Source organism: Natator depressus, chromosome 14, assembly GCF_965152275.1.
Source record: "Natator depressus isolate rNatDep1 chromosome 14, rNatDep2.hap1, whole genome shotgun sequence".
Classification (NCBI taxonomy): Eukaryota; Metazoa; Chordata; order Testudines; family Cheloniidae; genus Natator; species Natator depressus.
In genome coordinates, this window is record NC_134247.1 from 45,007,892 (window position 1) to 45,078,278 (window position 70,387).

Genomic DNA, 70,387 nt, shown 5'->3' on the forward strand with positions numbered 1-70,387 from the left:
CCAAAATGACCAGTGAAGGGACAAGATAGTTTGAAATCTGGACAGGGGGAAGCAAAGGGTTCTCTCTGTCTGTGTGATGCTTTTGCCGGTAACAGATCAGAAATGCAGCCGTACAACTCCTGTAAAGTTAGTAAAAGTAACCTAGCTGGAGTATGCGTTAGATTTTCTTTTGTTTAATGGCTGGTAAAATAAGCTGTGCTGGAGGGAATGTATACTCCTGTTTTTGCAAAAAGAAAAGGAGTACTTGTGGCACCTTAGAGACTAACCAATTTATTTGAGCATGAGCTTTCGTGAGCTACAGCTCACTTCATCGGATGCATACTGTGGAAACTGCAGAAGACATTATATGCACAGAGACCATGAAACAATACCTCCTCCCACCCCACTCTCCTGCTGGTAATAGCTTATCTAAAGTGATCATCAAGTTGGGCCATTTCCAGCACAAATCCAGGTTTTCTCACCCTCCGCCCCACTACACACAAACTCACTCTCCTGCTGGTAACAGGCCATCCAAAGTGACCACTCTCTTCACAATGTGTATGATAATCAAGGTGGGCCATTTCCTGCACAAATTCAGGTTCTCTCGCCCCCTCACCCCCCTCCAAAAACCACAAACACAAACTCACTCTCCTGCTGGTAATAGCCTATCCCAAGTGACCACTCTCCTTACATCGTGCATGAAAATCAAGGTGGGCCATTTCCAGCACAAATACAGGTTTTCTCACCCCCCCCCTTTCCTTTTTCCAAAAAAAAAAAACCAAAAACAAAAACAAACAAACAAAAAAACACACACAAACTCACTCTTCTGCTGGTAATAGCTTATCCAAAGTGACCACTCTCCCTACAATGTGCATGATAATCAAGGTGGGCCATTTTGCCTAGAGGGATTCTCTGTGTTTTGAATCTGATTACGCTGTAAGGTATTTATCATCCTGATTTTACAGAGGTGATTCTTTTAACTTTTCTTTAATTAAAATTCTTCTTTTAAGAACCTGATTGATTTTTCACTGTTCTTAAGATCCAAGGGTTTGGGTCTGTGTTCACCTGTACCAATTGGTGAGGATTCTTATCAAGCCTTCCCCAGGAAAGGGGGTGTCGGGCTTGGGGGGATATTTTGGGGAAAGAAGTCTCCAAGTGGTCTCTTTCCCTTTTCTTTGTTTAAAACGCTTGGTGGTGGAAGCATACTGTTCAAGGACAAAGCAAAGTTTGTACCTTGGGGAAGTTTTTAACCTAAACTGGTAAGAATAAGCTTAGGGGGGGTCTTTCATGCTGGTCCCCACATCTGTACCGTAGAGTTCAGAGTGGGGAAGGAACCTTGACACCTGTTTTGGCCCAGAACCATATTTTAAACACCAAAAAACACCTTGAGGACAATATCTTACCAATGAGAACTGCCGACTAGCACACTGTTATCAACCCATTCCATCCCAGAACCATTTTTTAAATGCCAAATAGAACCTGGAACATACGGTTCCAAAGTGACCGAGAGGATTAAATGTAGACATCTAGCATATTACCTTGAGGACAATATTTTAGGAATGAGAGCCGATTAGTAGCACACGCTTATTAACTCATTCCAGCCCAGAACCACTGTTTAACACTGTCAAAAGTTGTGGAGAAGAAATATTTAGGCCTATCTAAAAATTACCAGTGAAAAATAACAGACTCTAAGGTCTCACCTCCAGATATGAGAGTGACTCTTCTCAAAAATACACAACAAATAAAAAATAAAATGAAAAACAGACAAGCAGAATCAGTCACAACGACTTATGTGGTGAGTATGACTTTCACTGTGCCCTGGAAGGGTTTGTGTGTCAGTACACCCAGGTCCCTGAAAATCTCTGTAAATTGGATCTTCCAGAAGTTACTGGTATTTTTAAAGAGGTGACAATATTGAAGCCAACTACACTTGTTCGTATGCCACGTTTCAGCTCGGAGACTTTTACTCTCCCCCTTCATGTGCCTTTTTTGGAGGAAAATCCAGCAGTTTCTGTGGCTGCGCTGATTCATGACAAGTTCACAACACATGCACACAAGATTACGGGTGCCAACCTTCCAGGATTAATTAAAGATTAGGTTATGAAACCTCCAGGAATATTTCCGACCAAAATTGGCAACTATATAAAAGATGTATTTTTAATTTCTAGCAAAATATGTGTCCCAGATCAGCAGCAGTTCCACTGTAATAGTTCTGTGCTAGATGTATAAATTTCAGCCCTGAGCCAATTCGGAACTGACTTTTCTGAGTCCTTACTGGTGTTAAAAATGGTTTGGGTCCAGAAGTGGTTAATAAGAGTGTGTTATAAGTCTGTTCTCATTGCTAAAATATTGTTCTTAAGGGTTTCTAACAGTATCTGCTCTTTTTTGCAATAAATTTTTTATTTAAAATGCCGTTCCTGGCCATTCCAGCTTTTACACCATCTCGTGATTTCTTACCTTGTAATCCTCGGCAGCCTCCTCTATGGGAACCACAGTGTGTTCTTTGTGATCTCGGGACAGATGGCAAACCATACAAATGGGTGTTTGATCCTCTTGGCAGAAGACCTCTAAAGCCCTCTTGTGTATTTCACACACTCTCTCAACTTCTGGTTCTTTTGTTGACTCCAGTGTAAGTGTTCTGGAAGCTTCTACAATATTCCTTAGCTGTTTGTTTGGTTTGAAGTTTCTCTGGGAGAAGGTTCTTCTGCACTCAGGACAGCGGAAATTTGTATGCAATCCCTCCCAGGACTGAGCGATGCAGGCCTGGCAGAAATTGTGCCCACAATCTAGAGACACTGGATCTTTAAAATAATCTAGACACGCTGAACAAGTCACTTCACCTCGAAGCATTTTTGCTGGATTCGCAGCAGCCATGGCTGCTTCTGTAGAGAAGAGAGGAATTTAGTTTCCTTTTACTGTTCTCAGAAATTGGCTGATTCTGAACTTTGCACACCAAACAGGCGTTTTCTATGTATACATTGTCTCATGTTACTCTTGTGAGTCCGGAAACACCTTGTGGTCTCAGTTGGCAAAGGGAAGCTCTAACACGAAAGACTGTGGCATGGCAGCACCGGACGCTGTTGGTCCCTGCAATGGTGCAGCACGGCCACCCTGCAGAACAACATTTCTTCCCACCATCGCTGGGTCACTGCGTTGTGGGACTCCAGAGGTACCTACAGCCTAGCTCATGGCACAGCTCTCTGCAGCAGGTGGTTCTGGGAAAACGTACTGTGGTCTGCCAGTGCTATCTGAGGATTTAGAGAGGGAACATCCTAGAGTCATACGCCCTCCTGAAAAATACCAATAACTGTGGCAGTGACCATCTTTTTTTCTGCTTAATGTTTGCCCTCTGTGATTGATACAATAATTTCTAAATAGCGTCTTCCTAGCCATGTTCTCACAGGTCATCAGGGTACATACACATGATCTGTGACAGAGGAAGAGCGAAAACAGGTGGCTGGAATAATGGCGGCCAGAGTCACTGCCTGATTCTCATCAACTGCAGCATGAAAACATTTTGATATCTTGAGCCAAGGGCTTTGCATGGGGCACAGCTGGGCTTCTTCGCCTCCAGCTAACTTCTGCAAAGTCCTGATCGGCAAAGCTATTCCAAGGGACAAAAAGGGCTGGTGGATCTGTGTTGCTTCCAGTGACATATGAAATCAAGTAGTTTTCATTGCGAGGGGGTTTTAACCCATTTCTCAGAAAATAACCTGCAGATTCAGACCAAATTTTCAGATTCCAGAGCAGTGGACTTATCTTTGGGGGACAAACACTGTCAGTATGAGCCACTGTCATTTGCCAAGGTAGTGGAAGTTCCTGCTGCTCTTTGGGTTATAACCCGTGAGTTAGACTCTAATAAAATCCAGCTGGGAGACATTTGGACTATTATCAGAAGAGATTTAGGGCAAGAAAGCAATGAATAGGCCCGGACTAAAGAAATCATTTTTGACAGTAAAAATCTTCTCAATTATTGTCCTGTCTATTATCTCCTTTTTAAGGGAAAGTTCATCAAGAATCTTTTGTCAAGGTCACTCTAGTGCTAGTTGGGGGGAACCTCAGATTTCCTTGACTCCTGTCAGTGTGGTTGTACACAGCGTTTAGTACAGCCTAAACCCCCGCCCCGCCTCGTCCCCAAAGCCACGCCCCTGCTCTGCCCCTGCCCGGCCTCGTCCCCAAAGCCCCGCCCTTTCTCCGCCCCAGCCCCGCCTCTTCCCCAAAGCCCCGCCCCTGCTCTGCCCCCACCCCGCCTCTTCCCCAAAGGCCCGCCCCTGCTCTGCCCCCCCCCCCTCTTCCCACCCCTGCTCCTCCCCAGCCCTTCCCCCGCTCCCCTGCGGACTCCAGCAGCAGTCGGGTCTGCACTCTCCGGCGGCGGGAAGGAGAGCGACCCGGCCCCAGCCAGCTGTGCGCCACCGGCGAGTGCTGGGGGGTGGTTCCCCTCTGCCCCCCAGTCCTGAGTCCAGAGCAGAGCGGGCTGGGGCCAGGTCACTCCAGTTCCCGCTGCCCCGTGAGTGCAGGGTCCGGCCTGCCCTGCAATCACCGGGCGGCAGGAAGTGGAGTGACATATGGAGTGACAAATGGAGTGACAAATATCCCTCTCGGGTCCATTTACTGCGGGACTTTAATAAGGTGAACAGGAGAACACAAGCAGTTTGCCCACACGGGGACAATTCATTATTCTAGAAAATATATTAACACATTAAAACTAAGACAATGGTAAACATGACTTCGGTGCTTTTGAAAATCCCACCTGCAGTTACTTGGCAGCACGAGTTCCACTGAAAATCAACGAGTCTGACGTCGCCTCGGTTCCTTTGAAAATTCCAGCCTTCGCACCCCGTACACACGCTGACAGTTGTATTTAAATATATATCAGCCGGTTGTGGCCAAATAACGATCAGCTAACAGGATTTGAAACACCCCCATTTCCCCCCACCCCGACTCTTCAGCCAGGCATCCCCCCCTGCTTTCCCCCCCGGCCCCCCAGTTGAGGGGTCTCTCCCTGGCCCTCGGCTGGGTCCCTCTCCCACAGGGGGGCTCCCTTCTTCCTTGGTGGGACACCACCCCCCCCCAACTCCACACCGAGTTGGCCTCATAGGAGCATAGAGCCCCAGCCTAGAGCGCCTCACACAGACCTCCACAGCCATAGAGCTATGGGGAGAGCGTCACCCCCCTTCAGCCCTGTCTGTGCGGCGGGGAGGACTGGCGGAGTCCTCCAGGTCATAGAGATCAGGAGGGTGGGGGCTAGAGGAGCCTGTTTCACGGGGCTGGACAGGGCACCTCGGGGACCCAGTGTGAGCCGCACACTAAGCGCATGGTCCCAGGAGAGAGGAAAGGGAAATGAAAAGCAACGGACCAGAGAAGAGCGGGCGGATTCTCTCCCCGGCGAAAGAGGCTGGCGGGAAAGTGATGATCGGGTCCCCGTTGCCAGCATCGAAAAACGCCACCCGCCCCTCTTCATAGTCCAGATAAACCCGGATCCTGCGGGGTCCCCGGCTCGGGGAGAAGGGGGTGAGATCATCAGGGGACGTGAGAGCCCAGTAGCGATCCTCACTGCACAGCACAGCCCAGATCCCCCGCTCAGGGTTAAAATCGATATCTCCCTTCCTGCTCACAGACTCTCTGACCACCCCCACAATACAGACTTCGCCTTCCTTTAGCTCTATCTCCCAGTAATGTCGGCCCGAGGTGAATCCCTCACAGCCCAGCACACAGAGCTCAGTGTCAAATCTCCCAGGGTTGTTGGGCAGATCCTGCCATGTGTCTCCCCTTCTCACACTTTTCCGATCCGCAGACACGATGAGTTGGGGATGGGCCGTGTCTGGATCCAGAGTCACGTTCACTGCAGAGAGAGAACCAGAGCGTGAGAGGCAGAGCTCAGCCCTGGGGCAGGGTCTGATCGTGTCAGTGACAGAACCTGCCCCAGGTGGGGCGTGAATCAGAGAATCTCCCCCCTCCAGGATTTACCCAGCTCTGCAAGGGGAGCAGCGCTGAGATCTCAGCCATGTGCAGGGGGGATTCACACCCCTGACAGAACCAGTTCAGTGACAGAGTGAAAGGATCAGCTCAGCTCAGCCAGGCTCCCAGACCCAGTGTCTGATTCTCAGTTATTCCATCCATATGCTTGGGGGAAAGACAAGGGGGGTTAGAGGGAGGTGGTTTTAAGCCACCTTTGTCCTTCCTTTAGTCTCCCTGGCCCCTAGTTACAGGGGCCTCAGCGTTGCAAAGCAGAGTGCAGCCATAGTGTGATGCATCCTGTCTATGCCCCCACCAGAGCCAACCCTTGGGTAGGGTGAATCGGGCTGACCACTCTGGGCCCCACGCTTTGGGGGGCGCTGCAAGCAGGTGCAGTCAGTCGCAGAAGAAACAAATCTGTCACTTCAGCCCCGGACCCCACACCCCCCCTAGGGACGGCCCTGGCCCCCAGCATGGCCCCCCAGCCCAGCCCCCCAACCCACTCCTACAATAACGGCTGGGAGCAGACTTGCTGTAGAGCCCTTATGACAACTTCACAGGGACGGGGGTAGCTCCCTTGCACAGAAGCTATTTTCTGGGGACTGTTTCCATGCATATTAAGGCCCCTTTGCGCTGACAGAGCAGCATCAAAGGGCCTGACAATCTTTCCCCATCTGCACCCACCTCTCCCCACAGATGTGATTAGAGATCCTGGCATCATAGGAGGCTCCCAGCAGATTACAGGGAATCCAAAGTCCTCCTGTATAAAATTGCTTTTTTAGAGACATCACTGGCCCCCCATGACTCTGTGTAGCTGCGGTGTGGTTGAGGACACCGCACACTTACTGAATGGCTGCTTGTCTTGTGCTGGTCTATCAGGGGACTTTCCAAACTCCACACTGATGGCCCCAAGGCTATACAATGGCTAATACAGTAATGCCAACTTCAAGAGATCAAATCTCATGAGATTGGCCCAAAAATCGTGACCTTTTTAAAAAGGACTATATTGTGATTTTTAGGTCAGTCTCTTGAGTTTGAACTCCCCTGGGCCCTCCCCAGGGCGTGCACATGTGACAATCAGTGTTGCCCACTCTCCCACATGTACGGGATAAGGTGATTTTGGCTCCTGCTGAAGGAGCTCTCACCCCCACATCTGCCCATCTCCTGCCCAGCAATTAATCCTGTCCCTCAGGCCCCCGTCAGTTCTGTCCCCACCCAACCCCCCTCAATTCAGTCCCCCAGCCCCCATCATCACTGCCCCATCATCACCGCCCCATCAGTTCAGCACCCCTACCCCACTGCCCTCAGTTCACCCTCCCAGCACTCACCCTATCTGCTCAGAACCCACCATCGATACAGACCCCCCAGCCCCCTGCTCACTTCAGGCCCCCTACAGCTCCCAGGCCATAATAAAGCCCACCCAGCCTCACCTCTGCTCCTTCTAGGGTTCTTCATCCTCCCTACGCCTGGGGGCTACAGTGAGGTCTCCTCACCCACTTCCCAGGCTGGCAGGGAAGGAGCCGCACCGGGGTGGCTGACAGCGGGATCCCCAGCCACACCCAGGGCAGCTGACAGGATTTCGAAGTAAAATTAAGCCTCGTGTTTAGAACTCTCAAATGTCGGGATATTTTTTCAGCCAGAGCTCTATCGCGAGATCATGAGTGAGTCTCAATTCTAAATTATCATAGAGAAAAGAATCGACTTTTCTGTTTTTAGGAAAGATCTGGGCAGCCACCAGTAATAACGGTGTTCAGCTCCTGTCAAATGCAAACTTGAAACAAAACCTGAACTACGGTGCTGCCAATGAGCCACCATGATTCATATGAAAGTTTTCACTCCCCCTTTGGTTCCAGAAATTTACCTTTGTCCAACCGCTGTCTAGACGACAGAGAGTCTAGAGGAAGAAAAGGGTGAAAAAGATTGAATGTCATATTCACACTGTCCATTCTCTAACACAAAAGCCAAATGAAAAGAAAACAAACTTTATGAAGTTATAGTTAAAGAGGTTAAATGCAATTCAGACCAATACAAACCATTACACACTCACTGAAAAATAACCACAAACATGAAAACAAAGCACATGACCTAAGGTTACATGACATACCCAGAGATGTTTTACACAGCAATTAAATACCTGTGGCTGGCCCATGACAGCTGACTTGGGCTCGGGCAATGGGGCTGTTTAATTGCAGAGTGGATGCTCGGGCCTTGGCAGAAGTCTGGGCTGTGGCACCCTGTGACAGGAGAGGGTCACAGAGTCCAGGCTCCAGCCCGAGCCCGAACCTTGTGAGCCTGAGTCATTGGACACGGGCGAGCCACAGGTGTTTAATTGCTGTGTAGACAAACCCTCTGAAACCAACACATAATTCACAGACAGACCAATACACAGAAACCTTTTCCCTGATTAGCATTCAATCAACTTTAAATCTGCCCCTGTATCATTAGGACTTAATAAAATTGGCTCTTCCTTCCTGACAGACCTTGTGGTCTTATTTTCTCCAGCTCAGGAGGATAAAAGGTGGAGAATCTTTAAATCAGGGGTGGGCAACGTACAGCCCATGGCCCAGATCTGGCATGTTGCTAATTTTCATCGGCCTGCAGCACCAACACCCCCCTCCTACCGCAGGGTTGGAGCCGCGAGTGCAGACTGGCCCGACATGGGGTGGAAGCCCCAAGCCTCTGTGCAGAGCCACGGGACTCGGCGTGCAGAGGGTGCTGCAGCACCCCCAGGTTTTGCGTGGGGGTTCCATGCCCAGGGTACCGGATGGCTGCCAGACCCCCACCTGGGGCTCTGCTCCCACCCCCAACTGTGGTCCCAGTCTCAGCCCCCTTACCCCTGTCCGCATTCCGCCTCCCCCGCGAGGTCACAGCCCAGTCTTGGCACCAGCTCTGGGCTGAGGGGGCACAGACATGGGTAAGGGTGTACGCCACGTAAAAAGTTTGGGACCACTGGCTTTCAGCACCCCCACTCTTCCAGCGCTACTGCTTCCGCACCCACCGTGGGGCTAGCGCCGCGAGCAGCGGCTTGGCCTGCTGCAGGGGGGACGTCCCCAGCCTCTCTGTCCCCCCGTGGTGGAGTGGCCTTCGATTGATTTTTTTCTGTGGGTCAATGGCCCGTGATAGAAAAAAGGTTCCCCAGCCCTGCTCTAAAGCAAGAGAGGGACTGTGAGGACACAGGAGGACTTGCAGACAAAAATTCCAAACAAACATACTTCAGAAACAGTTAATTCAGCAGGAAGCTCAAGCAAAGGTTAACGTTCATAGCTGCTAAGAAAGGAAAACCCGCAGGGAGTCCGAATGTAGGACCCTAACCCAGTGTGTATGTGCCATATTGAGAGCTGAGTAGGGAATTCATAGGTTCCAAATGATTAGTTGACTATCTCCATCCACAGTTATTTTCCCTCAGACATTTCCCCAGCTCTGTCAATTATCCGTGTAATGTATGTGAGAAAATTCCCCAGGTGACTGTTTATTACCTTTGAATTTCTTCATTATGGTCTCCAGAGACGCAGTTCTTTGAGAAGATTCCCAGCTTCTCCATTTCAGGTCCGAAGAAAAGGCCACTGGGTTCTGAAACTTCTCCCCCTCACATCTGAAGAACAACCCAGTGTTACTCCTTGTGGAGTCCGTTCATATTTGTGTTTTACTAAAATGTATTTTATTCTAGTGAATGCTTGTAGCTCAGCCGACCGTGGAGGATTAAATTCTCTATGGCCTCAGGAATACGTCCACTACCAGCTTGACACTACAAGCTTCCCCTTCATTTTGGTGAGACCGATATTGGAAAACTGCATCCAGGTCTGGTGTCCCCATTTTAAAATGGACGTTGAAAAAGTGGAGACGGTGCAGAGAAGACCCACAAAAATGATTTGAGGGCCGGTAAAAATGTCTTGCCCTGAGTGCCCTGGCACTTGAGTGTGGGATATAAACACCGTCATGGGGAGAACAGACTTGGTCCTAAAGGGCTCCTCAGTTTAGCCAACAAAGGCATAACAAGGACCAATTGCTGGAAGCTGAAGCCAGAGAAATTCAAATGGGAAATAAAGCAGACATTTTTAAGAGTGTGGGTGGATTAACCTTGGAAGAAACTGCCAAGGGAAGTGGAGGATTCTCCATCTCTTGATGCTCTCTCCCTTTTTACCTGCCTTAAAGGCAAGTGATGGTGGCAGGGGGCGGAGAGGAGCGAGCAGGGGGCAGGGCTTTGGGGGAAGAGGCAGAGCAGGGGTGGGGCCATGGTTTGGGCACTGGTGGCCCCCCCCCACTTTTAGGGAGCTTCAGGTGTTACTGTCTGTTGATGTCTTCAAATCTAGACTGAATGGCTTTGTGGACAGTGCTTTAGTCAACACACGTTAGGATTTAGTCAAATACAAGTTACTGGGCTGAACACAGGAATAACTGGGTGAAATTTAATCACCTGTGATACAGAGGCACCAAATCCGTGGGTGCTCCGGGGCTGGAGCACCCACGAATAAATAAATAGTGGGTGCTCAGCACCCACCGGCAGCCCCACAGATCAGCTCTTCCCCCTGCCTCCCAGCGCCTCCCATCCACTGGGGATCAGCTGTTCAGCAGCGGCCAGGAGGCGCTGGGGGTACAGGGGGTGCAGCAAGTTCAGGAAGAGGCGGGACAGGGTCTTGGGGGAAGGGGTGGAGTGGGGGCAGGGTCTGGGGCCAAGCAGGGGTCGAACACCCCCAGGGGAATGAGAAAATCGAAGCCTGTGCTGTGATATACAGGAGGTCAAATGTGATAATCTTATGGTCTTTTCTGGCCTTCAACTTTATGCATCTATGAAACTCAGTAATACCATGTGGCAATGAGTTCCACAGGTTAATAATGAATTGTGTTTTAAAAAAAAAAAAAAGTATTTCCTTTTCTCAGCTTTACACTAGTTGCCTTTCTGTTGCACTGAGCATCCCCTTGGTCTTGTATTGTGAGTGTGGGAAGCAGGATCCCCTGACATATCCTGTACACTATTTAAGGGGATAATTAGTAACAATCCTTGTGGTGATGTAGACACCTATTGTACCAGCACCTGGAGTGAGACCCACTTATCCATTTCAAAGATAAATTATGTTCTTATTTAGCTCTTTGGATACATACAATGGTCAGACCACTAGCACAGGGGTTCTCCGCTTACAAAGGCTGGTGTGCGTCCACTCCACACGTGAGGGAGTGGCAAACTACTTAATGACCTTGCACTGCCCAAGGGAGCAGAGGTGGGGTGTTTTTCCGCAGTACAGCTGCCTAGCCAGTTATTCCCATTTCATAGTTGTACATTTGATCTTTCCTTCCAAAGTGCAGCGGTTTGTTTTTATTGAATATCCCCTGAAATTGATGTTAATCCTTCCTCCCTCCGCCCTTTGTCTCTTTAGACTGTAAGCTCCTTGGGGCAGGGACTATCTCTTACTACGTGTCTGTGCAGCACCCAGCATGTTGGGCCCTGATTTTGCCTCGAGCCTCTAGAGACTGCCCTATTGCTACTGATAAGAGCACATTACAAAGTCTTTAGAGCAGGGAATGTCTTTTCCATCGTATCTGTTGCCACGCCAAGCCCACTGATTGAACTCACTGCATAATAAGAAACAAGTAATAAACAGCTCACTGAATAGTCATCAGCTGGCTCTGACTTTCCATCCCTACCAACCTAGGTGGAGTTTGGAGTCTATGACCTCGAAATGAAAAATGCATTCTCCGTCCCCAATCCCCCAAGTTCTCCATTCCACCAGCTACACTATAAATAACAACCTTGCCTGTAGGTAAATCACTTCTCAGGCTGGTCTCTTCTGGAGTCTAGTAAAAATGACAAGACCCCCAAGATTAGATTTAACGGAGAGAGATTGGGAACCACCCCCACACTCTGCACTGCTGGACCACGGGGAGCAACGTCTCATGTTGAAAATCAAGTCTCTGCACTGGGAAGTGAAAGGGACAGTGAGAAGGAGCCACCTACTTGCTCAAGGTGCCTTTGATGTCCTAGAGGAGAAAGATAAAAGGAAATTCAGTCCCATATCTCAAACTAAGTATCCCTCCTGCTCTGGAGGGGACTCACTTTGGCTTCACAGTGTGAGGTTCAAAGTGAAATTATTTGTTATTTATTAATGCAAACAAAAACATTAAAGGTGTTGCCTTTGCTCTTTTGGAGAAGTGCTCTGACTGCAGGATCCAGGCCCAAGGAAGTTTGTTCGTGGAGGCACACTAGCTCTTCAGGTAATGACATTTGGACAACCAGCAGGCACATGAAATCTCCCTAACGCTCAAAGGCTGGGGGAAGATCCCCTCCTGCAGACTCCAGTGGGTCCAGAGGGAGGGATGCCCCCAGGCTGTGCTGCCCCCCTGCTGTAAACTTTCTCCCCACTCACCCACAAATGTTCTGAAGGCCCGTCCTGTGGACTTCTTGAGGGCTGGGTGAGAACAATGAGTGTGGGGTACAGAGTAACACAGGGCCATTCACTATCCTACACCTCAGGCTCAATGCAGGAAACCTGAAGAGTGAAGAGAGCTGCCCCCAGCATTTGACCCTAGATAGCAGCTGCAGACGTCCAGGATGGAACGCTGTTGTTTTTTTCTTTTCTTGCTATTTAGAGGCTTTTTTTTTTTTTTTTTTTTTTTTTTTTTTTTTTTTACACACCACAGTTAAAGTCATTAGAAGGCTTTTGGAATTCTAACGACTACTTACACTTTCAGGGTACCATAAGTAATGAATAGCTTCCCTCACTAACTGCAGTTCTGGCAGAAAAAAAAAAAAAACATCACCACAGCCTCAGACCTCATGTATCAATTTTAAGGCCAATATTTTCCCTTTTGTGGCATATGGAGGAAGAGTGGCCAAATCAGGCATAAAATGGAAACTCTGCTTCAATCTTAGCTATTTCCATAACTAATGACAGGTTCCATCTTTAATCTTTTGGAGTTAGCATTTGGAACACAGGAATTGCTGGACTGGATCAGACTGTAGGTCCATCTAATCAGTATTCAATCTCCAAACGTGGAGAGTGCCAGATGCTTCAGAGGAAGGTGTAAGATAATCTGCCTCCCACATTCTCATCCTTCTCTCTAATAGTTAGTGATTGGATGAAGCAATAAGCATGAGGTTTAATATCACTCTGCATATTCTTATTATCCATATAAATATCAGATCCCTTTTTGAGTTTTGCTAAATGCTTGGTCTCACTGACATCTGGTGGCAATGAGTTCCACAGTCTAGTTACGTGCTGTGTGAAAAAGTGTTCATTGGATCAATTTTGAATTGGTCACCTTCTAATTTTATTGAATGTCTCTTTGTTCTTGCATTAAGAGACAGGGAGAACAGAGTTTGGAGTCAGCCATTTTTGGAGGAGTCTTCTCCCACTCGAATTCAAAAGAAGAATTTCTTTTCATTTAAGGCTCAATTCAATGCTCTTTGTACTCAAGAAGTATATTTCCATTGACTTTAATGGGCATTTTATCAAGCCCTTAAGGGAAAAAAAAAAATGTATATATGGTCTATATGTTCTGACCATTCACTCCTAAACTCCAAAAGTGAAGGGTTAGGAGACTTTCTTGCCCTGTGAAAGGTTCTGGGGTGTTTCTAACACTGTCTCACCTGCAGGAATTCACTTGCTGTCTGCTGGCACTTCTGCTCCATCTCACTGATCAGGTAATTGAAAGAAGATATTTCCTCAGATAATTTGGCAACATACTCAGCCCTCCTCTTTTCAATTTCCTTATTCAGCTCTTCCAACTGGGCCAGCAGGAGTTGCTCTTGTTCCTCCAGAAACTGGCACAGTTGCTGAAATTCAGACAAAATCTTCTGCTTCTCCGTTTCTAGCTGTTTCTGAAATGACGAGATACAAACAGGAAAAGCACAGGTCAAGGACAAGAATATGGAGTGAGTCATGAGACATTTTATAAAGCCATGGGACATTTTATGCACGTTGCAGCACGTCATTGCAACCCCACAGAAATTAACTTCTGACATTTTATGGAGAATATACTTTATGCTCAGTAGACAGAAGATTTTCCAATACATTTTCAAGAGTCCTAACTGGTGTTTAGGAGTATGAATTTTTCTTGCATGATTCAGATAATCTGTGATCAGTGGCTTCCAGAAAACCAGATCCGTCTAACAACAGGAAGCACAGCAGGTGTGGGATTTAGAACTGGACTGGCAAGGATTATTTTTGGAGAGCAAACAGTAGTGCTTCTTAGTTTGGGTTCTAGCCTTGAACTGGGGAACACATGCTGTCCACAAAATACATTTGGACATAAAGGGCATTTAAAAACAAAAAAAAAGTACTAACATTTGAGCTCCATCATGTGCTCTCAAAAGTTCTGAAAACAGTTTTGGATACATAAAATTTGGCACACCATAAATCTTGGATTGTAAGCCACACAGGGACCTTGAGCACAAATTGGGCTGCTGGGAAGACCCCTTTTTGCACATGCAAATCTGAGTTTGCAGATTGCTTAGGAATGAGTGCACGTGAACTGGTCAGACGTCCACCAATTCATGCTGTTTCTGGAGCACTCTCTGGCCCCTGGTACCCTAGGAGCAAGGAAATCAGACCAGATTTGGAACCCAGATCTTCTTCATGGCAATATCTAGCAGCGATATTAATAAGGGTCTGTTCCAAAGCTCACTGAACTGGCCTGTAGTCTTTCCAAGGACTTCCTTGTGCTTTGTTTTAGGCCCTAAGTGAGCCTCCTCCTGTGGGGCAGCAGATTCCTAGAGCAGCTGTACTGACTGTCCAGCTATGGTTATCTCTGTCGAAAGTACAGCTGGCCAAAACATTCCGGGGTGGGGAAATTTGCAAAAATAATTGACATTTCAAAGCGGTTTCCATTTGTCCGTTTTCAAAATGGAACTGCTTTTGATTTGTTTGAAAAATATCTTGAAATAACTTTTGAAAAGTTTCACATTTTTGTTTCTCCCTTTTCCTGAAGTGGAACAAAATAATGTTCATGCCCCCCCCTCCCCATTTTTCTTTTTAGTACTTCCTCCCTGTACCTCTTCAAAAGAGCTCCCATTTTTGAAAAAGTGGCAAAAAGAAAAAGGAAAAAACAAAGGTAAAAAACCCCTGTAAATTATTTTAGTGCACTCAGTAGAACAAAAGAGATTAAAAAACTGTCTTTTGTTTTCTAAAACAAAATGAAAATTTTAGTTTGAATTGACACAAAAAATGTTTGTTTCATTTTGAAATTTCTGGTCAAAAAATTGAAAAAAATGTCTTGCAAGTTGTTTTCTACTAAACCCCATTTATCCGCAGGGAGCTTTTTTTTTTGGCTGAAAATTTTCAACCAGCTTTAGTTGAAAGACTAAAAGGAGAAACTACTGTTAATTAAACAAATTACATGGGAATTATCAGTGAAAATATTTGGATTATTAGAGCTCTTTCTTTAATGCTGCATTTTCCTGCTGACTCTCAATTAAAGCAGAAGAGTTTTTCTTTACAATGAGAATAAAGAAGGAATCACCTTTCACGGATGAGACCTTGTTACTAACTAGTCCTTTTACGATACTCAAACTAAGCAGTGTGTTGATAATGTCCCTGTGCACATTTGCTTCTGAGTAATAACGGCACCTACCAGCAGTTCCTGGCTTTTATTTTCCACACTCAATTTAAATGACAAAATCTCGTCTCTCTCTTTCTTCAGAATCTCCAAACGGCTCCGAATTTGGTCCTAACAAAAGAAAAACTGGTTTAGTTTTGGTTGTTTTTGGAGGATTTCCCCCCCCATTTATTTATATTTGCAAGAATATCAAATACATAATTAAATGGGTTAGTGCTCTAACCACTATACAGTCAGTCATTCTCAGGCTTGTGGTCTCTCTCTCTTTGGTCCAAATGATGAAGGGGTTAATTATTACTAAAACACTCTGATTGAAAGTAGCCCAGAGGATGAAAATGAGTTGTTTGCCTCCTACTGCATGGCTTTGGTTAAAAAGTCTGAGTCTCTCTTGCTCCCTTTTGCTTTGCAGCTGATTTGCTGCCTCTCTCGGTGTAAGCTCAAAAGCTTGTCTCACCAACAGAAGTTGGTCCAAAGATATTATCTCACCCACCTTGTCCATCTGCCCCTGCAAGTCCATTTCCTTACTCTAACCTCACTCTTCCGTCACTGAACACTGAAAGTGCTCACTCATAGACCAGCTAAGATGTTACCACAGAAATGGGGTCAGGGAGCAGGCAGTGAAGGGGACAGTGTGGGTATTCCAGGAGGGCTAATACTCGCTTTCTTCCTGATTCAGAATCCATGTACCTGTGGGAACACCTGTTTTCAACCCGCTTTCACCTCTGCAGTTTGGAACCTTGACATTCCCCCCAGCACATAGCTCTCAATCGGTGTCGAGAATGCACAGAGCTGCTTAGAGGGTGTGAAAATCCCATGTGTACAGTTGCATGGCACATAAGTCTGTTCAGAATAGGCCACTAACCTCCTAGGTCCCTATCATTGTTGCCAATCATTGAGTTGGTAGTGTGTGTTGCTTAAATGCAATACATTATTCTACTTTAATCATCCTGCTCTAACATCTGTTGCGTCTTGACAATTGTCCAGTCAGTGGTGTGTCTCACCCGCAACTCTAATCTGATTTGCACAAAGCTTTGCAGAAGATTTAACAAAACCTAAAGGTCACAGGTGCACAAATACAATAAAATAGATTCTTTAGTCTTTTTTTCCTCCAGTCTGTGTAGTTTATATATAAATAAATTGGGACCACTTTCACTGCAAGAAGCACTGGATATTTTAAGAAATCCTGTAAAGGACAAAAATATCGACTTTTCCAGCTTCTAAGCCAAAAAATAATGGACAGCTGCTTGCATACAGTTATGAAAGAAAAGAGGACAAAAAAAGATGACCAGAGGTGTGATCAAGACAAATGGATCCAGAGGAAGACATCTTTTCCCAACGGGGGATCCTCTGGCAAGGAAGAGATTTCCGAAGGCCCGACCGATACAGATGAGGTTTTGTGTCACAGATATGGATATAAAATTCATTATTTGGGACAAGATGAAATACCTGACCCATGTGTGCCCTATAGGAATATGAGACAATATCCTTGGAGATCTCATGGTCGTACATTGCTATCTGTACTGTCAAGAGTTGTGGAGCAGAAACATTTAAATCTCCCTAAAAATTGCCAGCGAAAAACAGCCGCCTCTAAGGTCTCAGCTGCACGTATGAGAGTGACTCTTCCCAAAAATACACAACAAATAAAAATAATTGTGTATGAAAAACAGAAAAGTCAAATCAGCCACAATGACTTATGTGGTATGACCTTCACTGTGCCCTGGAAGGCTTTGTGTATCAGTACTGCCAGGTCCCTGAAATCCCTGTAAGTTTGGATCTTCCAGAAGCTATTGGTATTTTTTAAGAGGTGATCATATTGAAGCCAGCTACACTTCATATGCCACATTTCAGCTCGGAGACTTTTACTCTCCCTTCATGTGCCTTTTTGCAGGAAAATCCAGCAGTTTCTGTGGCTGCGCTGATTCATGACAAGTGCACAACACGTGCACACAAGAGGTTCTCATTTCTAGCAAAATATGCATCCCAGGTCAACAGCAGTTCCATTTTAGTAGTACTGTGCTAGATGTATAAATTTCAGCCCCTGGGCCAATGCAGAACTGACTTTTCTGAGTCCTTATTGGTGTTAAAAATGGTTTGGGGCCAGAACAGGTTAATAACAGCATGTTATAAGTCTGTTCTCATTGCTAAAGTATTGTTCATAAGGGTGTCTAACCGTATCCCCTTTTTTTTTTTGCCATAATTTTTTTTATTAAAATGCCGTTCCTGGCCATTCCAGCTTTTACACCATCCTGTGATTTCTTACCTTGTAATCCTCAGCACCCTCCTCTTTGGAAACCGCAGCGTGTTCTCTGTGATCTCGGGACACGTGGCAACCCGAACAAATGGGTATTTGATCCTTTTGGCAGATGACTTTTAAATCCTCGTTGTGTTTTTCACACACTGTCCCAACTTCTGGTTCTTTTGCTGGCTCCAGTGTAAACGTTCTGGAAGCTTCTACAATATTCCTTAGCTGTCCGTTTGGTTTGAAGTTTCTCTTGGAGAAGGTTTCTCTGCACTCAGGACAGGGGAAGTTTGCACTCAATGCCTCCCAGCGCTGAGTGATGCAGGCCTGGCAGAAATGGTGGCCACAGTCCAGACACACTGGATCTTTAAAATAATCTAGACACACTGAACAAGTCAGTTGAGCTTGGAGCTGTTGTGCTGGATTCGCAGCAGCCATGGCTGCTTCTGCAGAGAAGAGACTAATTTAGTTTCGTTTTAGTGTTCTCAGAAATGGGCTGATTCTGAACTTTGCACACCAAACAGGTGTTTTCTATGTGTACATTGTTTCATGTTACTCTTGTGAGTCCGGAAACACCTTGTGGTTTCAGTTGGCAAAGGGAGGCTCTACCACGAAAGACTATGCAGTGACAGCACCTGACGCTGTTGGTCCCTGCAATGGTGCAGCACAGCCACCCTGCAGAACAGTTGTTGGAAAAACAGCACCTGCCACATCCACACCCAGCTCTCCACAGCATTTCTTCCAGCCATCGCTGGGTCACTGCATTGTGGGACTCCAGAGGTACCTACAGCCTAGCTCATGGCACAGCTCTCTGCAGCAGGTGGTTCTGGGAAAATTGTTAGCTGCCAGGGGTATTCCAGCCTTTAGAAGGGGAGGATCCTGGAGTCATGCCCCTCCCCGTCAACCCAATAACTGTGGCAGTGACCATCTTTTTTTCTGCTTAATATTTGCCCTCCGTGATGGATACAATAATTTCTAAATACCGTCTTCCGAGCCATGTTCTCACAGGTCAGCAGGGTATATACAGATGGTCTGTGACAGAGGAAGAGGGAAAACAGGTGGCTGGAATAATGGGGGCCGGAGTCACTGCCTGATTCTCACCAACTGCAGCATGAAAACATTTCGATATCTTGTTGTAGCGAAGCAAGACTCACCGCCACGGCGCCTCCTGCTGGTCATCTTGGGAATTAGCTCTTCAGCCTCAGAGCACCCTCTGCTGGCCGGTGGCTCACCTGCCTTAGGCCCCCCGTGTCCCTCCCGGACCCCAGTGCCCCTTTACCTCAGGGTCCTGCCCCAGCAGTACCCCCACACTCTGGGTCTCCCCTCCCCAGGGAGCCCCCAACCCTCTATACTCACCTTGCCTCAGTGGCTACTTCAAGTCATCATCTAGCCCCCTTTCACTGGGGCAGACTGCAGTCTGTAATGGCCACTCATCACTAGCAAGGCGGTTGGACCAGCTGCCTTTATCCATCCCTGGGCTGCACCTCTGCAGCCCCAGTACTTCTTAAGGCCTTAGCCTGAGGAGTTGCCAGGCTGGAGCTCCCCAGCTCCTCTTGCCCTTTTCCCCAGCCCAGCTCTGCTTCAGGTACCTTACTCCCAGGCAGCTAGGCCCTTCCCACTCCAGGGCTATAGTGAGACTCCTCTGTCTTTTGGCCCCACAGCCATAAGTGCCAACTTTTCCTGAGGCTGGCGGGTGCTCACACTCACCCCCACACCCAGCCCCAAAACACCCACAAAGTCAGCACCTGTGCCCACAGCCCTTTTATCCAGGCCAGCTGTGGACCTGATTGAGCTGGCCACACCTGTGGTCAGCTACTCACTCAGCTGCCCTCACTGCTTCAACAAACCCCTGGTCTCCAGGAGTGGGGCAGCCACGCCACTACACTTGTGCCGAGGGCTTTGCATGAGGCACAGCTGGGCTTCTTAGCCTCCAGCTAACTTCTGCAAAGTCCTGATCGGCAAAGCTATTCCAAGGGACAAAAAGGGCTGGTGGATCTGTGTATGCAATCAAGTAGTTTTCACTGTGAGGGGTTTTTAACCCATTTCTCAGAAAATAACATGCAGATTCAGACCCAATTATGAGACTCCAGAGTGGTGGGTTTTATTTTGGGGGGACAAACACTCTCATCTCTGTTTGTGTATGAGCCAAGGTAATAGAGGTATCTACCAAATCCAGCGGGGAGACATGGAGCCTCTAACCTGAAGAGATTTAGGGCAAGGAAGTGACCATTAGGGCCTTACTAAAGAAATTATTTTGACAGTAAAAATCTTCTCTGTTGTTGCTTTGTCTATATTCTCCTTTTAAAGGGAAACTATGAAGAATTTTTTGTCAAGGTGTAGCGGGCTTAAAACAGCCCAGGAGAGGGCTGGGGCTGTGGGCTAGAAGCTGGGCTGATTGGGGAAGTAGCCACAGCTGGGCCACGCCCCAATCAGGGCCCAGCTGGCCCTTATAAAGGCTGGGAGCCAGCAGCTCAGCTAGAGTCTCTCTAGTAGGAAAGAGAGGTTAGGTGAGTGAGTGAGTGAGTGAGTGAGTGAGTGAGTGAGTGAGTGAGTGAGTGAGTGAGTGAGGGAGGGAGGGAGGGAGGGAGGGAGGGAGGAAGGAAGGAAAGGTCTCAGGAGCTGGAAAGCCCTAGGCCAGCAACTCCCTAGGCTGCAGAGCCTGGTCCCAGGCCCATATAGGTATTGGGGTTGCAGAGGGGCAGCCTGAGGGTGGGTAAAGGCAGCCAGTCCAAACCCCTTCTTCCTTTGGTGATTGGCTTTTACACTGTAGTCTGCCCCAGGGTATGGGGGCTAGATGGTGACTGGCAGTAGCCACAACTGAGGCAATGTGGGGATAATGGGTGAGGGTTCCCTGGGGTAGGGAGACCCAGGGAGTGGGGGTACTGCCAGGGGGGCAGCACCCAAGGCAAGGGCACCAGGTCTTGGGAGGGACTGGGGGCTAGTGGTAAGGCGGATCACTGGCCTGCAGAGGGTGCTTGGGGCTGGAAATTGAGCTAATTCCCAAGGACAACCAGCAGGAGGCGCTGCTGGTTGAGTCTGAACACTTACACAAGGCAACTCGGGTCATTTCCTTGAGTGCTCTCAATCTGATTGTTAGCCAGCATTTTGTACACAGACTACACTGGCAAAGGGCCTTGTTCTGATTATGGGTGAAGCTCAAATCAGTAATGCTAACTCTTTTAACATCTGTCACATGCCTTTGATACGCTGACTGTGATGAATTGTAACTCATAGCACCACTGGTGAGTGGCTTTGTCCTTTTCTTTCAAGGAGGATCCTATAGGTAGTGCTTTGCAATTTTTTTTGTCTGCTCTGAAGACCTTTTCATGCAGGCTGCCACAAGGCTCTATCCTTTAGGTTAAGGAGAGAGGTCTGTGAGCTGCTCTTCCAAATTTTAAAACAAGTCCTTCAACTTGGTACTTTGTGTTGGGAGGTTTCATTTTGAGGATAGAGTTAATATGGCAAGTAACCATCATATTGCTTGGCAAGAGCTTATGAGCATTAGGATTTCATCTAACTTTATCACTGCAAATCTGAAGGCTAAAGTTCAGCCCATCCCTACTCTTGAGCAGGGTGAATCTATAATTTAAAGGAAATTATAAAACCATGTTAGGAAGTCCTGTGTACTGATCAGCCATTAGAATTCATGTTGTGACATACATTGCAACCCCACGCAGTATCTTTTGGGACCATTGTATTAAATTTATGCATGGTTTGAATTTGTGATTGTGCCTTACTCCATGGAGGAGGGTACCCCATCTCCTCTAATCACTCCCCCCCATTTTATTGAGTTCCTAAAGTGAGCTGCTAAAACTGTAAACAACCTGAGAGGTACCACCCTGTTCTGCTCCATGCTTCTTGGCTGGGGCCACCTGGCCTCCCCTTTCACACACCACACCCTGTGCAGCCAAGGGAAAGGCGTGTCAAAGCTTTAACTGTATGAGGAAGGTGGAGTGGATTAACCCATTTAAGCTTTTAAAAAGTGCTTTGGGTGGGGGTGATTACATCAATGGCCACTCCTGGCAACCCATTGCATTATTTAAACAAACAAAAAGCTTAGTTTAAACCAGTTCAGTTGCTAAGAGCAAATAATTCCCAGTTTAGAGCTATAAAAGACAGGAAATAAAGAGTAAAACCGACAGCTCTGTGGATGAGGGGAAAGCAGTAGACGTGTTATTCATTGACTTTAGCAAAGCTTTTGACACGGTCTCCCACAGTGTTCTTGTCAGCAAGTTAAAGAAGTATCGTCTGGATGAATGGACTATAAGGTGAATAGAAAGCTGGCTAGATGGTTGGGCTCAACGGGTAGTGATCAATGGCTCCATGTCTAGTTGGCAGCTGGTATCAAGCGGAGTGCCCCAAGGTCGGTCCTGGGGCTGGTTTTGTTCAATATCTTCATTAAGGATCTGGAGGATGGCGTGGATTGCACCCTCAGCAAGTTTGCAGATGACACTAAACTGGGAGGAGAGGTGGATACGCTGGAGGGTAGGGATAGGATACAGAGGGACCTAGACAAATTAGAGGATTGGGCCAAAAGAAATCTGATGAGGTTCAACAAGGACAAGTGCAGAGTCCTGCACTTAGGACGGAAGAATCCCAGGCACCGCTACAGACTAGGGACCGAATGGCTAGGCAGCAGTTCTGCAGAAAAGGACCGAGGGGTTACAGTGGATGAGAAGCTGGATATGTGTCAACAGTGTGCCCTTGTCGCCAAGAAGGCCAATGGCATTTTGGGCTGTATAAGTAGGGGCATTGCTAGCAGATCGAGGGATGTGATTGTTCCCCTCTATTCGACATTGGTGAGGCCTCATCTGGAGTACTGTGTCCAGTTTTGGGCCCCACACTACAAGAAGGATGTGGAAAAATTGGAAAGCGTCCAGCGGAGGGCAACAAAAATGATTAGGGGAGTGGAACACATGACTTATGAGAAGAGGCTGAGGGAACTGGGATTGTTTAGTCTGCAGAAGAATGAGGGGGGATTTGATAGCTGCTTTCAACTGCCTGACAGGGGGTTCCAAAGAGGATGGATCTAGACTGTTCTCCGTGGTGGCAGATGACAGAACAAGGAGTAATGGTCTCAAGTTGCAGTGGGGGAGGTTTAGGTTGGATGGTAGGAAAAACTTTTTCACTAGGAGGGTGGTGAAGCACTGGAATGCGTTACCTAGGGAGGTGGTGGAATCTCCTTCCTTTGAGGTTTTTAAGGTCAGGCTTGACAAAGCCCTGGCTGGGATGATTTAGTTGGGGATTGGTCCTGCTTTGAGCAGGGGGTTGGACTAGATGACTTCCTGAGATCCCTTCCAACCCTGATATTCTAGGATTCTATAACACATCGCCCTCTCGCCCTGACACAATCCCTACCTCAGATACTGCCACTGTTATCTCTAATGATCAAATACTGACTGAAAATCCCCTCTGATAGTTACACTGCTTTCTCTTTTTCAAAAATCGATCTCGAGTCCTTTCTAATGTTGCCTGCTTTCCTCTCTACCTCTTGAATATGTATTAACTTCCCTGCTTTGGGGGCTTTTTTCCCCCAGCAGCAATAAACTGCCACCACTTCTGGTTTTGGAGGGAAACTGTAAGCCTGAGTCATTACTGCACATTATGGACAGATGGTGTGGAAGGGGTTAAACCTCCTACGATCAACTATCCCCTCAGATTAAATCCCTTGTCTCTCCTATTATCAATTATTGACAAAATAGCCCATCAGATTTGGTCTAATTTTCAAAAACTGATACAAATTCTGAGGGCATTTTCTTTCTCTTTCAAATAATTGAATATTGATGTAAAATTGGCCACAGATCTTTGCCCCATTTCCATCCTAATTCTCAAATAGTAATAGAAAATCCCATCAAATGTGGCCCTTTGCTTAATTATTGACTGCTGATATAAATTCCCCTCAGATTTTGCAATACTGCCCTGCGTCACAGGGATGTTATGAAGCACCATAAACTGCGTTTTATACATGGGGATACAGGCACAGAGAGATGGAATGACTTGACCGACATCACGCAGCAGGTCAGTTTCAGGATCAGGAACAGGTCGCACCATTCCTGCAAGCCATTTAAGTGCCCTTCTCACAGAACCATAGTTGCTGTATTAGAAATTCATGTCCTGTCTGTCATATTGGGGTGCAGGCAGGAGCAGAGAGAGGTCAGCAGTACAACGGAGGGACAGCAGGGTTGGACAACAGCCAGCAGGAACTTTGTGCTATGCAGTGCGTACAGCGTGATGGTGGGAAACTAAGGACGTTCTCCCCAGACTTGCCCTGCAAGCCAAGAGAGCGCTGAGTAAACGTCACCAGATCTTCTCATGCAAAAAGACAAAGGGAGAGGAGGGCAAGCACCAGCATAATGAAGTCAAGCTCTATATCTGGTCTGAACCCTCACGAGAGTGAAAGATGCTGCTGTATATAAGTGGCAGTGACATGTATTAGGGGAAAGAGGTAGGTTGATTTGGTTCAATGAAATAAGGACCATAACCAACACTGTAGAAAGGGTTCTTCAAGGAAAAATGTGTCTTGCTTCAATAAATTGCCCCTCTCACTTCTCTCTGTGTGTGTGCATTCCTGTGTGAGTATAAACAAGATCTGCAACGCTTTGCTGCAGACTGGATCTAACCGCTGCAGCAAGGGCCTCTGGTTTCTGCTGTAGTCCACAGCTGTGGGTGAGTTGAAAGTTCAGCAGCAGAATCTGCATATTAAAAATGCTTTTTCACTGAAAAACATCATTGTAAATAATAATGTTTGGTGAAGCTTCCTTTGGGTTATTTTATTTTGATGCTAAATGTTCTTCTTTCAAAGCACTGCAGGGTTTTTTAATTGATTGGTGACTGCTGCATTGTGGATGTTGATTGTCATATGGATATTGAAGGAAAGCTGCAGGTTTTGTTGTCTGGGCAGAGGATATTTGGGACTTCTGACACTTGGGAAGCAGAATTGTGCAATAAATCATCTTAGTTGGGTCTTTATTCTGAAATGGTTGGCAGTGAATGGTTAAATAGTGAATTTAAACTTAGTACTGAAGATCAGGCCCCAAATTAGCACAGGCTATTATTTATACTGAATAATTCAACTAGCTCTAAGGTTTGCACCATTATTTCACTGATCTGCAAAGGAGCTTGTCAGAGAAAATCTGGATCTTTTTATTGATAGCAACAACAATTCTACTGCCAGCAAATGTAATAATATGTACATACACCCTCAAAATATGCATTTATCCACATTTTAGAAGGACCACACTGGGTGAGAATTCAGATAAAATAAATTGCGTACAGCAAAATCAGGGAGACTGCTACAAGACAAAGAAAAGAACAAATATGGCCATTTTTATACACCGTTTGCACCTCATGAAAGCAACTCTGATGTGACAGAGGATGGATATTTTGGTTTTAATTCAGTGCATCTCAAGGTTTTCAATACGATCTATTCATATTCCTGGTATTGCTAGAATAATTCTCACCCTTACAGTTAGATTATTTACTTGGTGGTACAAGAGGGGGTGGAAGAGATGATCTAGCAGGATGGAACTTCAGCATTGCTCCTGTATTTTGCATCAATTCTATATTTCTCATCTTTTTGCCTTTATATTTTAAATTGGGCAGCAGGCACAAGGGATTGGAACGGGATTTCAGGTCTCTGTTCATTTTAAGTTTCAGAGTAGCAGCCCTGTTAGCCTGTATTCGCAAAAAGAACAGGAGGACTTGTGGCACCTTAGAGACTAACCAATTTATTTGAGCATAAGCTTTCGTGAGCTACAGCTCACTTCATTGGAATTTCTTTTAGCAGAATTCATGTGGAAACCAACCTTTTGGTTCTGTTTCAAAAAACACCTCACATGGCAAACCAGAACTTTCTAGAAAGTTTCAACACTCAAATTGCCCCCTCGGGCCCATCCAGTGGGAGACTTTAATAAGGTGAACGAGACAACACAAGCAGTTTAGCTACACGGGGAAAATATATTAACACATTTAACGAACACAATCATTATGATGGGGATTCTTTTGAAAATCCCACACTAGTTATTTAGGAGCACAAGTTCCATTGAAACTCAATGAGTCTTAAGTCACTTCTGTTCTTTTGAAAATTCCAGCCTTCGCACCTCGTACACACGCTAACATTTGTATTTAAATATGTATTAGCTGGTTGTGGCTAAATAATGACCAGCTAACATGGTTTTAAACACCCCTGCTCTTCCCCTCTCCACCCTCTTCAATCAGGCCTCCCTTTGGTCTCCCCTCCCCCTAGCCTCTACAGCCAGGCCTCCCCTCTGCTCTCCCAATTCAGCCCAAATATAGCAATGAGTGTAGATTGTCCCTCAGTAAATATAATCCCTCAGGGAAGCATTTCAGTTACTTTCCTGACTTCACTTCTCAATGGCACTCCAGCATCTCTCCTGGTATTGCTGATGGCCGGTGAGGAGTTCTAAATAGATGTCCCTTGACCACCTGGTAGCGCCTGATACCATGAGTTGCTGTATCAGCCAAGCATAGAGCTGATTAATTCCACATCCCGGCAACACTTGCTCATTACTGGGATCCCATCTAAAGCTCTGGGGAGGACAGAAATACCATTTCATGAAGGATTTCGAGGTTTTGACATTTGTCTTCATTCCACTTAGGAACAAAACTTGTACATTTCAAAATTCTCAGTGAAAGAGTTTTTTAAAAAATTGTTTGGCATTAATTGGAAGTGTTTCATTTCCACACAATACTTCTATTTAGGAGAAAAACGAGGGTAAAATCTTTCAATGTCAAAACATCCCATTTTGACACTATTAGAATGAAAGGTTTCAGCGTTTTATTCTGAACTGACTTAATTTCGATATTGCCTTTTAATTTTATATTCTATAATACACAATGAAGAAAATCAAAATGAAAAATCTTTTGCAAAATATGAAACATTGAAACTTTTCATTCAGAAAAATGTCAAAAGGGAATGATTTGACATTGTTGGAAATTCTTCTCCCTGGTTGTTCCCCATAATGAAATGTCTGTCCTTCGACACTATTTTGTTCAGTGTTTCAGCTTCTGCAGAAGTGCTTTCTCTGATGGAACATGGTTCTGTTGAAGTTTTTCAGTCGGCTGTAGTGTAACCCTTCTGCCAGGTGGTGTCGGTAGCGACAAGGATGGAGTCAATATCTAGGGCTTTCTCTTCACATTAAAAAACAACACCAGCCTGAACCCCAACCCAGTAATCTGGGAAAACTAAACACCACCCCTGTCAGTACTTCCCCACTCGCAAGGACTGAGTCTGTGTTTAACAAAAGAAAACTTTCATTAAAAAGAGGGAGCTCACCATTAATTTGGGAAGACACCACAACAATGATTCAAAAGTTTACAAACCATAAGTCAACACCCACCTCACAGTCTGTTCGGCAGTGTCCTTTGCTCAGTTTCCCACTTTGCAGTGTGACAGTCTGACAGACAAATGTCCCTTTAACGCACCCTCCCCTTTCCTTCTGCTGCAAACTACTCGCAATTGAAATGAGCTCTGTTTCACATGTGTGGGTCCCTGCCACTCCCTGGGGGTGTGCTAGGGTGACGAGATGTCCCAATTTTATAGGGACAGTCCCAATTTTGGGGTATTTTTTTTATATAGGCTTCTATTACCCCCCAACCCCTATCCTGATTTTTCACACTTGCTGTCTGGTCACCCTAGGGTGTGCACATGTGTGGGTCCCAGCTGCTCCCTGCTCCCCTCATTGAAGCAGGTGTGTAGGGTTACTGCCCTGGGAACTGTAGGGCACCAGTGGATGTGGGGCCAGCTGCAGACAGGGGCGTGGGGCAGGGCTAGCTGGAGGCAGGGGGTGCAGGGCTGGCTGTGGGCAGGGCAGGGGGTGTGGAGCTGGCTGGAGGCAGGAGGGTGCAGGGCTGTCTGGAGGCAAGGGGGTGCGGGGCTGGCTGGAGGCAGGGGCTGGCTGCGGGGAGGGTGGGGGGGCTCACGGGGGGAGCAGCAGGAGGCAGCCCAGGCCCAGCAGAGCAGCCGGGGACCCACCCGGCAGCAGCGGCAGCCCCAGGGCTGGTGCCCAGGGCCAGGCGGCAGCCCAGGTGGCTCCCGCAGCGCAGCGCCCCCGGCGGCCGGAGGAGGAATTGCAGCACTTCCCGGCCGGAGCCCAGCAAAGCCTCAGCGCCCCCTGCAGGGCAGCGGCGAAACAGCCGGTTCTAAAACCGGTTCCAAATTTAACAACCGGCTCCAGCTCCCCACTGCCTGGGTCCCCTCCCCCCAGCTCCCTCCCCCAGGGCTCCCCCGGCTCCCCTCCGCTCAGTTGAGGGGTCTCTCCCTGGCCCGTGGCTGGGTCCCTCCCACAGGGGGGCTCCCTCCTTCCTTGGTGGGACACCGCCCCCCCCCCCCCACTCCACACCGAGTTGGCCTCCTAGGAGCATAGATACCCAGCCTAGAGCGCCTCACACAGACCTCCACAGCCATAGAGCTACGGGGAGAGCGTCATCCCCCCCCAGACCCCCTTCAGCCCTGTCTGTGCGGGGGGAGACTGGCTGAGTCCTCCAGGTCCTAGAGATCAGGAGGGAGGGGCTAGAGGAGCCTGTTTCGGGGGGACAGAGAGGGAAGCTCAGGGACACAGGGCGAGCTGGCAGCGTCGGCCCAGGGAAGGGATCAGAAAAGAAAGAGAGTATCCCTCGAATCCCACACAGAAGAACGGGCGGATTCTCTCCCCGGCGAAAGCGGCCGGCGGGAAAGTGACGATCGGGTCCCCGCGACCAGCATCGAAAAACGCCACCCGCCCCTCTTCATAGTCCAGATAAACCCGGATCATGCGGGGTGCCCGGCTCGGGGACAAGGGGATGAGCTGCACAGGGGAGATGAGAGCCCGGCACTGATCTCTTCTGCTCTCCACAGCCCAGATCCCCTCCTCCGGGTTAAAGCTGATCCATCCCTTCCTGCCCACAGACTCTCTGGCCACCCCCACAGCCCAGACTCCCTTCACCTCCCCCTCCACCTCCACCTCCACCTCCCAGTAGTGTCGGCCCGAGGTGAATCCCTCACAGCCCAGCACGCAGGACCTAGTGTCAAATCTCCCAGGGTTGTTGGGCAGATCCTGCCATGTGTCTCCCCATCTCACACATCTCCGATCCGCAGACACAGTGAGTTTGGGATGGGCCGTGTCTGGATCCAGAGTCACGTTCGCTGCAGAGAGAGAATCAGAGCGTGAGGGGCAGAGCTCAGCCCTGGGGCAGGGCCTGATGGTGTCAGTCACAGAACCTGCCCCAGGTGGGGGGTGAATCAGGGAATCTCCCCCCTCCAGGATTTACCCAGCTCTGAACTGGGAGCAGCGCTGAGATCTCAGCCATGTGCAGGGGGGATTCACACCCCTGACAGAGCCAGTTCTGTGACAGAGTGAAGGGATCAGCTCAGCTGAGCCAGGCCCCCAAACCCAGAGTCTGAGGCCTGGTCTACACTACGAGTTTATTTAGCAGCATTAAATCCGAATTAACCCTGCACCCGTCCACACAACGAAGCCATTTTTTCGACATAAAGGGCTCTTAAAACCGATTTCTGTACTCCTCCCCAACGAGGGGATTAGCACTGAAATCGACATCACCGTTTCGAATTAGCGTTAGTGTGGATGCAATTCGAAGGTATTGGCCTCCGGGAGCTACCCCACAGTGCACCATTGTGACCGCTCTGGACAGCACTCTGAACTCAGATGCACTGGCCAGGTGTACAGGAAAAGCCCCGGGAACTTTCGAATCTCATTTCCTGTTTGGCCAGGCAAGCTCATCAGCACAGGTGATCATGCAGTCCCAGAATCGAAAAAGAGCTCCAGCATGGACCGAATGGGAGGTACTGGATCTGATCGTTGTATGGGGAGCCCCAGCCACGCCCAGGGCCGCTGACGGGATTTCTAAGTAAAATTAAGCCTCATTTTTAGATCTCTCAAATGTCGGGGTGGGAGGGTGGGGGGTGTTTCAGCCACAGCTGACATTTGAGAGCTCTATCGCGAGATCATGAGTGAGGCTTCATTTTACTCAGAAATTGCATTTCTCACGCTCAATTCGTAAGAGTTGGCATGTCTCCTAATATGTGATGTCTACCCAACCCCTTTTGACATTTTTAACATTTTTTCTTTTGACTTATAAAGTAGAGAGATAAAACAGAAATGTATATTTGTGTATGTTGAAGTTTCCTATTCTTCATTGTACCACTTGTGCATTTGCTAATAATAATCATATGGCCAGGGGATGTGATGTATGTGCATAAAGAGTTCTGAAAATGAGGGGAGATGTTCCTCTCTGATTTTCCAAAAGGCTCATTTTTAAACTCTTAGATCTCTATGGAGATACACTGCTGGCCCCCTCGCCCGCACTCCAGCCCAGCTGGTTAACCCAACCACTCGTTAAAAATTCTAAATTATAGTAGAGAAAAGAATCTACTTTTCTGTTTTTAGGAAAGATCTGGGCAACCACCAGTAATATGGTGTTCGGCTCCTGTCAAATGCAAAATTGAAACAAAACTTGAAATATGGCGCTGCCAATGAACCACCATAATTCATATGAAAGTTTTCACTCCCGCTTTTATACGAGAAATTTACCTTTGTCCAACCGCTGGCTAGACGACAGCGAATCTAGAGGAAGAAAAGGATGAAAAAGACGAAGTGTCAGGTTGTCGTGTTTATGAATATATTCACATTGTTAATGTTCTAACACAAAAGCCAAATGAAAAGAAAACAAACTTTATGAAGTTCTAGTTAAGGAGGTTAAGTGCAATTCAGACCACTACAAACCATTACACACATCACTAAAAAATAACCACAGACATTAAAAACTAAGCACATTACCTAAGATTACATGACATACTCAGAGATGTTTGACACAGCAATTAAACACCTGTGGCTGGCCCATGACAGCCTGTAACAAAGCGGCCTCTGGCAAGACACTGCTGAGAGTATCAATTCAGGACAAATTGCTCAGAGAAGGGCAGTCACAGCCCAAGGCTAGGACGGCACACCAAACCAACCAAACAGAGAGGACTTCGGTCTCACCCCACTGGCTAACCAGAAGTCATACAAGCAATTCCCTCAGACACTCCCGTTTCCCAGTCTCACCACCAGCGCCACTCCTTATGGGGATGAATGGTTATGAAAACCAATACCGCAGAAAAAGGAAAAAAAGGTTCTCCCAATCCCAAAGGACCAAGCCCCAGACCCAGGTCAATATACAAGTCAGATCTTACCCACAAATCGTGCTGTTGCCAATGTAAAATGTAAAGGTTTATTTGTAAAAAGAAAGAACTATAGATGAGAGTTAAAATTGGTGAAATGAAATGATTTACATACAGTAATGGCAAAGTTCTTGGTTCAGGCTTGTAGCAGTGATGGAATAAACTGCTGGCTTAAGTTAAGTCTCTGGAGCACATCCACAGCTGGGATGGCTCAGTCAGTCCTTTGTGCAGCTGCCTTTTATAGTCTCTTGCCATGCGGCCTGTGCTTCCTTTGCTTCAAACACACGCTACCCAGCACATGGCTTGGAAGCCTTAGGGTTCTCTCCATAGGCATGTCCCTGAATGCTTTGCTGAGTCATAAGGTGTATCTGCCTTCTCTCAATGGGTCACTTGTAGAGCTGATGGTCCTTAATGAGCCATCAAGCAGGCTAGGCAGTCCTGATGCCAAACTGTCTGAGGTGTCACCCAGAAGCATAGCACAAGTTTGAAATACAGACAGTATAGGGCCAATACTTATAACTTTAAGTACAAAAATGATACATGCATACAGATAGCATAATCATAACCAGCAAATCATAACCTTTTCATAGACACCTTACTTGAGCTCCTTTGTAAAAGATTTGGTGCCACTATAGGACCTTGGTTGCAACGATGATCTATAAGGTCACAGTTCATGTCAATAACGTCACACAGCCAACTTGGGCTCGCAGAGCTCGGGGAATGGGGCTGTTTAATTGTGGTGTAGATGCTCGGGCTTCGGCAGAAGCCTGGGCTCTGGGACCCTGTGACGGGAGAGGGTGGCAGAGCCCAGGCTCCAGCCCCAGCCCAAACCTCGTGAGCCTGAGTCAGCAGCCACAGGCCAGCCACAGGTGTTTAATTGCTGTGTAGACAAGCCCTCTGAAACACACACATAATTCACAGACAGACCAATACACAGAAACTTTCTCACTGATTAGCATTCAATCAACATTAAATCTGCCCCTGTACCATTAGTACGTAGTAAACCTGGCTCATCCTTCCTGACAGACCTGGTGGTCTCATTATCTCCAGCTCAGGGGGGATAAAAGGTGGAGAATATCTAAAGCGGGGGTGTGGAACCTACGGCCTGCGGTCCAGATTCAGCCTGTTGCTAAATTTCATCCGTCCCGCAGCACCACTTCCCTCCCTCGCCGCAGGGATGGAGGCGCAAGTGCCGACTCGCCCTGCCGCGGGAGGGGGGGAAGCCCCGAGCCTCTGTGAAGAGCTGCAGGAACTAGGAGTGCAGAGGGTGCTGCAACACCCCCCAGGTTTTGTGCGTGGTCTCGAGCCTCCATGCACCCTCTCTGTCCCCCTGCGGGTGAGTGGCCCAGGATTGATTTTTTTCTGTGGGTCAATGGCCTGTGATAGAAAAAAGTTTCCTCACCCCTGCTCTAAAGCAAGAGAGGGACTATGATGACACAGGAGGACTTCCAGACAAAAGATCCAAACAAACATACTTCAAAAACAGATAATTCAGCAGGAAGCTCAAGCTAAGGTTCATGTTCATAGCTGCTAGGAAAGGAAAATCCCCAGGGAGTTCAAATTTAGGACCCTAATCCAGTGTGTATGTGCCGTATTGAGAGCTGAGGAGGGAATTCATAGGTTCCAAATGATAAGTTGACTGTCTCCAGCCACAATTACTTTCCCTAAGAGATCTCCTCAGCTCTGTCAATTATCAGTGTAATATATGTGAGAAAATTCCCCAGGTGACTGTTTATTACCTTTGAATTTCTTCATTCTGGTCTCCAGAGATGCATTTCTTTGAGAAGATTCCCAGCTTCTCCATTTCAGTTCCAAAGAAAAGGTCACTGGGTTCTGAAACTTCTCCCTCTCACATCTGAAGAACAACCCAGTGTTACTCCTTGTGGAGTCCGTTCATATTTGTGTTTTACTAAAATGTATTTTATTCTAGTGAATGCCTGTAGCTCAGCAGACCCTGGAGGATTAAATTCTCTCTGGCCCCAGGAATAGGTCCACTACCAGCTTTGACACGACAAGCTTCCCCTTCATTTTGGTGAGACCGATATTGGAAAGCTGCACCCAGGTCTGGTGTCCCCATTTTAAAATGGACGTTGAAAAGTGGAGACGGTGCAGAGAAGACCCACAAAAATGATTTGAGGGCTGGTAAAAAGCCTTGCCCTGAGAGCACCCTGGCACTTGAGTATGTGGTTTAAATACCGTCACGGGGAGAAAACACTTGGTACTAAAGGGCTCCTCAGTTTAGCAAACAAAGGCACAACAAGGACCAATTGCTGGAAGCTGAAGCCAGAGAAATTCAAATGGCAAATAAGACAGACTTTTTAAGAGTGTGGGTGAATTAACCATTGGAAAAAACTGCCAAGGGAAGTGGAGGATTCTCCATCTCTTGATGCTCTCTCACTTTTAACCTGCCTTAAAGGCAAGTGATGGGGGGAGGGTGCGGAGAGGAGCGAGCAGGGGGTGGGATCTCAGGGGAAGAGGCAGAGCAGGGGTGGGGCCATGGTTTGGGCACTGGTGGACCCCCACTTCGAGGGAGCTTCAAGCGTTACTGTCTCTTGATGTCTTTAAATCTAGACTGAATGGCTTTCTGGACAGTGCTTTAGTCGATGCATGTTAGGATTTGGTCAAATACAAATTATTGGGCTGAATACAGGAATAACTGGGTGAAATTTAAGTACCTGTGATACATAGGCACCGATTCTGTGCGTGCTCCAGGGCTGGAGCACCCACGGAAAAAAATCGTGGGTGCTCAGCCCCACCAGCAGCCCCACAGATCAGCTTCCCCCCCAGCTTCCCGCCAATGCCTCCTGCCTGTTAGCGGGCCCTGCCGATCAGCTCTTCCCCCTGCCTCCCAGGACCTCCCGCCCACCGGGGATCAGCTGTTTAGTAACAGAAAGGAGGCCCTGGGGGGAGAGGGGTTGAGCAAGGGCGGGAAGAGGCTGGGCATGGCAGGAAGAGGCAGGGCAAGGCCTTGGGGGGAAGGGGTGGAGTGGGGGCAGGGTCCGGGGCCGAGCAGGGGTTGAACACCACCAGGGGAATGAGAAAGTCGAAGCCTGTGCTGTGATATACAGCGGGTCAAATGTGATGATCTTACGGTCCTTTCTGGCCTTCAACTTTATGCATTTATGAAACTCAGTAATACCATGTGACAATGAGTTCCATGGGTTAATTATGAATTGTGTAAAATAAAGTATTTCCCTTTCTCAGCTTTACACTAGTTGCCTTTCAGTTGCACTGAACGTAACCTTGTTCTTGTATTGTGAGTGTGGGAAGCAGGATCCCCTGACATATCCTGTACACCATTAGTGAGAATCCTTGTGGGGATGTAGATACCCATCGTACCAGGACCTGGAGTAAGACCCACTAACCCATTTCAAAGATCATTTATGTTCTTATTTAGTTCTTTGGATACATAAAATGGTCAGTCCACTAGCACAGGGGTTCTCAGCTTACAAAGGCTAGTGTGTGTCCACTCCACCCTGAGCAAGTGGCAAACGACTTAATGACCTTGCACTGTCCAAGGGAGCCTTGAGCAGTGTGAGTCGGTGCAGTTCTGGGGGGCAGGGCTGGAGCTGGGGGGAACTGGCTGGCCCCTGTCTATTGCTGCTTCATCAATGGCTGGGAAGTGAGTCGTGTAACACAGCTGGGCGTGTCCCTGCCCGTGGGCGTCTGTGTAAGCGCAGGGCGTGTCAGGCTTGTAGGTTGACATCAACATCAAGGTGCGAGAGGCAGCCCAGGTCGGGGATTTGGAGGGCTCAGCAGTCCCACAGTCCAGGTTGCACCCCGGCAACCCCGTCACACTAATGTAAATCTCCCTTGTTGCAAATTAAACCAATTACTTCTTGTTCTACCCGCACTGGACTTGAAGCATGACTGATCACCGCTCTCTGTAGAGCAGCCTCAAACATATTTAAAGACTTTTATCAGGCCCTCCCTGAATCTTCTCTTCTCCAAACTAAACACACCCATTTATTTCAACCTTTCCTCATAGCTCGTCCATTCTAAACCTCTGATCATGTTTCTTGCTCTCCTCTGAAATCTCTTCAATTTTTCCACATCTTTCTGAAAGTGTGATGCCCAAAACAGGACACGGTATTCCAGCTGAGGCCTCACAGTGGCAAGAAGGGTGGAACAACGTCCACCTGGATCACTCCCGTTAATATGCCATATGACACTCTCATTAATACATCTGTGATGGGATGTTCACCCCACTTCAGCCCCAAAAAGGGTGAAGGAAGTTGAGAAAGAGGAGATTAGTGAGACAGGCCACACATGAGCGGTTTAGGCCAGAGAAGCAACCCCTGATGTGAAGATGAAGCTCAGCTGAGCAGGTGTGGGCTGGGCTAGTAGAAAGCCAGGAAACTGGCAACAGAAATTGGCTGCAGTGAGAAAGTCTCCAGCCACCCTGTGTGCATTAGTGAGGGAAAGAGGGAACCCAGGGGAAGAATAGCATGCTAAGAGCCTGGCCCTGAAGGAAGGGAGTACTTAGAATCATAGGGCTAGAAGGGACTTCAAGGGTCATCTCGTCTAACCCCTATAAGATAGAAGGGTGGAGAAGAAAGCCTATGGGAGGTGAGTAGGAAGCAGCCCAGGGAGAGAGCAGACCTTGCCTGCCTGTGGCCTACCATGGTCCCTGGGCTGGAACCCGAAGCAGTGGACGGGCTCAAGTTCCCCTACCAGCCACTGATGGAGGGGCATTGCCTGGACAATGGAACCAGGGAGACTCTATACCACAGAAGGAGAAATCATTTAGTGATCTGGCTGGAGGGCTGAGTCCTGAAGAGGAAGCTGCAGCTCCTGGAGCGAGAGATGAGGCTTCAGAGTGAGAGAGAGCACAACCAGGGGCGAGACTGCAAGGGGAGGTGTTGGACCTGGAAGCAGAACAGAACAGCCAGGAGGAGTCAACACCTGCGGTGAATACAGCAACCTGGGACAACATCCCAGAATGACGTTTGCCTTTTTCACAACAGCATCACACTTCTGACTCATTCAATGTGTGATCCACGTGAACCCCCAGATCTTTTTCTGCAGTACTGCTGCCAGCCCAGTTATTCCCCATTTTGTAGTTGTACATTTGATTTTTCCTTCTGAAGTGCAGTACTTTGTCCTTATTGAATGTCCCCTTAAATGTATTATAATCCTTCCTCCCTCCGCCCTTGTTCTCGTGTGTCTATTTAGAATGTAAACTCGTTGGGGCAGGGACTGTCTTTGTCTGTCTGTGCAGCACCCAGCATGCTGGGCCCTGATTTTTCCCTTGAGCCTCTCGGCCCTGCCATAGTGCTACTGATAAGAGCACATTATAAATTCCTTAGGGCAGGGAATGTCTCTTCTAGCATATCTGTTGCCACGCCAAGCACACTGATAGAGCTCACGGCATAATAAGAAACAATGAATAAACAGCTCATTGAATAGCCATCAGATGGCCCTGACTTTCCATCCCTACCAACCTAGGTGGAGATGGAGTCTATGACCTAGAAATGAAAAGCTCATTCTCCATCCCCAATCTCCTGAGGTCTCCATTCCACCAGCCACACTACAAATAACCCTATCTGTAGGTAAATCACTCTTTTCTCAGGCTGCTCTATTCTGGAGTCTAGTCAATGACAAGAGCCCCAAGATTAGATTTAACAGAGGGAGATTGGGAACCACCCCCACACTCTGCACTGCTGGACCATGGGGAGCAACGTCTCATGTCCAAAATCACTTCTCTGCACTGGGAAGTGAAAGGGAGAGTGAGAAGGAGCCACCTACCTGCTCAAGGTGCCTTTGATGTCCTAGAGGAGAAAGATAAAAGGAAATTCAGTCCCATTTATCATATACTGGGGGTCCCTTCTGCTCTGGAGGGGACTCACTTTGTCTTCACAGTTTTGAGTTTCCAAGTGAAATTATTTGTTCTTTATTAACAAAAACAAAAATATCAAACATGTTGCCTTTGCTCTTTTGGATAAGTGCTCTGACCGCAGGATCTGGGCCCAGGAAGTTTGTCTATGGAGGCACACTACCTCTTCATAGAGTGACATTTGGATAACCAGCTGGCACATGGAATCAGAGGGCTCAGTCTTACAATGTGTTGAACAACGATCTTCCTAACACACAGGTTTGGGGAAGATCCACTCCTGGAGACTCCAGTGGGTCCAGAGGGAGGGATGCCCCCAGGCTGTGCTGCTTCAATGCTGTAAACTTTCTCCCCACTGCCCCACAAACATTCGCAAGGCCAATCCTATGTACTTCTTGACCTCCACAGGAAGTTGGGGCTGAGTGAGAACAATGGGGGTTGGGTACAGAGTAACAGCGGGCCAATCACTGCCCTACACGCCAGGTTCAATGCAGGAGATCTGGGAAGTGAAGAACGCTGCCCACAGCAGATATTGGTCACAACAGAGAATTTGACTCTAGATATCAGCTAGAGAAGTCCAGTAGACTAAGATTTATTTCTCCCTTCCTTTTTTGCTAGTTAGAGGTAGTTTTTGAACATTAAAATAATTAGAAGGCTTTTGGAATTCTAACGACTACTTACACTTTCCGGGTACCATAAGTAACAAACGCGTTGCCTATCTAAACTTCAGTTCTGGCAGAAAAAGTCACACCAGCCTCAGACCTCATGTATCAATTTTGAGGCCAATCTTTTTCCTTTTTTGTGGTATGTATTAAGAGTTGCAAAATCAGTCTTAACATGGAACAGGTTGAATCTTAGCTTTTTCCATAATTAAAGCCTGGCTCCATCTTAGATCTTCTGAAGTTAGCATTTGGAACACAGGAAATGATCAACAGGATCACACCTGAGGTCCATATAGTTAGTATCCTGTCTCCAAAAGTGGACAATATCAGATGCTTCAGAGAAAGGTGTAAGAAAAGCTGCTCCTCACATTCTCACGCTGCTCTCTAATAGCTAGAGACTGGCTGAAGCAATGAAGAATGAAGTTTAATATCAATTAATTTTTTTTGTTATTTATTATAACTCTGGATATTCTTGTTGTCCATATAAATGTCTAATCGGTTTGAGTTTTGCTAAATTCTTGGTACCAGTGACATCCTGTGACAATCAGTTCCGTGGTCTAATTACACGATGTGTGAAAATATTTCTTTGGATCAGTTTTGAATTTGCCACCTTCTAATTTTTATGAGACAGGGAGAAGAGAGTTTGGAGTTTGACATTTTTGGAGGAGTCTTCTCAAACTACAATTCAAAAGAAGAGCTTTTTTTTTTTTTTATCTTTTAGGGCTCCTGCCATTGACCATTGGAGTCAAGAAGAATATTTCCATTGACTTTAATTGGCATTTGATCAAGCCCTTAAAAATTGTATATTTCACTCTTATACTCCAAAAGTGAAGGGTTAGGAGACTCTTTCCCTGTGAAAGGTTCTGGGGTGTTTAACAGTGTCTCACCTGCAGGAATTCACTCGCTGGCAGCTGGCACTTCTGCTCCATCTCACTGATCAGGTGACTGAAAGAAGATAGTTCCTCAGATAGTTTGGCAACATACTCAGCTCTCCTCTTTTCAATTTCCTTATTCAGCTCTTCCAGCTGGGCCAGGAGGAGTTGCTCTTGTTCCTTCAGTAACTGGTGCAGTTGCTGAACTTCAGACACAATCTTCTGCTTCTCAGTTTGTAGCTGTTTCTGAAATGAAGAGATACAAAGAAGGAAAGCACAGGTCAAAGCCAGGAACACGGGAAAATCATGGGATATTTTATAAAGACTTATGTATGAACATGGAAGCATATCATTGCATATGCATATCAGAGGCCACCTGCCAGGTCAGACCCCACACTCTATCAACCCCATCAAATTTAATGTCTGACATTTTACCGAGTGCATACTCTATGCTCAGTAGACAGAAGATTTTCCAATGGCTTTTCAAGAGTCCTAACTGGTGTTTAGAATTGTGGTGCATGGCGAGAAAGGGTTAAACATCCTGCAAAATAAATAACCCACAGAAGACATGTGTGTAGATAATGTTTGTGCTTTTGTGTATTTATAGATGTATGAGTAGGGTGGACAATGTAGTCAACAGTCCCTGTCTGTGCTGTATTCTGATAATTCAGAGGTCAAAAGAACATCCTATCCTGTAAATGAATTGTAAACACAAGATCTCAGTATTCATCTCTCTTTGACATGTACTGTGAATGGTGGAGGAACAAGCAAATGGCCTTATGTTAATTGGGATAGCTAAGTACTGGTGACAGACCTCCTTCAAAGTCATCCAAATTACTTTTGTTCCCTGAGGAATTCCAACTTGACAGAAGACCTGAAATTGTATAAAGGCTCCTTGGGTCCTGATTCTGTCATCTCAGATCTCCTGAGACTTCATCAGGGGAAGTTTGAGTCGCAAGACTGAGGTCCCAGTTACGCTGGTATGCCCTGGTATGAGATTTGGACATTGGACTATGACCTATGAACTGAATTCCAAAGCAACTCTTTGCATCTACAAAGCTCACCATCTCTGCTGTGAATCTGAACCTCAATGGACTGAACTCATGTCTGTATGTATACTGATCTTTTTACCATACTTCCTCTCTCTTTTGTTTAATATATTTTAAGAATTAGCTGTAGCATGTATTTGGGTAGGATCTGAAACATTCGTTAAGCTGGGAGGTGATGTGTCTGATCCTTTGGGATTGGTCGAACCTTTTATTTCATATGATGAAATAAGATTTACAGATATTTTCATCATATTTGACATGGGTACCTGGATGGAGGCCTGAGGCTAGATGACTTTAAGGGAATTGTGTTGTTTGGTCTTCTGAGTAACCAGTAAGGTAATAAAGAATCTGTTTTTTGCTGGCTTGGTAAATCTAAGTATTGGAATGTCCACCAGCTTTATGGGGATTGTCTGCCCCATTCTTTGCAGTTCATTCTAATTGAGTGACCGCAGCTGGCTCCCCACTAGGACCCCGGGCAAAAGAATATAAATTTATTCATTTTTGTGTTCTCATTGATTGGCTGAAAGGAGTGAGTCAAAAGGGAAAGAAGAGGATACAAAAAATTGAAATTTTGAAAATTTTTCAATGTTTTAAACCAAAATTAAAATTTCAGTTTGAAATGACACAAAAATGTTTGCTTCATTTTGAAATTTCCTGTCAAAAAAAATGAAAAAATTTGTTGCAAATGATTTTTTCCCATGAAAAAAGTTGATTTCTACTAAACCCCATTTATCTACAGGAAGGTTTTTTGGCTGAAAATTTTTGACCAGACCGAGTTGAAAGACTAAAGGAGAAACTACTGTTAAGCAAACAAATGACAAATTACACTCACATTATCAGTGAAAATATTTGGATTATTAAAGCTCTTTCCTTAATGCTCCATTTTCCATAAACCAGAAGTTTCTCTTTACAATGACAATAAACAACAGTCTTTCACAAAAGGGAACTTGTTGCTCCCTATTTCTCTTATGACACTCAGACTAAGCAGTGTGTTGATAATGTCCCTGTGCACATTTGCTTCTCAGTACCTACCAGCAGTTTCTGGCTTTTCCCTTCCCCGTTCAATTTAAATGACAGAATCTTTTCTCTCTCTTTCTTCAAAATCTCCAAACGGCTCTGAATTTGGTCCTAAAAAAAGAAAAAGTGGTTTAGTTTTGGTGCTTTTGGAGGGTTTTCCAACATTTTTTTTAATATTTTGAAGAATATTAAATACATAATAAAATGGGTGAGTGCTCTAACCACCTGGCTAGACAGTCATTCTCATGCGTCTGGTCTCTCTCTCTCTGGTCCAAATAACTTTTTATCCCCAGTGGAATAGCTTTGACAGAGGAGATGGAGGGAGCCCCACATCACAATATCCTATAGGTGAGTGCCCTAACCATGGACTGAGAGGTGGCTGTTCCCTGTTCCAATCCCTTCTCAAGAGGAGGGACTTGAACCAGTGTTTCCTACATATCGGGTGAGTACCCTAACCCCGTGGCTAAAAGTTAGAAGGGCGAGCCTGATCCGGTAGGTGTGCTCAGAGGCCACCTGCCAGGTCAGACCCCACACTCTAGCTAGGCAGCCGAACGCCTGTCTTCCTCCAGTCTGTGAATCACTCTGGGGGCTTAAGTCAGAAATAGGCATCTGGATACTTAGAAAGAGACAGCAGTATGCATGTCCAGCGCATAGGCATGGTGATGGTGTAAAAGCTGGAACGAGCCAGTAAGGCCCAGAATGGCATTTTAATCAATACAATTGTTGCAAAAACCGGCAGGTACTGTTACAGACAGTAAAGAGAACAGACTCATAACAAATTGTGATTACCCTGTTGTCATAAATATAAAGGGAAGGGTAACCACCTTTCTGTATACAGTGCTATAAAATCCCTCCTGGCCAGAGGCAAAACCCTTTCACCTGTAAAGGGTTAAGGAGCTAAGGTAACCTCGCTGGCACCTGACCCAAAATGACCAACGAAGGGACAAGATACTTTCATATCTGGACGGTGGGAAACAAAGGGTTCTGTCTGTCTGTGTGATGCGTTTGCCGGGAACAGATCAAAAATGCAGCCGTACAACTCCTGTAAAGTTAGGAAGTAATCTAGCTAGAGTATCCATTAGATTTTCTTTTGTTTAATGGCTGGTAAAATAAGCTGTGCTGGAGGGAATGTATATTCCTGTTTTTGTGTCTTTTTGTACCTTAAGGTTTTGCCTAGAGTTATTCTCTATGTTTTGAATCTGATTACCCTGTAAGGTATTTATCATTCTGATTTTACAGAGGTAATTCTTTTACCTTTTCTTTAATTAAAATTCTTCTTTTAAGAACCTGATTGATTTTTCACTGTTCTTAAGATCCAAGGGTTTGGGTCTGTGTTCACCTGTACCAATTGGTGAGGATTCTTATCAAACCTTCCCCAGGAAAGGGGGTGTCGGGCTTGGGGGGATATTTTGGGGAAAGACGTCTCCAAGTGGTCTCTTTCCCTGTTCTTTATTTAAAACGCTTGGTGGTGGCAGCATACTGTTGAAGGACAAGGCAAAGTTTGTACCTTGGGGAAGTTTTTAACCTAAACTGGTAAGAATAAGCTTAGGGGGGGTCTTTCATGCTGGTCCCCACATCTGTACCGTAGAGTTCAGAGTGGGGAAGGAACCTTGACACCTGTTTTGGCCCAGAACCATATTTTAAACACCAAAAAACACCTTGAGGACAATATCTTACCAATGAGAACTGCTGACTAGCACACTGTCATCAACCCATTCCATCCCAGAACCATTTTTTAAATGCCAAATAGGACCTGGAACACATGGTTCCAAAGTGACCCAGAGGATTAAATGTATACGTCTAGCATATTACCTTGAGGACAATATTTTAGGAATGAGAACCGATTAGTAGCACACGCTTATTAACTCATTCCAGCCCAGAACCACTGTTTAACACTGTCAAAAGTTGTGGAGCAGAAATATTTAGGCCTATCTAAAAATTACCAGTGAAAAACAGACTAAGGTCTCACCTCCAGATATGAGAGTGACTCTTCTCAAAAATACACAACAAATAAAAAACAACATGAAAAAACAGACAAGCAGAATCAGTCACAGCGACTTATGTGGCGAGTATGACTTTCACTGTGCCCTGGAAGGGTTTGTGTGTCAGTACACCCAGGTCCCTGAAAATCTCTGTAAATTGGATCTTCCAGAAGTTACTGGTATTTTTAAAGAGGTGACAATATTGAAGCCAACTACACTTGTTCATATGCCACGTTTCAGCTCGGAGACTTTTACTCTCCCCCTTCGTGTGCCTTTTTTGGAGGAAAATCCAGCAGTTCCTGTGGCTGCACTGGTTCATGACAAGCGCACAACACACGCACACAAGATTAGGGTTGCCAGCCTTCCAGGATTAATTAAAGATTAGGTTATGAATACTTCCGACCAAAATTGGCAACTATATAAAAGATGTAGTTTTAATTTCCAGCAAAATGTGTCCCAGATCAGCAGCAGTTCCACTGTAATAGTTCTGTGCTAGATGTATAAATTTCAGCCCCGAGCCAATTCTGAACTGAGGTTTCTGAGTCCTTATTGGTGTTAAAAATGGTTTGGGGCCAGAAGTGGTTAATAACAGTGTGTTATAAGTCTGTTCTCATTGCTAAATTATTGTTCTTAAGGGTTTCTAACAGTATCTGCTCTTTTTCGCAATAAATTTTTTATTTAAAATGCAGTTCCTGGCTATTCCAGCTTTTACACCGTCCCGTGATTTCTTACCTTGTAATCCTCGGCAGCCTCCTGTATGGGAACCACAGTGTATTCTTTGTGATCTCGGGACAGATGGCAAACCATACAAATGGGTGTTTGATCCTCTTGGCAGAAGACATCTAAAGCCCTCTTGTGTATTTCACACACTCTCTCAACTTCTGGTTCTTTTGTTGACTTCACTGTAAGCATTCTGGAAGCTTCTACAATATTCCTCAGCTGTCTGTTTGGTTTGAAGTTTCTTTGGGAGAAGGTTCTTCTGCACTCAGGACAGCGGAAATTTGTATGCAATCCCTCCCAGCACTGAGCGATGCAGGCTTGGCAGAAATTGTGCCCACAATCTAGAGACACTGGATCTTTAAAATAATCTAGACACACTGAACAAGTCACTTCACCTTGAAGAATTTTTGCTGGATTTGCAGCAGCCATGGCTGCTTCTGTAGAGAAGAGAGGAATTTAGTTTCCTTTTACTGTTCTCAGAAATGGGCTGATTCTGAACTTTGCACACCGAACAGGCGTTTTCTATGTATACATTGTCTCATGTTACTCTTGTGAGTCCGAAAACACCTTGTGGTCTCAGCTGGGAAAGGGAGGCTCTACCATGAAAGACTATGCAGTGACAGCACCTGACGCTGTTGGTCCCTGCAATGGTGCAGCACGGCCACCCTGCAGAACAGTTGTTGGAAAAACAGCACCTGCCACATCCACACCCAGCTCTCCACAGCATTTCTTCCCGCCATCGCTGGGTCACTGTGTTGTGGGACTCCAGAGGTACCTACAGCCTAGCTCATGGCACAGCTCTCTGCAGCAGGTGGTTCTGGGAAAATTGTTAGCTGCCAGGGGTATTCTAGCCTTTAGAAGGGGAGGATCCTGGAGTCATGCCCCTCCCAGTCAACCCAATTACTGTGGCAGTGACCATCTTTTTTTCTGCTTGATATTTGCCCTCCGTGATGGATACAATAATTTCTAAATACCGTCTTCCGAGACATGTTCTCACAGGTCAGCAGGGTATATACAGATGGTCTGTGACAGAGGAAGAGGGAAAACAGGTGGCTGGAATAATGGGGGCCGGAGTCACTGCCTGTTTCTCACCAACTGCAGCATGAAAACATTTCGATGTCTTGTTGAAGCGAAGCAAGAATCACCGCCACGGCGCCTCCTGCTGGTCATCTTGGGAATTAGCTCTTCAGCCTCAGAGCACCCTCTGCTGGTCGGTGGCTCGCCTGCCTTAGGCCCCCCATGTCCCTCCCGGACCCCAGTGCCCCTTTACTTCAGGGTCCTGCCCCAGCAGTACTCCCACACTCTAGGTCTCCCCTCCCCAGGGAACCCCCAATCCTCACCCACCCCCAACCCTCACCTTGCCTCAGTGGCTACTTCAAGTCATCATCTAGCCCCCTTTCACTGGGGCAGACTGCAGTCTGTAATGGCCACTCATCACTGGCAAGGGGGTTGGACCAGCTGCCTTTATCCATCCCTGGGCTGCACCTCTGCAGCCCCAGTACTTCTTAAGGCCTTAGCCTGAGGAGTTGCCAGGCTGGAGCTCCCCAGCTCCTCTTGCCCTTTTCCCCAGCCCAGCTCTGCTTCAGGTACCTTACTCCCAGGCAGCTAGGCCCTTCCCACTCCAGGGCTATAGTGAGACTCCTCTGTCTTTTGGCCCCACAGCCATAAGTGCCAACTTTTCCTGAGGCTGGTGGGTGCTCACACTCACCCCCACACCCAACCCCAAAACACCCACAAAGTCAGCACCTGTGCCCACAGCCCTTTTATCCAGGCCAGCTGTGGACCTGATTGAGCTGGCCACACCTGTGGTCAGCTACTCACTCAGCTGCCCTCACTGCTTCAACAAACCCCTGGTCTCCAGGAGTGGGGCAGCCACGCCACTACACTTGTGCCGAGGGCTTTGCATGAGGCACAGCTGGGCTTCTTAGCCTCCAGCTAACTTCTGCAAAGTCCTGATCGGCAAAGCTATTCCAAGGGACAAAAAGGGCTGGTGGATCTGTGTATGCAATCAAGTAGTTTTCACTGTGAGGGGTTTTTAACCCATTTCTCAGAAAATAACATGCAGATTCAGACCCAATTATGAGACTCCAGAGTGGTGGGTTTTATTTTGGGGGGACAAACACTCTCATCTCTGTTTGTGTATGAGCCAAGGTAATAGAGGTATCTACCAAATCCAGCGGGGAGACATGGAGCCTCTAACCTGAAGAGATTTAGGGCAAGGAAGTGACCATTAGGGCCTTACTAAAGAAATTATTTTGACAGTAAAAATCTTCTCTGTTGTTGCTTTGTCTATATTCTCCTTTTAAAGGGAAACTATGAAGAATTTTTTGTCAAGGTGTAGCGGGCTTAAAACAGCCCAGGAGAGGGCTGGGGCTGTGGGCTAGAAGCTGGGCTGATTGGGGAAGTAGCCACAGCTGGGCCATGCCCCAATCAGGGCCCAGCTGGCCCTTATAAAGGCTGGGAGCCAGCAGCTCAGCTAGAGTCTCTCTAGTAGGAAAGAGAGGTTAGGTGAGTGAGTGAGTGAGTGAGTGAGTGAGTGAGTGAGTGAGTGAGTGAGTGAGTGAGTGAGGGAGGGAGGGAGGGAGGAAAGGTCTCAGGAGCTGGAAAGCCCTAGGCCAGCAACTCCCTAGGCTGCAGAGCCTGGTCCCAGGCCCATATAGGTATTGGGGTTGCAGAGGGGCAGCCTGAGGGTGGGTAAAGGCAGCCAGTCCAAACCCCTTCTTCCTTTGGTGATTGGCTTTTACACTGTAGTCTGCCCCAGGGTATGGGGGCTAGATGGTGACTGGCAGTAGCCACAACTGAGGCAATGTGGGGATAATGGGTGAGGGTTCCCTGGGGTGGGGAGACCCAGGGAGTGGGGGTACTGCCAGGGGGGCAGCACCCAAGGCAAGGGCACCAGGTCCTGGGAGGGACTGGGGGCTAGTGGTAAGGTGGATCACTGGCCTGCAGAGGGTGCTTGGGGCTGGAAATTGAGCTAATTCCCAAGGACAACCAGCAGGAGGTGCTGCTGGGTGAGTCTGAACGCTTACACAAGGCAACTCGGGTCATTTCCTTGAGTGCTCTCAATCTGATTGTTAGCCAGCATTTTGTACACAGACTACACTGGCAAAGGGCCTTGTTCTGATTATGGGTGAAGCTCAAATCAGTCGTGCTAACTCTTTTAACATCTGTCATATGCCTTTGATATGCTGACTGTGATGAATTGTAACTCATAGCACCACTGGTGAGTGGCTTTGTCTTTTTCTTTCAAGGAGGATCCTATAGGTAGTGCTTTGCAATTTTTTTTGTCTGCTCTGAAGACCTTTTCATGCAGGCTGCCACAAGGCTCTATCCTTTAGGTTAAGGAGAGAGGTCTGTGAGCTGCTCTTCCAAATTTTAAAACAAGTCCTTCAACTTGGTACTTTGTGTTGGGAGGTTTCATTTTGAGGATAGAGTTAATATGGCAAGTAACCATCATATTGCTTGGCAAGAGCTTATGAGCATTAGGATTTCATCTAACTTTATCACTGCAAATCTGAAGGCTAAAGTTCAGCCCATCCCTACTCTTGAGCAGGGTGAATCTATAATTTAAAGGAAATTATAAAACCATGTTAGGAAGTCCTGTGTACTGATCAGCCATTAGAATTCATGTTGTGACATACATTGCAACCCCACGCAGTATCTTTTGGGACCATTGTATTAAATTTATGCATGGTTTGAATTTGTGATTGTGCCTTACTCCATGGAGGAGGGTACCCCATCTCCTCTAGGAACTCAATAAAAGGGGGGGGGTCAAGTGATTAAAGTGAGTTGCTAAAACTGTAAACAACCTGAGAGGTACCACCGAGTTCTGCTCCATGCTTCTTGGCTAGGGCCACCTGGCCTCCCCTTTCACACACCACACCCTGTGCAACCAAGGGAAAGGAGTGTCAAAGCTTTAACTGTATGAGGAAGGTGGAGTGGATTAACCTATTTAAGCTTTTTAAAAGTGCTTTGGGTGGGGGTGATTACATCAGTGGCCACTCCTGGCAACCCATTGCATTATTCAAACAAAAAGCTTAGTTTAAACCAGTTCAGTTTCTAAGAGCAAATAATTCCCAGTTTAGAGCTATAAAAGCCAGGAAATAAAGAGTAAAACCGACAGCTCTGTGGATGAGGGGAAAGCAGTGGACGTGTTGTTCCTTGACTTTAGCAAAGCTTTTGACATGGTCTCCCACAGTATTCTTGTCAGCAAGTTAAAGAAGTGTGGGCTGGATGAATGGACTGTAAGGTGGATAGAAAGCTGGCTAGATCATTGGGCTCAATGGGTAGTGATCAATGGCTCAATGTCTAGTTGGCAGCCGGTATCAAGCAGAGTGCCCCAAGGGTCGGTCCTGGAGCTGGTTTTGTTCAATATCTTCAGTAAAGATCTGGAGGATGGTGTGGATTGCACCCTCAGCAAGTTTGCACATGACACTAAACTGGAAGGAGAGGTAGATAGGATACAGAGGGACCTAGAGAAATTGGAGGATTGAGCCAAAAGAAATCTGATGAGGTTCAACAAGGACAAGTGCAGAGCCCTGCACTTAGGACGGAAGAATCCCAGGCACCGCTACAGACTAGGGACCGAATGGCTCAGCAGCAGTCCTGCAGAAAATGACCAAGGGGTTACAGTGGATGAGAAGCTGGATATGAGTCAACAGTGTGCCCTTGTCGCCAAGAAGGCCAATGGCATTTTGGGCTGTATAAGTAGGGGCATAGCGAGCAGATTGAGGGACGTGATTGTTCCCCTCTATTCAACATTGGTGAGGCCTCATCTGGAGTACTGTATCAAGTTTTGGGCCCCACACTACAAGAAGGATGTGGAAAAATTGGAAAGCGTCCAGCGAAGGGCAACAAAAATGATTAGGGGTCTAGAGCACATGACTTATGAGGAGAGGCTGAGGGAGCTGGGATTGTTTAGTCTGCAGAAGAGAAGAATGAGGGGGGATTTGATAGCTGCTTTCAACTACCTGACAGGGGTTTCCAAAGAGGATGCCTCTAGACTGTTCTCAGTAGTGGCAGATGACAGAACAAGGAGTAATGGTCTCAAGTTGCAGTGGGGGAGGTTTAGGTTGGATGGCAGGAAAACTTTTTCACTACCAGGGTGGTGAAGCACTGGAACGCGTTACCTAGGGAGGTGGTGGAATCGCCTTCCTTTGTGGTTTTTAAGGTCAGGCTTGACCAAGCCCTGGCTGGGATGATTTAGTTGGGGATTGGTCCTGCTGTGAGCAGGGGGTTGGACTAGATGACTTCCTGAGATCCCTTCCAACCCTGATATTCTAGGATTCTATAACACACATCGCCCTCTCCCCCTGACACAATCCCTACCTCAGATACTGCCACTGTTATCTCTAATGATCAAATACTGACTGAAAATCCCCTCAGATAGTTACATGGCTTTCTCTTCTTCAAAAATCGATCTTGAGTCCTTTCTAATGTTGCCTGCTTTCCTCTCTACCTCTTGAATATGTATTAACTTCCCTGCTTTGGGGGCTTTTTTCCCCCAGCAGCAATAAACTGCCACCACTTCTGGTTTTGGAGGGAAACTGTAAGCCTGAGTCATTACTGCACATTATGGACAGATGGTGTGGAAGGGGTTAAACCTCCTACGATCAACTATCCCCTCAGATTAAATCCCTTGTCTCTCCTATTATCAATTATTGACAAAATAGCCCATCAGATTTGGTCTAATTTTCAAAAACTGATACAAATTCTGAGGGCATTTTCTTTCTCTTTCAAATAATTGAATATTGATGTAAAATTGGCCACAGATCTTTGCCCCATTTCCATCCTAATTCTCAAATAGTAATAGAAAATCCCATCAAATGTGGCCCTTTGCTTAATTATTGACTGCTGATATAAATTCCCCTCAGATTTTGCAATACTGCCCTGCGTCACAGGGATGTTATGAAGCACCATAAACTGCGTTTTATACATGGGGATACAGGCACAGAGAGATGGAATGACTTGACCGACATCACGCAGCAGGTCAGTTTCAGGATCAGGAACAGGTCGCACCATTCCTGCAAGCCATTTAAGTGCCCTTCTCACAGAACCATAGTTGCTGTATTAGAAATTCATGTCCTGTCTGTCATATTGGGGTGCAGGCAGGAGCAGAGAGAGGTCAGCAGTACAACGGAGGGACAGCAGGGTTGGACAACAGCCAGCAGGAACTTTGTGCTATGCAGTGCGTACAGCGTGATGGTGGGAAACTAAGGACGTTCTCCCCAGACTTGCCCTGCAAGCCAAGAGAGCGCTGAGTAAACGTCACCAGATCTTCTCATGCAAAAAGACAAAGGGAGAGGAGGGCAAGCACCAGCATAATGAAGTCAAGCTCTATATCTGGTCTGAACCCTCACGAGAGTGAAAGATGCTGCTGTATATAAGTGGCAGTGACATGTATTAGGGGAAAGAGGTAGGTTGATTTGGTTCAATGAAATAAGGACCATAACCAACACTGTAGAAAGGGTTCTTCAAGGAAAAATGTGTCTTGCTTCAATAAATTGCCCCTCTCACTTCTCTCTGTGTGTGTGCATTCCTGTGTGAGTATAAACAAGATCTGCAACGCTTTGCTGCAGACTAGATCTAACCGCTGCAGCAAGGGCCTCTGGTTTCTGCTGTAGTCCACAGCTGTGGGTGAGTTGAAAGTTCAGCAGCAGAATCTGCATATTAAAAATGCTTTTTCACTGAAAAACATCATTGTAAATAATAATGTTTGGTGAAGCTTCCTTTGGGTTATTTTATTTTGATGCTAAATGTTCTTCTTTCAAAGCACTGCAGGGTTTTTTAATTGATTGGTGACTGCTGCATTGTGGATGTTGATTGTCATATGGATATTGAAGGAAAGCTGCAGGTTTTGTTGTCTGGGCAGAGGATATTTGGGACTTCTGACACTTGGGAAGCAGAATTGTGCAATAAATCATCTTAGTTGGGTCTTTATTCTGAAATGGTCGGCAGTGAATGGTTAAATAGTGAATTTAAACTTAGTACTGAAGATCAGGCCCCAAATTGGCACAGGCTATTATTTATACTGAATAATTCAACTAGTTCTAAGGTTTGCACCATTATTTCACTGATCTGCAAAGGAGCTTGTCAGAGAAAATCTGGATCTTTTTATTGATAGCAACAACAATTCTACTGCCAGCAAATGTAATAATATGAACATACACCCTCAAAATATGCATTTATCCACATTTTAGAAGGACCACACTGGGTGAGAATTCAGATAAAATAAATTGCGTACAGCAAAATCAGGGAGACTGCTACAAGACAAAGAAAAGAACAAATATGGCCATTTTTATACACCGTTTGCACCTCATGAAAGCAACTCTGATGTGACAGAGGATGGATATTTTGGTTTTAATTCAGTGCATCTCAAGGTTTTCAATACGATCTATTCATATTCCTGGTATTGCTAGAATAATTCTCACCCTTACAGTTAGATTATTTACTTGGTGGTACAAGAGGGGGTGGAAGAGATGATCTAGCAGGATGGAACTTCAGCATTGCTCCTATATTTTGCATCAATTCTATATTTCTCATCTTTTTGCCTTTATATTTTAAATTGGGCAGCAGGCACAAGGGATTGGAACGGGATTTCAGGTCTCTGTTCATTTTAAGTTTCAGAGTAGCAGCCCTGTTAGTCTGTATTCGCAAAAAGAACAGGAGGACTTGTGGCACCTTAGAGACTAACCAATTTATTTGAGCATAAGCTTTCGTGAGCTACAGCTCACTTCATTGGAATTTCTTTTAGCAGAATTCATGTGGAAACCAACCTTTTGGTTCTGTTTCAAAAAACACCTCACCTGGCAAACCAGAACTTTCTAGAAAGTTTCAACACTCAAATTGCCCCCTCGGGCCCATCCAGTGGGAGACTTTAATAAGGTGAACGAGACAACACAAGCAGTTTAGCTACACGGGGAAAATATATTAACACATTTAACGAACACAATCATTATGATGGGGATTCTTTTGAAAATCCCACACTAGTTATTTAGGAGCACAAGTTCCATTGAAACTCAATGAGTCTTAAGTCACTTCTGTTCTTTTGAAAATTCCAGCCTTCGCACCTCGTACACACGCTAACATTTGTATTTAAATATGTATTAGCTGGTTGTGGCTAAATAATGACCAGCTAACATGGTTTTAAACACCCCTGCTCTTCCCTTCCCCACCCTCTTCAATCAGGCCTCCCCTTGGTCTCCCCTCCCCCTAGCCTCTACAGCCAGGCCTCCCCTCTGCTCTCCCAATTCAGCCCAAATATAGCAATGAGTGTAGATTGACCCTCAGTAATTGAGAATTTAGGATAGGTTGTCCCTCAGTAAATATAATCCATCAGGGAAGTATTTCAGTTACTTTCCTGACTTCACTTCTCAATGGCACTCCAGCATCTCTCCTGGTATTGCTGATGTCCGGTGAGGAGTTCTAAATAGATGTCCCTTGACTGCCTGGTGGCGTCTGTTACCATGAGTTACTGCATCAGCCAAGCATAGAGCTGACTAATTCCACATCCCGGCAACACTTGCTCATTACTGGGATCCCATCTAAAGCTCTGGGGAGGACAGAAATACCATTTCATGAAGGATTTCGAGGTTTTGACATTTGTCTTCATTCCACTTAGGAACAAAACTTGTAAATTTCAAAATTCTCAGTAAAAATTTTTTAAAAAATTGTTTGGCATTAATTGGAAGTGTTTCATTTCCACACAATACTTCTATTTAGGAGAAAAACGAGGGTAAAATCTTTCAATGTCAAAACATCCCATTTTGACACTCTTAGAATGAAAGGTTTCAACGTTTTATTCTGAACTGACTTAATTTCGATATTGCCTTTTAATTTTATATTCTATAATACACAATGAAGAAAATCAAAATGAAAAATCTTTTGCAAAATATGAAACATTGAAACTTTTCATTCAGAAAAATGTCAAAAGGGAATGATTTGACATTGTTGGAAATTCTTCTCCCTGGTTGTTCCCCATAATGAAATGTCTGCTGTCCGACGCTATTTTGTTCAGTGTTTCATCTTCTGCAGAAGTGCTTTCCTTGATGGAACATGGTTCTGTTGAAGTTTTTCAGTCGGCTGTAGTGTAACCCTTCTGCCAGGTGGTGTCGGTAGTGACAAGGGCTGGAGTCAATATCTAGGGCTTCCTCTTCACATTAAAAAACAACACCAGCCTGAACCCCAACCCAGTAATCTGGGAAAACTAAATCCCCACTCGCAAGCACTGAGTCTGTGTTTAACAAAAGAAAACTTTCATTAAAAAGAGGGAGCTCACCATTAATTTGGGAAGACACCACAACAATGATTCAAAAGTTTGCAAACCATAAGTCAACACCCACCTCACAGTCTGTTGGGCAGTGTCCTTTGCCTCAGTTTCCCACTTTGCAGTGTGACAGTCTGACAGACAAATGTCCCTTTAATGCACCCTCCCCTTTCCTTCTGCTGCAAACTACTCGCAATTGGTTATCCAAAATCAAGAAAGTCCCAAAAATAAAGGCGTGCGTTCCTGTGGATCCCCCTTCCACCCCTAAAGGGAGGGGTTGAGCAATGCCTCTGACTGCTCGGGGGTGGGGGGGTACCCATACTAATTTCCCCCTACTGTTACTCACACCTTCTTGTCAACTGTTTGAATTGGGCCACCCTCATTACCACTACAAAAGTGATTTTTTCCTCCCTTGGTATTCTACTGTTAATTGAATGGTCTCGTTAGACTGACTCCCCACTTGGTAAGGAAACTCCCATCTTTTCGTGTACTGTGTGTATATATCTGCTCCTGTATTTTCCACTCCATGCATCTGATGAAGTGGTTCTAGTCCGCGAAAGTTTATGCCCAAATAAATTTGTTAGTCTCTAAGGTGCCACAAGGACTCCTTGAGGTTTTTACATCTAAACTGCCATTTGGTATCTAACCTTTTGGTTGATCCAGAAAGACTCATTGCAAGGTAGCAGAACTACCATCTCTGCTATGATCCTGATCTACAGACTCTCTAGATCAATTGTAATGTAGATGATTCTTTTCACCATTTACTTTTTTATTAATAAATCTTTTGTTTTTAGGTTTCAGCATGGTAGCCGTGTTAGTCTGTATCAGCGAAAACCACAAGGAGTCCTTGTGGCACCTTAGAGACAAACAAATTTATTTGGGCATAAGCTTTTGTGGGCTAAAACCTACTTCATCAGATGTATCACTTTCATTTTTAGTTACAAAGGGGATTGGCTGCAGCGTGATTTTCGGATAAGATCTAAAGTCTCTATTGACCTGAGGACAGGGGCTTTGGGATTGGAAGAACTTTATATGTGATTTCTGGATTTAGTAATCATTTATCACAAAAGACCAGTTTGGGTGGACAAGCCAGGAGCTGGAATGCCGAGAGGGGACTGTGCTTTGGCTTCCTGTTAACCAGTGTGGGGATATAAGAGCTCGTTCTGTTACTGTTTTGGTGAATCTATATACAGAATAAACCACCAGTTTTTGGGGTGTATCTGCCCTGTCCCGAATTGGGCATTCTCAGTGGTGAATCATACCAGGCAACAGTCACACCAGTAACAATTCTACTGTCAGCAAATTTAATAATATGAACCCGCACCGATCAAATATGCATTTATCCACATTTTAGAAAGACCACTTTGGGAGAAAACTCAGATACAATAAATTGCTGACAGATATATCTGGGAGATTTCTAAAAGAAAAATGAGTTACATGAAGAACACATATGGTAATTTTTATACACAGTTTGCACCTCATGAAAACAACTCGGATGTGAAAGATGCTGGACATTTTAGTTTGAACTCTGTGTAACTCAAGGGGTTTTTCCATATGATCCGTTCATTTTTATTTCATATTCCTGGTATTGCCAGAGTCATTCCCACCCTGACAGTTAGATTATTTACTTGACGGTATAATGGGGGGTGGAAAAGAGGATCTAGTGGGAAACGTCATGCTTGATGGAATTCAGCATCATTCCTGTATTTGTCATCAATCCTACATTTCTCGTCTGTTTTTGCCTTTACATCCTATATTGGGCAGTGGACACAAGGGAACTGATTGGGCTTTCAGGTCTCTGTTCATTTTTAAATTGCTTTTGGTAAAAGTCGTATGGAAACTAACCTTTTGTTTCTGTCTCAAAATACACCTCACACAGCAAACTAGTGCTTTCCAGAAAGTTTTAAACAGACAAATTTCTGTCTCCGGTCCACTTACGGGGGGCCTTTAACAAGGTTAGGGTGCTTTCCATGACTTAGGTGCTTTTGAAAATCCCACCTGAAGTTACTTAGCAGCACAAGTTCCAAGTTAGGTGCTCTTGAAAATTCCAGCCTTCGTACCTCGTACACAAGCTAACAGTTGTGTTTAAATATATATTAGCTGGTTGTGGCTACATAAGTCAGCTCACATGATTTTCAACACCCCTGTGTCCCCTTCCCCCCAGCTTCTTCACCCAGGGCTCCCCCTGCTACCCTCCACTCAGTTGAGAGGGTCTCTCCCTGGCCCTCGGCTGGGTCCCTCCCACAGGGGGCTCCCTCCTTCCTTGGTGGGACTCCCACCCCCCGACCCCCCAACTCCACACTGAGTTGGCCTCCTAGGAGCATAGAGACCCAGCCTAGAGAGACTCTCACAGACCTCCACAGCCATAGAGCTATGGGTAGAGTGTCTCCCCCACCTCCCCCCCAGCCCTGTCTGTGCGGAGGGAGGCTGGCTGGCTGAGTCCTCCAGGTCATAGAGATCAGGAGGGTGGGGGCTAGAGGAGTCTGTTTGGTGGACACCGACAGGGAAGCTCAGGGACACAGGGCGAGCTGGCAGCGTCGGCCCTGGCGGTGTTTGTGTTTGTGAAGGGAACGGAGCAGAAAAGAAAAGGGAAAAGGGCTTCCACTGTGTCCAAGGTGGAAGAACGGGTGGATTCTCTCCCCGGCGAAAGAAGCCCGCGGGAAAGTGACGATCGGGTCCCTGCGACCAGCATCGAAAAACGCCACCCGCCCCCCTTCATAGTCCAGATAAACCCGGATCCTATGGGGTGCCTGGCTCGGGGACAAGGGGATGAGCTGCTCCGGGGCTGTGAGAGCCCAGTACTGATCTCCTCTGCCCTCCACAGCCCAGATCCCCACCTCAGGGTTAAAGCTGATCCATTCCTTCCTGCTCACAGACTCTCTGGCCACCCCCACAGCCCAGACTCCCCTCCCTTCCATCTTCATCTCCACCTCCCAGTAATGTCGGCCCGAGGTGAATCCCTCACAGCCCAGCACGCAGGGCTCGTAGTCAAATCTCTCAGGGTTGTCGGGCAGATCCTGCTCTGCGTCTCCCCATCTCACACTTCTCCGATCCGCTGACAGGATGAGTTGGGGATGGGCCGTGTCTGGATCCAGAGTCACGCTCGCTGCAGAGAGAGAATCGGAGCATGAGGGGCAGAGCTCAGCCCTGGGGCAGGGTCTGAGCTCTGGGAAGGTGGCGGTGGAGCTCGGGTGGCGATTTAAAGGACCCGGGGCTCCTGCCGCAGCTGCTGACCTGGGCCCTTTAGCTGGAGCCCCGCTGCCACGACCAAAGGGCTCCGGCAGCAGGGCTCCGGGGATGATTTAAAGGGCCTGGGGCGGTAGTGGCGGCTGGAGCCCAGAGATGTAAAGGCCCCATCTCTTCCGGTTGAGGCCCCTCCCGCTCCCAAGGTCTCCGGAGTACCGGTAAATCCTTTAAGCTACTTTCACCCCTGGAGCAGCGCTGAGATCTCAGCCAACAGAGCCAGTTCAGTGACAGCGTGAAGGGATCAGCTCAGCTGAGCCAGGCCCCCAAACCCAGAGTCTGATTCTCAGTGATTCCATCCTAGTGCTTGGGGTAAAGACAAGGGGGGGTTAGAGGGAGGGCGTTTTAAGCCACTTTTGTCCTTCCTTTTATTCTACCTAGCCCCTAGTTACAGGGGCCTCAGGGCTGCAAAGCAGAGAGCAGCCATAGTATGGTGCATTCGGTCTATGCCCCAGCAGAGCCGTCCCTTGGGTAGGGCGAATTAGGGTGGCCGGTCCAGGCCCTGAGCTTTGGGGGGCCCCGCGGGCCAGTGTGATTGGCTGGCACGGTCGGTCCCAGAAGAAATAAATCCGTCACTTCTGCCCCAGACCCTGAACCCTCCTTGGGACGGTCCTGGCCCCCAGCATGGCCCCCAACCCACTCCTACAATAACGTCTGGAAGCACAGTTGCTGTAGAGCCCCTGTGCCAACTTCACACGGACGGGGATGGCTCCCTTGCATAGGAGGTATTTTCTGGGGACTGTTTCCATGCACATTAAGGCCCCTTTGCTCTGACAGAGCAGCATAAAAGGGCCTGACGATCAGGCCCATGGAATCTTTCCCCATCTGCACCCACCTCTCCCCACAGATGTGATTAGAGACCCTGGCATCATAGGAGGCTCCCAGCAGATTACAGGGAATCCGAAGTCCCCCTGTCCAATGATGCAACTCTTCACAGCCCCGTCTCCTTGCAGAGCCCCCTCCCTCCTAAAGATCAGCCAGCTGAGCAACAGAAAAACTGCTTTTATAGAGATATCACTGGCTCCCCTTGACTCTGTGTAGCTGTGGTGTGGTTGAGGACACCGCACACTTCCTGAATGGCTGCTCGTCTTGTGCTGGTCTATCAGGGGGACTTTCCAAACTCCACACTGATGGCCCCAAGGCTATGCAATGGCTAATACAATATTGCCAACTTCAAGAGATCAAATCTGATGAGATTGGCCCAAAAATCATGACATTTTTTAAAAGGATCATATTGTGGTTTTTAGGTCAGTCTCTTGATTTTTGAACTCCCCTGGCCCCTCCCCAGGGCGTGCACATGTGACAATTAGTGTTGCCCACTCTCCCACATGTACTGGATAAGGTGATTTTGGCTCCTGCTGCAGGAGCTCTCACTGCCACATCTGTCCGTCTCCTGCCCAGCAATTAATCCTGTCCCCCAGACCCCCATCCGTTCTGTCCCCATCCAGCCCCCCCCATTCAGTCCTGCAGCCCCCATCATCACTGCCCAATCAGTTCAGCACCCCTACCCCACTGCCCTCCCAGCACTCACCCTATCTGCTCAGAACCCACCATCAATACAGCCTCCCCCAGCCCATAAGCCCCCGCTCACTTCAGGCCCCCTGCAGCCCCCAGGCCACAATAAAGTCCTCCCAGCCTCACCTCTGCTTCTCCTAGGGTTCTTCACCCTCCCTAAACCTGGGGGCTACAGTGGGGTCCCCTCTCCCACTTTCCAGGGGAGGGGCCACACTGGGGTGGCTGACAGCGGGAGCCCCAGCCGTGCCCAGGGCAGTTGACAGGATTTCTAAGTAAAATTAAGCCTCCTTTTTAGAGCTCTCAAATGTCGGGATTTTTTTTCAGCCACACCTCTATTGTGAGATCATGAGTGGGGCTTAATTTTACTCAGAAATCTCATCTCTTACAATCGGTTCGTGAGAGTTGGCATGTCTGCTAATATGTGATGTCTACCTAACCCCTTTTGACATTTTTAACATTTTTTCTTTTGACTTATAAAGTAGAGAGATAAAACAGAAATGTATATTTGTGTATGTTGAATTTTCCCATTCTTCATCATACCACTTGTGCATTTATTAATAATATGGCCAGGGGATGTGATGTATGTGGATAAAGAGTTCTGAGAATGAGGTGAGATGTTCCTCTCTGATTTTCCAAAAGGCTCATTTTTAAACTCTTAGATCTATGGAGATACACTGCTTGCTCCCTCTCCCGCACCCCAGCCCATCTCGTTAGCCCAACTACTATTTAAAAATTCTAAATTATAACAGAGAAAAGAATCTGTTTTTAGGAAAGATCTGGGCAGCCACCAGTGATACGGTGTTCAGCTCCTGTCAAATGCAAAATTGAAACAAAACCTGAACTATGGTGCTGCCAATGAGCCACCATAATTCACATGAAAGTTTTCACTCCCCCTTTGGTCCCAGAAATTTACCTTTGTCCAACCGCTGGCTAGACGACAGTGAGTCTAGAGGAAGAAAAGGGTGAAAAAGACGAAGTGTCAGGTTGTCGTGTTTATGAATATATTCACATTGTTAATGTTCTAACACAAAAAGCAAAATGAAAGGAAAACAAACTTTATTAAGTTAAGGAGGTTAAGTGCAATTCAGACCAATACAAACCATTACACACCTCACTAAAAAATAACCACAAACATTAAAAACTAAGGACATTACCTAAGGTTACATGACATACCCAGAGATGTTTTACACAGCAATTATACACCTGTCAGAGGACCAGGGCCAGCCACAGGTGTTTTAATTGCTGTGTAGACAAGCCCTCTGAAACCAACACATAATTCACAGATGGACCAATACACAGAAACCTTTTCACTAATTAGCATCCAATCAACTTTAAATCTGCCCTCTACCATGAGTACGTAGTAAAATGGGCTCATCCTTCCTGACAGACCTGGTGGTCTCATTCTCTCCAGCTCAGGAGGCTAAAAGGTGGAGAATCTCTAAAGCAGGGGTGGGGAACCTATGGCCCGTGGTCCAGATCCGGCCTGTTGCTCAATTTCATCTGGCCCGCAGCGCCGTTCCCCTCTCCCGCCACAGGGCTGGAGCTGCGAGTGCCGACTCTGCGCAGAGCTGTGGGAACTAGGTTTTGCGCGGGTTGTCAGCTGCCGGCCCCACACCCAGGGCTCTGCCCCCAGCCCCGCATGTGGGGTCCCAGCTGCTGCCAGACCCTCGCCCGGGGCTCTGCCCCCGGCGCCGCACGTGGGGTCCCGTCTGCTGGTCCCTGCCCCTGCGGCTCTGCTCCCGCACCCAGCTGTGGTCCCAACTTCAGCCCCTTACCTCTGTCCACGTCCCAACCCCTGACCCCCGGAGCCACGGCCCAGTCTTGGCACCAGTTCTGGGAAGAGGGGGCACAGACAGGGGTTGGCAGGGTAAAAAGTTTGGGACCACTGGCTTTCAGCACCCCCACTGTGAAAATTTTTCCAGCGCTACTGTCTCCGCACTCCCCACGGGGCTGGAGCCGCGAGCGCTGGCTCAGCCTGTTACAGGGGGAAGCCCAGAGCCTCCACGCCACCTCTCTGTCCCCCCACAGGTGAGTGGCCCGCAATTGATTTATTCCCCACCCCTGCTCTAAAGCAAGAGAGGGACTATGATGACACAGGAGGACTTGCAGACAAAAAATCCAAACAAACATACTTCAGAAACAGTTAATTCAGCAGGAAGCTCAAGCTAAGGTTCACGTTCATAGCTGCTAGGAAAGGGAAACCCCCCAGGGAGTCCGAATTTAGGACCCTAACCCAGTGTGTCTGTACTGTATTGAGAGCTGAGTAGGGAATTCATAGGTTCCAAATGATTAGTTGACTATCTCCATCCACAATTATTTTTCCTCAGACATTTCCCCAGCTCTGTCAATTATCCGTGTAATGTATGTGAGAAAATTCCCCAGGTGACTGTTTATTACCTTTGAATTTCTTCATTATGGTCTCCAGAGATGCAGTTCTTTGAGAAGATTCCCAGCTTCTCCATTTCAGTACCGAAGAAAAGGCCACTGGGTTCTGAAACTTCTCCCTCTCACATCTGAAGAACAACCCAGTGTTACTCGTTGTGGAGTCCGTTCATATTTGTGTTTTTACTAAAATGTATTTCATTCTAGTGAATGGTTGTAGCTCAGCAGACCCAGGAAGATTAAATTCTCTATGGCCCCAGGAATAGGTCCAATACCAGCTTTGACACTACAAGCTTCCCCTTCATTTTGGTGAGACCGACATTGGAAAACTGCATCCAGTTCTGGTGTCCCCATTTTAAAATGGACGTTGAAAAAGTGGAGATGGTGCAGAGAAGACCCACAAAAATGATTTGAGGGCTGGTAAAAATGCCTTGCCCTGGGAGCACCCTGGCACTTGAGTATGGGGCATAAATACCGTCACGGGGAGAACAGACTTGGTACTAAAGGGCTCCTCAATTTAGCAAACAAATGCATAACAAGAACCAATTGCTGGAAGCTGAAGCCAGAGAAATTCAAATGGGAAATAACCTTTTTAAGAGTGTGGGTGGATTAACCTTGGAAGAAACTGCCAAGGCAAGTGGTGGATTCTCCATCTCTTGACAGGGGCACCAGAACAGGGGGGGCATGGCCCCATCACTTTTAAAAGTGGAAGAGCTCTGCTCTCTCCCTTTTTACCTGCCTTAAAGGCAAGTGATGGGGGGAGGGGGTGGAGAGGAGCAAGCAGGGGGCAGGGCTTTGGGGGATGAGGCAGAGCAGGGGTGGGGCCATGGTTTGGGCACTGGTGCCCCCCCCCCACACTTCTAGGAAGCTTCTGGCGTTACTGTCTGTTGATGTCTTCAAATCTAGACTGAATGGCTTTGTGGACGGTGCTATAGTCAACGCACGTTAGGATTTAGTCAAATACAAGTTATTGGGCTGAACACAGGAATAACTGGGTGAAATTCAAGGACCTGTGATACAGAGGCACCGACTCCGTGGGTGCTCTGGGGCTGGAGCACCCACGGGAAAAAAAAAGTGGGTGCTCAGCACCCACCGGCAGCCCCACAGATCAGCTCTTCCCCCTGCCTCCCAGCGCCTCCCATCCACTGGGGATCAGCTGTTCAGCAGCAGCCAGGAGGCGCTGGGGGTCAGGGGGTGGAGCAAGTTCAGGAAGAGGCGGGGCAAGGCCTTGGGGGAAACGGTGGAGTGGGGGCAGGGCCCGGGGCCGAGCAGGGGTCGAACATCCCCAGGGGAATGAGAAAGTCGAAGCCTGTGCTGTGATATACAGGAGGTCAAATGTGATGATCTTACGGTCCTTTCTGGCCTTCAACTTTATGCATCTATGAAACTCAGGAATATCTTGTAGCTTCCATGGGTTAATAATGAATTGTTTGAAACAGGTATTTCCTTTTCTCAGCTTTACACGAGTTGCTTTTCAACTGCACTGAACGTCCCCTTATTCTTGTATTGTGAGTGTGGGTAAGCAGGATCACCTGACTTACATCCTGTACACCATTTAAGGGAGATAATTAGTGACAATCCTTGTGGTGATGTTGTGACATTATTGACATAAACTGTGACCATATAGATCGTTGTTGCAACCAGGGTCCTAGGGTTGCACCAGTTCTTATACAGAGGAGGCCAAGTGGGGTGTCTATGGGAAGGTTGTAGTTCGCTGGTTATGATTATGCTGTCTGTATGTGTGTATCATTTTTGTATTCAAAGTTATGAATATTGGCCATGTACTTGTTTGATTCTAAGTAGCCTCAGTGAAGCATTTGGTCAGCTTCTTGAGAAAGGACTATTCTCAGTAAGTGCCCTATCAAGAAACACTTAACTGACAATGGACTTTGGGAGAACTAATGTAAATCTCCCTTGTTGCAAATTGAACAGATTACTTCTTGTTCTACCCTCACTGGACTTGAAGAACAACTGATCACCGCTCTCTTTAGAACAGCCGCATACATATTTGAGGACTGTTAACAGGCCCTCCCTCAGTCTTCTCTTCTCTAGACTAAACATACCCATTTATTTCTACCTTTCCTCACAGCTCATCCATTCTAAACCTCTGATCATTTCTGTTGGTCTCCTCTGAACTCTCTCCAATTTTTCCACATCTTTCTGAAAGTGCGATGCCCAGAACTGGGCTATTCCAGCTGAGGCCTCACCGTGGCAAGAAGGGTGGAACAACGTCCTCCTGTGTCTTACATATGACACTCCTGTTAATACATCTGTGATGGGGTGTTCACCCCACATCAGCCCCCGAAAAAGGGTGAATGAAGCTGAAAAAGAGGAGATCAGTGAGACAGGCCACACATGAGGGTTTTAGGCCAGAGAAGCAACCCCTGATCGGAGGATGAAATTCAGCTGAGCAGGTGGGGGCTGGGCTAGTATAAAGCCAGGAAGCTGGCAACAGAAATTGGCTGCAGTGTGGAAGTCTGCAGCCACCCTGTGTGTGTTCGAAAGGGAAAGAGGGAACCCAGGAAAAGAATAGCATGCTAGGAGCCTGGCCCTGAAGGAAGGGAGTGCTTAGAATCACAGAGTTAGAAGGGACAGCCAGGGTCATCTCATCAAACCCTTATGAGAGAGAAGGGTGGAGAAGCAAGCCTATGGGAGGTGAGTAGGAAGCAGCCCAGGGAGCGAGCAGACCTTGCCTGCATGTGGTAGGGTCCCTGGGCTGGACCTTGCAGCAATGGGCAGGCTCGAGTTCCCCTACCAGCCGCTGATGGTGTGGCATTGCCTGGACCATGGGACCAGGGAGACTCTACACCCCATAAGGGGAAACCATTTAGTGACCTGGCTGGAGGGCTGAGTCATGAAGAGGAAGCTGCAGCTCTTGAAGTGAGAGATAAGGCTGCAGAGTGAGAGAGAGACAAGGGGACAGGGCGGGGAGAGACTGCAAGGGGAGGTGTTGGCCCTGGAAGAGAGCTAATCCCCAGAACAGCCAGGAGGAGACACCACCTGCGGTGAATACAGCAACCTGGGACAACATCCCAGAATGACGTTTGCCTTTTTCACAAGAGCATCACCCTGCCGACTCATTCAATGTGTGATCCATGTGAACCCCCAGATCTTTTTCCGCACTATGGCTGCCTACCCAGTTATTCCCCATTTCATAGTTGTATATTTGATTTTTTTCCTTCCAAAGTGCAGCACCTTGTCCTTATTGAATGTCCCCTTAAATTGGTTTTAATCCTTCCTCCCTCCGCCCTTTGTCTCTTGTGTCTATTTAGACTCTTACTACATGTCTGTGCAGTGCCCAGTACATTGGGACCTGATTTTTCCTTGAGCCTCTAGGCCCTGCCATAGTACCAGTGATAATAGCATGTTCTAAACTCCTTAGAGCAGGGAATGTCTCTTCCATCGTGTTTCTTGCCACGCCAAGCCCACTGATAGAGCTCACGGCATAATAAGAAACAATTAATAAACAGCTCATTGAATAGTGACTCACTGACTTTCCAACCCGACCAACCTAGGTGGAGTTTGGAGTCTATGACCTAGAAATGAGAGACCCATTCTCCATCCTCAGTCTCCTAAGGTCTCCATTCCACCAGCCACACAACAAATCAATACCCTGTCTGCAGGTAAATCACTCTTTTCTCAGGCTGCTTTATTCTGGAGTCTAGTCAAAATGACAACAGCCCCAAGATTAGATTTAACCGAGAGAGATTGGGAACCAGCCCCATGCTCTGCACTGCTGGACCATGGGGAGCCAGGTCTCATGTCCAAAATCACTTCTCTGCACTGGGAAATGAAAGGGAGAGTGAGAAGGAGCCACCTACCTGCTCAAGGTGCCTTTGATGTCCTAGAGGAGAAAGATAAAAGGAAATTCAGTCCCATTTATCACATACTGGGGATCCCTCCCGCTCTGGAGCGGACTCACTTTGTCTTCACAGTTTGTGGTTCAAAGTGAAATTATTTGTTATTTATTTATAAAAACAAAAATATCAAACATGTTGCCTTTGCTGGTTTGGATAAGTGCTCTGACTGCAGGATCTGGCCCCGGTAAGTTTGTCTATGGAGGCACATTACCTCTTCATAGAGTGACATTTGGATAACCAGCTGGCACATGGAATCAGAGGGCTCAGTCTTACAATGTGTTGAACAAGGATCTTCCTAACACACAGGTTTGAGGAAGATCCACTCCTGGAGACTCCAGTGGGTCCAGAGGGAGGGACGCCCCCAGGCTGTGCTGCCCCCATGCTGTAAACTTTCTCCCCACTCTTCCACAAACATTATGAAGGCCCGTCCTGCGGACTTCTTGACAGCCACAGGAAGGTGGGGCTGGGTGAGAACAATGGGTGTGGGGTACAGAGTAACACAGGGCCATTTACTATCCTACACCTCAGGATCAATGCAGGAAACCTGAAGAGTGAAGAATGCTACCCCCACCAGATATTGGTTGCAGCAGCTAATTTGGCCCTAGAGATCAGCCTCAGAAGTCCAGTATGATTCGTTTTATTTCTCACCTTTTTTTTCTTCTTTTTTTCCTAGTTAGAGGCATTTTTTGAAAATTAAAGTCATTAGAAGGCTTTTGAAATTCTAACGACTACTTACACTTTCAGGTTGCCATAAGTAATGAACAGCTTCCCTCACTAACTTCAGTTCTGGCAGAGAAAAATCACCACAGCCTCAGACCTCATGTATCAATTTTAAGGCCAATATTTTCCCTTATGTGGCATATGTAGGAAGAGTGGCCAAATCAGGCATAAAATGGAAACTCTGCTTCAATCTTAGCTATTTCCATAATTAACGACAGGTTCCATCTTTAATCTTTTGGAGTCAGTGTTTGGAATACAGGAAATGCAGGACTGGATCAGACTTTAGGTCCATCTAATCTGTATTCTGTCTCCAAAGGTGGACAGTGCCAGATGCTTCAGAGGAAGGTGTAAGATAATCTGCGTCCCACATTCTCATCCTTCTCTCTAATAGTTAGCGATTGGATGAAGCAACGAAGCATGAGGTTTAATATCACTCTGCATATTCTTGTTATCCATATAAATATCCGATCACTTTTTGAGTTTTGCTAAATGCTTGGTCTCAACGACATTCGGTGGCAATGAGTTCCACAGTCTAATTATGTGATGTATGAAAATGTGTTCATTGGATCAATTTTGAATTTGTCACCTTCTAATTTTATTGACTGTCTCTTTGTTCTTGCATTATGAGACAGGGAGAATAGAGTTTGGAGTTAGCCATTTTTGGAGGAGTCTTCTCCCACTCAAATTCAAAAGAAGAATTTCTTTTCATTTAAGGCTCAATTCAATGCTCTTTGTACTCAAGAAGTATATTTCCATTGACTTTAATGGGCATTTTATCAAGCCCTTAAGGGAAAAAAATGTATATATGGTCTATATGTTCTGACCATTCACTCCTACACTCCAAAAGTTAGGAGACTTTCTTGCCCTGTGAAGGGTTCTGGGGTGTTTCTAACACTGTCTCACCTGCAGGAATTCACTTGCTGTCTGCTGGCACTTCTGCTCCATCTCACTTATCAGGTGACTGAAAGAAGATATTTCCTCAGATAATTTGGCAACATACTCAGCCCTCCTCTTTTTAATTTCCTTATTCAGCTTTTCCAACTGGGCCAGCAGGAGTTGCTTTTGTTCCTCCAGAAACTGGCACAGTTGCTGAAATTCAGACACAATCTTCTGCTTCTCGGTTTCTAGCTGTTTCTGAAATGACAAGATACGAACAGGAAAAGCACAGGTCAAGAACAAGACTACGGAGTGAGTCATGAGACATTTTATAAAGCCATGGGACATTTTATGCACATGGCAGCATGTCATTGCAACCCCACAGAATTTAATTTCTGACATTTTATGGAGAATATACCCTATGCTCAGTATACAGAAGATTTTCCAATACATTTTCAAGAGTCCTAACTGGTGTTTACAGTATGAATTTTTCTTGCATGATTCGGATAATCCTTGATCAGCGGCTTCTAGAAAAGCAGATCCTTCTAATAACAGGAAGCACAGTAGGTGTGGGATTCAGAAATGGACTGGCAAGGATTATTTTAGTAGAGGAAACAGTAGAACAGAAACTAAGAAGCACTAGACTTGAACTGGGGAACACATGCTGTCCACAAAACACATAGAGACATAAAGGGCCTTTAAAAAAAAAAGTACTAAAATTTGAGCTCTATCATTTGCTCTCATGAATTCTGAAAACAGTTTTGGATACATAAAATTTGGCAAACCATAAATCTTGGATTTTAAGGCACACAGGGACCTTGAGCACAAATTGGGCTGCTGGGAAGACCCCTTTTTGCACATGCAAATCTGAGTTTCTAGGTTGCTTAGGAATGAGTACATGTGAACTGGACAGAAGTCCATCAATTCATGCTGTTTCTGGAGCAGTCTCTGGCCCCTGATACCTTAGGAGCAAGGAAATCAGACCAGATTTGGAACCCAGATCTTCTTCGTGGCAATGTCTAGCAGCTGTACCATTAAGGGCCTGTTCCAAAGCTCACTGAACTGACCCGGAGTCTTTCCAATGACTTCCTTGTGCTTTGTTTTAGGCCTTAAGTGACCAGCCTCCTGTGGGGCAGCAGATTCCTATGGCAGCCGCACTGATTGTCGTGTTGTGGTTATTTCAATGGAAAGTAAAGTTGGCCAAAAAATTGGGGTGTGGGGCGAATTTACAAAAATAATTGACATTTCAAAGTTGTTTCCACTTCTCAATGTTCAAAATGGAACTAGTTTTAATTTATTTGAAAAATACCTTAAAAATACTTTTGAAAAATTTCACATTTTTGTTTCTCCCTCTTCCTCCCTTTTCCCAAAATGCAACAAAATAATGTTCATTCCCGCCCTTTTCTTCTTTTTATTCCTTTTTCTCTGTACCCCTTCGAAAGTTCTCCCATTTCCCAAAAAGTGGCAAAAATAAAAACAGGTAAAAAAAGCCGGGAATTTATTCCTTTCCACATACTCATTGGCTAAAAGGAGTGAGTAAAAAAGAAAAGAAAAAGGATTAAAAAAAATTGAAATTTTGAAAAATTTTCAACTTTTTATAACCAAAATTAAAATTTCAGTTTGAAATGACACAAAAATGTTTGCTTCATTTTGAAATTTCCTGTCAAAAAATGAAAAATTTGTTGCAAATGATTGTTTCCCATGAAAAAATTTGTTTTCTACTAAACCCCATGTATCTACAGGAAGTTTTTTTGGTTGAAAAATTTTGACCAGACCTCGCTGAAAGACTAAAGGAGAAACTACTGTTAAGTAAACAAATGACAAATTACACTCACATTATCAGGGAAAATATTTGGATTATTAACGCTTTTTCCTTAATGCTCCATTTTCCATAAACCAGAAGTTTCTCTTTACAATGACAATAAATAAGTAATAGTCTTTCACAAAAGGGAACTTGTTGCTCCCTATTTCTCTTATGACACACAGACTAAGCAGTGTGTTGATAATGTCCATGTGCACATTTGCTTCTCGGTACCTACCAGCAGTTCCTGGCTTTTACTTTCCCCGTTCAATTTAAATGACAGAATCTTTTCTCTCTCTTTCTTCAAAATCTCCAAACGGCTCTGAATTTGGTCCTAAAAAAAGAAAAAGTGGTTTAGTTTTGGTGCTTTTGGAGGGTTTTCCCACATTTTTTATATTTTTCAAGAATATTAAATACATAATAAAATGGGTGAGTGCTCTAACCACCTGGCTAGACAGTCATTCTCATGCGTCTGGTCTCTGTCTCTGGTCCAAATGACTTTTTATCCCCAGTGGAATAGCTTTGACAGAGGAGATGGAGGGAGCCTCATATCACAATATCCCATAGTCCATGGTTAGGGCACTCACCTGAGAGGTGGCTGATCCCTGTTCCAATCCCTTCTCATCAGGTGGAGGAGGGACTTGAACCAGTGTTTCCTACATATCGGGTGAGTACCCTAACCCCGTGGCTAAAAGTTAGAAGGGCGAGCCTGATCCGGTAGGTGTGCTCAGAGGCCACCTGCCAGGTCCGACCCCACACTCCAGCTAGGCAGCCGAACGCCTGTCTTCCTCCAGATTGTGAATCGCTCTGGGGCTTAAGTCAGAAATAGGCATCTGGATACTTAGCAAGAGACAGCAGTGTGCATGCCCAGAGACAGAAATATAGGGATGGTGATGGTGTAAAAGCTGGAACAAGCCAGTAAGGCCCAGAATGGCATTTTAATCAATAAAATTGTTGCAAAAACCAGCAGGTACTGTTATAGACAGTTAAGAGAACAGACTCATAACAAATCGTGATTACTCTGTTTTGGCCTAGAACCATATTTTAAACACCAAAAAACAGCTTGAGGACAATATCTTACCAATGAGAACTGATTTCTAGCACACTGTTATTAACCCATTCCAGCCCAGAACCACTTTTTAACACTGTCAAAAGTTGTGGAGCAGAAACCTTTAGGCCTATCTAAAAATTACCAGTGAAAAATAACAGACGCTAAGGTCTCACCTCCATATAAGAGAGTGACTCTTCCCAAAAATACACAACAAATACAAAATAACATATGAAAAACAGGCAAGCAGAATCAGTCACAACGACTTTGACTTTCACTGTGCCCTGGAAGGGTTTGTGGGTCCGTAAATCCAGGGCGCTGAAATCTCTGTAAATTGGATCTTCCAGAAGTTACTGGTATTTTTTCAGAGGTGACAGTATCAAATCAACTACACTTGTTCATATGCCACGTTTCAGCTCGGAGACTTTTACTCTCCCCCTTCATGCGCCTTTTTTGGAAGAAAATTCAGCGGTTTCTGTGGCTGCGCTGATTCATGACAAGTTCACAACACATGCACACAAGATTACGGTTGCCAACCTTCCAAGATTAATTAAAGATTAGGTTATGAAACCTCCAGGAATACTTCCGACTAAAATTGGCAACTATATAAAAGATGTATTTTTAATTTCTAGCAAAATATGTGTCCCAGGTCAGCAGCAGTTCCGCTGTAATAGTTCTGTGCTAGATGTATAAATTTCAGCCCTGGGCCAATTCGGAACTGACTTTTCTGAGTCCTTATTGGTGTTAAAAATGGTTTGGGGCCAGAACAGGTTAATAACAGCGTGTTATAAGTCTGTTCTCATTGCTAAAATATTGTTCTTAAGGGTCTCTAACAGGAGCTACTCTTTTTTGCAATAAATTCTTTATTTAAAATTCTGTTCCTGGCCATTCCAACTTTTACACCGTCCCGTGATTTCTTACCTTGTAATCCGCGGCCGCCTCCTCTATGGGAACTGCAGTGTGTTCTCTGTGATCTCGGGACAGATGGCAAACCATACAAATGGCTATTTGATCCTCTTGGCAGAAGATTTTTAAATCCTCGTTGTGTTTCTCACACACTCTCCCAACTTCTGGCTCTTTCGTTGACTCCAGTGTAAGCATTCTGGACGCTTTGACAATATTCCTTAGCTGTCTGTTTGGTTTGAAGCTTCTCTGGGGGAAGGTTCTTCTGCACCCAGGACAGCGGAAGTTTACACGTAATCCCTCCCAGCACTGAGCGATGCAGACTTGGCAGAAATTGTGCCCTCAATCTGAAGACACTGGATCTTTAAAATAATCTTTACGCAACTGAACAAGTCAGTTCACCTAGAAGTATTTATGCTGGATTCGCAGCAGCCAGTGTTGTTTCTGCAGCGAAGAGACAAATTTAGTTTCCTTTTACTATTCTCAGAAAGGGGCTGATTCTAAACTTTGCACACCAAACAGGCATTTCCTGTGTATTCATTGTCTCATGTTACCCTTGTAGTCCGGAAACACCTTGTCGTCTCAGTTGGCAAAGGGAGGCTCTACTGCAGAAGACACTGTTGATCCCTGCAATGATGCAGCACGGCCACCCTGCAGAACAGCATTTCTTCCCGCCATCACTGGGTCACTGTGTTGTGGGACACCAGAGGTGCCTACAGCCTAGCCCATGGCACAGCTCTCTGCAGCAGGTGGTTTTGGGAAAATTTTCAAAGTATTGTGGGTTGCCAGTGGTATTGCAGCTTTAGAAGGGGAGGATCCTAGAGTCACGCCTCCCACCCCCAGCCCAATAACTGTGGCAGTGACCATCTTTTTTCTGCTTTCTGTTTCTCAACTGTAACTGTGATTCCAGGAGCTACTTAGGCACCTGAAAACGATTGAGGTTTTTTTTTTGCAAATTATTACTTAGAAATTAGCTGACAAGACACTGTATCTAATTGAATATATTTTTATCTTTCTTTATATAGGAAACACCAAGTAAAGCCATATTTTAAATTTATATGTAAGTATAGAAGAATCAGGAGATAATACAGCAAGATATTCCTAATTCCAGGATTTGAGGTATCATAATAACGGCCATACTGGGTCAGACCAAAGGTCCATCCAGCCCAATATCCTGTCATCCGACAGTGGCCAATGCCAGGTGCTTCAGAGGAATGAACAGAACAGCCAAACACTGCGTGATCCATCCCTGTTGTCTGCTCCCAGCTTCTGGCAAACAGAGGCTAGGGACACCATCCCCGCCCAGCGTGGCTAATAGCCATTGATGGACCTATCCTTGATTAAATTAGCTAGGTCTTTTTTTAACCCTGTTATACTTTTGGCCTTCACAATATCCCCTGGCAAAGAGTTCCAAAGATGAAGAAATACTTATTTTTGTTTGTTTTAAACCTGCTGCTTATTCATTTTATTGCATGGCCCCTAGTTTTTGTGTGATGAGAAGGAGTAAATAACACGTTCTTCTTTGCTTTCTCCACACCCGTCATGATTTCACAGACCTCTGTCATATCCCCCCTTCGTCGTCTCTTTTCCAAGCTGAAAACCCCCAGTCTTATTAATCTCTCCTCATAGGGAAGCCGTTCCATACCCCTAGTAATTGTTGTTGCCCTTTTCTGAACCTTTTCCTATCCCAATATATCTTTTTTGAGATGGGGCGACCACATCTGCACACAATAGTCAAGA

At 46.4% G+C, this 70,387-nt stretch overlaps 4 protein-coding genes across 4 annotated transcripts in view; all 4 read right to left on the reverse strand.

Annotated features, from left to right (window-relative positions):
* The window catches only part of LOC141998234 (zinc finger protein RFP-like), a 15,900-nt gene extending 13,047 nt beyond the window's left edge, over positions 1-2,853 (reverse strand). The window contains exon 1 of the mRNA XM_074970921.1: positions 2,437-2,853. Within this exon, the coding sequence (XP_074827022.1) occupies positions 2,437-2,853 (417 nt within the window). The remainder of the gene's footprint in view (positions 1-2,436) is intronic.
* A 2,432-nt stretch (positions 2,854-5,285) lies between these two features.
* On the reverse strand, positions 5,286-18,174 carry LOC141998275 (E3 ubiquitin-protein ligase TRIM7-like). Its single transcript, XM_074971001.1, has 7 exons — positions 17,744-18,174; positions 15,499-15,594; positions 13,517-13,747; positions 11,885-11,907; positions 9,411-9,526; positions 7,796-7,828; positions 5,286-5,821 (listed from the first exon to the last, which is right to left on the reverse strand). The coding sequence occupies exons 1-7, from the start codon at positions 18,158-18,160 to the stop codon at positions 5,286-5,288; spliced, it is 1,452 nt and encodes a 483-aa protein (XP_074827102.1). The 5' UTR covers positions 18,161-18,174.
* Positions 18,175-28,290: 10,116 nt separating this feature from the next.
* On the reverse strand, positions 28,291-43,463 carry LOC141998798 (zinc finger protein RFP-like). The gene is made up of 7 exons (XM_074971780.1): positions 43,047-43,463; positions 40,348-40,443; positions 38,282-38,512; positions 36,648-36,670; positions 32,639-32,754; positions 30,271-30,303; positions 28,291-28,865 (listed from the first exon to the last, which is right to left on the reverse strand). Exons 1-7 carry the CDS (start codon positions 43,461-43,463, stop codon positions 28,291-28,293), a joined length of 1,491 nt encoding a protein of 496 aa, XP_074827881.1.
* Positions 43,464-54,718: 11,255 nt separating this feature from the next.
* Positions 54,719-69,376, reverse strand: LOC141998209 (E3 ubiquitin-protein ligase TRIM7-like). The gene is made up of 7 exons (XM_074970884.1): positions 68,666-69,376; positions 66,935-67,030; positions 64,923-65,153; positions 63,261-63,283; positions 59,455-59,570; positions 57,971-58,003; positions 54,719-55,405 (listed from the first exon to the last, which is right to left on the reverse strand). The coding sequence occupies exons 1-7, from the start codon at positions 68,843-68,845 to the stop codon at positions 54,810-54,812; spliced, it is 1,275 nt and encodes a 424-aa protein (XP_074826985.1). The 5' UTR covers positions 68,846-69,376; the 3' UTR covers positions 54,719-54,809.
* Positions 69,377-70,387: the final 1,011 nt, after the last annotated feature.

What these genes read in the sequence shown, in the direction of transcription:
- LOC141998275 (XM_074971001.1), bottom strand. Translation starts at nt 18,160, where the DNA reads ATGGCTGCTGCGAATCCAGCACAACAGCTCCAAGCTCAACTGACTTGT. An exon ending in CAGCAAGTGAATTCCTGCAG is followed by an intron (nt 11,908 to 13,516) that starts GTGAGACAGTGT and finishes TTTCTCCTCTAG; the next exon opens with GACATCAAAGGCACCTTGAG. An exon ending in ATCAAAGGCACCTTGAGCAA is followed by an intron (nt 9,527 to 11,884) that starts GTAGGTGGCTCC and finishes GTTGTTCTTCAG; the next exon opens with ATGTGAGGGGGAGAAGTTTC.
- LOC141998798 (XM_074971780.1), bottom strand. Translation starts at nt 43,463, where the DNA reads ATGGCTGCTGCAAATCCAGCAAAAATTCTTCAAGGTGAAGTGACTTGT. An exon ending in GGAAAAGCCAGAAACTGCTG is followed by an intron (nt 38,513 to 40,347) that starts GTAGGTACTGAG and finishes TCTTCATTTCAG; the next exon opens with AAACAGCTACAAACTGAGAA. An exon ending in ATCAAAGGCACCTTGAGCAG is followed by an intron (nt 32,755 to 36,647) that starts GTAGGTGGCTCC and finishes GTTGTTCTTCAG; the next exon opens with ATGTGAGAGGGAGAAGTTTC.
- LOC141998209 (XM_074970884.1), bottom strand. Translation starts at nt 68,845, where the DNA reads ATGCTTACACTGGAGTCAACGAAAGAGCCAGAAGTTGGGAGAGTGTGT. An exon ending in AGGCGGCCGCGGATTACAAG is followed by an intron (nt 67,031 to 68,665) that starts GTAAGAAATCAC and finishes TTCTTTTTTTAG; the next exon opens with GACCAAATTCAGAGCCGTTT. An exon ending in CATAATGAAGAAATTCAAAG is followed by an intron (nt 58,004 to 59,454) that starts GTAATAAACAGT and finishes TTCTTCCTCTAG; the next exon opens with ACTCACTGTCGTCTAGCCAG.